This window comes from Ranitomeya imitator, chromosome 2 (assembly GCF_032444005.1).
Source record: "Ranitomeya imitator isolate aRanImi1 chromosome 2, aRanImi1.pri, whole genome shotgun sequence".
In the NCBI taxonomy this organism is placed as follows: domain Eukaryota; kingdom Metazoa; phylum Chordata; class Amphibia; order Anura; family Dendrobatidae; genus Ranitomeya; species Ranitomeya imitator.
The window spans coordinates 506,140,309-506,212,397 of record NC_091283.1 but is presented as its reverse complement, the minus strand read 5'-3'; the positions used below and the strand labels follow the sequence as shown (position 1 = coordinate 506,212,397).

The following is a 72,089-nucleotide window of genomic DNA, read 5'->3' as shown; positions in this document are numbered from 1 at the left end:
TCCGGCTCTCGTTTAGTAGTTGTTGGAAACTACGCTGCATTAGGCCTACAAATTGGGTATGGGGTGTAGAGAGATGGTGTGTTCCACTCCAAGGTGTTCCCCAGGTTTCCTCGCCAATGCTTCGATCTTCATGCTCTCGTTTAGTAGTTGTTGGAAACTACGCTGCATTAGGCCTACAAATTGGGTATGGGGTGTAGAGAGATGGTGTGTTCCACTCCAAGGTGTTCTCCAGGTTGCCTTTCCTGAGCTTCGATCTTCCGGCTCTCGTTTAGTAGTTCTTGGAAACTACACTGCATTAGGCCTACAAATTGGGTATGGGGTGTAGAGAGATGGTGTGTTCCACTCCAAGGTGTTCTCCAGGTTGCCTTTCCTGAGCTTCGATCTTCCGGCTCTCGTTTAGTAGTTCTTGGAAACTACACTGCATTAGGCCTACAAATTGGGTATGGGGTGTAGAGAGATGGTGTGTTCCACTCCAAGGTGTTCTCCAGGTTGCCTTTCCTGAACTTCTATCTTCAGGCTCTCATTAAATTGTGGTTAAACGGAACAACTGCATTTGGCGTACTAGTTGGTTTGGGGCCTACTATCGGTGTCTGCCACTCCTTGCTGTTCTCCTGGTTTCCTGTCCTGAAATTCCGTTTTCAGGCGCTCGTTAAGTAGTTGTTAATGTTAGACTGCATTTGGCCTACTAGTTGGGTTGGGGCCTACTATCGGTGTCTGCCACTCCTTGCTGTTCTCCTCCACTGAACAAAGCTGTGCCGCCTGTTTACTACGGTTGCCAATTTTGAACTGCATTTCGACTACTTACTGATTTGGGCCTACTCTCTGTGTCAGCCTCTCATTCCAGTTGTCCTCCACTGCAATGCCCCCTGGTTATTCCTGTGTTACCAATTTTGAACTGCATTTAGCCAACTTTATTCTTTGGGCCTATATCTGTGTTTCCTCCTCATCCTGCCCATTGCCCAGCCAGTGATAGATGAGTCTGCTGGTACATTGACCCATAACGCAACATTCCCCGTGCACGCTACACAACAACATTGTGACCCTGCTGAAAGTCAGGTTGCTCTTCCCGCATACCATACCACCTTACACGGGGACAAAGAGGAAGGTGCAGATGAAAGTGCAGGTTCCTTCATCAGGTGGGGGGAGGAATACTAGTTGGCGACGTCACTGGCACAGGGCCTCTCATAGTACGCAAAAGTGTTGCTGCCGGTGGGAGGCGCCCCCGCCGTGCAAACACACCACTGTACTTTGAGGGGCCCTGTGCCAGTGCCAATGCCAACGAGTGGGCCCCCCCTGCTTGCTCAGGTTCACAGCACTTGCAAAGTTGAAATACTTACCTCTCCCTGCTCCACTGCCGTGACGTGGTCCAGATTTCCTGGGCCCACTAATTACTTGAACCAGCCCTACCCACCACAACTTTAGCCAAATGACCCCCAATTTCAAATGCCTTCCAATTATTATAAGGTAAATTACGCTTGACAAGCTTCATTAAGAAGAATGGATGGTTTTGACATTAAAATGGGCACTCTAGGTGTTTTCCTGGCCCCCACTCACTGCCGACTATGCTGCCCCATTGACTTGCATTGGGTTTCGTGTTTCGGTCGATCCCGACTTTACGTCATAATCGGCCGATTTCACTCGACCCGACTTTTGAGATAGTCGGGTTTCGCGAAACCCGGCTCGACTCTAAAAAGGTCAAGGTCGCTCAACTCTATATGTGATGTCTTATCTGAGCACTGTATGTGATATCTTATCTGAGCACTGTACTGTATGTGATGTCTTATCTGAGCACTGTATGTGATGTTTTATCTGAGTACTGTATGTGATGTCTTATCTGAGCACTGTACTGTATGTGATGTCTTATCTGAGCACTGTATGTGATGTCTTATCTGAGCACTGTATGTGATGTCTTATCTGAGCACTGTACTGTATGTGATGTCTTATCTGAGCACTGTATGGGATGTCTTATCTGAGCACTGTACTGTATGTGATGTCTTATCTGAGCACTGTATGTGATGTCTTATCTGAGCACTGTATGTGATGTCTTATCTGAGCACTGTACTGTATGTGATGTCTCATCTGAGCACTGTATGTGATGTCTTATCTGTGCACTGTATGTGATGTCTTATCTGAGCACTGTACTGTATGTGACGTCTTATCTGAGCACTGTATGTGATGTCTTATCTGTGCACTGTATGTGATGTCTTATCTGAGCACTGTACTGTATGTGATGTCTTATCTGAGCACTGTATGTGATGTCTTATCTGAGCACTGTATGTGTTTTCTTGTCTGAGCACTGTATGTGATGTCCTATCTGAGCACTGTATGTGATGTCTTATCTGAGCACTGTGTTAGGTGTCGAGATCCCGCCTCTGCACAGGGGGAATCTCGAACCATCTCCGCTATGGTTTCCCATTCTTCTCCGCCGCAGTGGAGTCTGCTCAGCGGAGACGTCGGTCCCAGCATCTAGCTCAGGCTGATACTGGACGACTGGTTACTGCCGCCTTTCCAGCTTCTGCCATTGTAGCCAGTACTGGGCAGCGGTGAGCAGACGTGTTTGGTCCTGAAGGTGTTCTTTTTCTGTGGCTGACTCCCATTGGTTCTTCTGGGAAGGTCCTGTTCTTGCTGCAGCTATAAAAGGTTCGCATGGCCGCACCACCATGCGCTAGTGTTCATTTGCAATCGTGTGTGTGTTGATGAGTGCAAGTCATTCTTTAAAATCCCCTCCCTTGTGTATGACTGTTCGCAAAAGGTGGATGCTTGCTGTCTAGTGCCCGACTAAGCTGTCAACATAAAGACACACGATACAGCGTCTATTGCTGTAACCACCAGTGCGGCACCGTGCGCTTATAAAGCGCTTTCCTATCCCAAGTCTGGGTCATTAGTGGCGTCCGCCAAAGCGGCACAGCATGCACTCTTGTGCTTTAAGTTATATTTTCTGCGCAAGTGGTCTGAACGTACTCTAATCCTGTGTCTTGGGATAGAGTCCTGAGACTCCTTGCTTGCGCTCTTGGTGCGGTACCGCGGCCCTGTGACGCAACAGGGTTTGCTTCGTTCACACAGGGTGAAGTTAATCCGTGTGTGTATCCACATTGTACCACCATATAGTCCGTCATTACTCAGCAGCAGGTTCCATCTCTGCACGGTGGACCCCGGGCTGCGAACGCACCTTATACCATCTTTCTTATAATTTGGTGCGATCCGCTAGCCCTAGCATTACACTAGCACCAGGGTCTGGCTAGTAATGACAGACAAACAGCAATCCTTGCTGTACATCCAGCAGCTGGAGGGGAGGTTGGCGGCTCTCGAGCGCACAACCTCAGCTGTGGATGTAACCGCAGTTGCTGTTCAGGCTGCTATCATGGCTGCAGCAACCTTGTCCACTGCCACCCCTGTTTCGACTCTATCTCGCCTCCCGCTGCCAGAAAAATTTCTGGTGATAGTAAGTCTTGTAGGGGTTTCATGAGTCAGTGCTCTATACATCTCGAGCTTCTGGCCACACGTTTTCCCCACAGAGCGGGCTAAGGTGGGATTTATTGTGTCTCTCCTATCAGACAGGGCGTTGGAGTGGGCTACGGCACTGTGGGAGCGTGGCGATCATGTGGTGCAGAGTGCTTCGTTGTTCCTGAGCACTCTGAAACATGTCTTTTTAGGACCTCGTGTTACCCATGATACGGCGCTCCAACTGTTGGCTTTGATTCAGGGCTCATCCTTGGTCAGCCATTTTGCCGTCCACTTTCGCACCCTAGCATCTGAGTTGGAGTGGTCGGATAAAGCCCTTATTCCGATATTTTGGAGGGGGCTGGCTGACCACGTGAAGGACGCTCTGGCCACTAGGGAGACTCCCGCAACACTGGATGAGTTAATAGCAGTGTTCACTCGTATTGACCTTCGTTTTCACGAGCAGAGGTTAGAGCGAGCCCAGTGTAGGCAGAGGTTTCGGCTGGCTCCCACCTTCGCCAAACCTTTGGAATCTCCAGTCCAGGCCTCTGAGTCACATGAAGCCATGGAAGTGTCACGAGCGGGATCTAAGTCCCGGACCGCTCGTGCACTCCAGGTTTGTCATGTTTGCCAGCAGTCAGGACATCTTGCCACCAGTTGTCCCCAGCGGTCGAGGAAACGTGTCTAGTGGTAGTAGGTGGAGGTTGTTGTGAATTCTGTGGCAGAGCTCCCTCCTGTGGTCACAAGTGGTACTTCGGCTGATTCTCTCTGTGAGCTTCCGTTAGTGGAGGAGAGTGGTACTGCGGCTTCTGAGTTTCCTTCCTCAGGTGATGTGGTGAAGTCGTTAGGTGCTGCTCTATTTAACTCCACCTGGTGCTTTGATCCTGGCCTCCAGTCAATGTTCTAGTATTGGACCTGTTTCCTCCTGGATCGTTCCTGTGGCCTGCTGCTCTGCATAGCTAAGTTCTGCTTTGCTATTTTGTTTGCTGTTTTTTTCTGTCCAGCTTGTCTATTTGTTTTTCCTTGCTAGCTGGAAGCTCTGGGACGCAGAGGGTGTACCTCCGTGCCGTTAGTTCGGTACGGAGGGTCTTTTTGCCCCCTTTGCATGGTTGTTTGTAGGGTTTTGTGTTGACCGCAAAGTTACCTTACCTATCCTCGCTCTGTTTAGTAAGTCGGGCCTCACTTTGCTAAATCTATTTCATCTCTACGTTTGTCTTTTCATCTAACTCACAGTCATTATATGTGGGGGCTGCCTTTTCCTTTGGGGTATTTCTCTGAGGCAAGGTAGACTTATTTTCTATCTTCAGGCTAGCTAGTTTCTCAGGCTGTGCCGAGTTGCATAGGGAGCGTTAGGCGCAATCCACGGCTGCCTCTATTGTGGTTTGAGATGATTAGGGATTGCGGTCAGCAGAGTTCCCACGTCTCAGAGCTCGTTCTATGTTTTTTGCGTTATTGTCAGATCACTGTATGTGCTCTGACTTTTATGTCCATTGTGGTACTGAATTATCTCAGCATAACAGTACTGGAGGCCAAAAGTACTAATGATTCTCAATAGAGGGAAAAAAGAAGTTCTGAGACCATTTTTTTTTCTCTGCACTGTGTTTTGCCTTTTTTTCCCCCTAGACATTTGGGTGGTTCAGTACACAGGTGTAGCGATGGACATTAAAGGTCTGTCTTCATGTGTGGATCAGCTCTCAGCAAGAGTACAAAAGATTCAAGACACTATTGATCAGAAATCTATGATAGAACCAAGAATTCCTATTCCTGATTTGTTTTTTGGAGATAGAACTAAATTTCTGAGTTTCAAAAATAATTGTAAACTATTTCTGGCCTTGAAACCTCGCTTCTCTGGTGACCCAGTTCAACAAGTTTTGATCATTATTTCTTTTTTACGTGGCGACCCTCAGGACTGGGCATTTTCTCTTGCGCCAGGAGATCCTGCATTAAGTAATATCGATGCGTTTTTCCTGGCGCTCGGATTGCTGTACGATGAACCTAATTCAGTGGATCAGGCAGAGAAGAATTTGCTGGCTCTGTGTCAGGCTCAGGATGATATAGAGGTATATTGTCAGAAATTTAGAAAGTGGTCCGTACTCACTCAATGGAATGAAGGTGCGCTCGCAGCTATTTTCAGAAAGGGTCTCTCTGAAGCCCTTAAGGATGTCATGGTGGGATTTCCTGTGCCTGCTGGTTTAAATGAGTCTATGTCTTTGGCTATTCAGATCGGTCGACGCTTGCGTGAGCGTAAATCTGTGCACCATTTGGTAGTATTACCTGAGCTTAAACCTGAGCCTATGCAGTGCGATAGGACTTTGACCAGAGTTGAACGGCAAGAACACAGACGTCTGAATGGGCTGTGTTTCTACTGTGGTGATTCCACTCATGCTATCTCTGATTGTCCTAAGCGCACTAAGCGGTTCGCTAGGTCTGCCACCATTGGTACGGTGCAGTCAAAATTTCTTTTGGCAATTACCTTGATCTGCTCTTTGTCATCGTATTCTGTCATGGCATTTGTGGATTCAGGCGCTGCCCTGAATTTGATGGACTTGGAGTATGCTAGGCGTTGTGGGTTTTTCTTGGAGCCCTTGCAGTGTCCTATTCCATTGAGAGGAATTGATGCTACGCCTTTGGCCAAGAATAAGCCTCAGTACTGGACCCAGCTGACCATGTGCATGGCTCCTGCACATCAGGAGGTTATTCGCTTTCTGGTGTTGCATAATCTGCATGATGTGGTCGTGTTGGGGTTGCCATGGCTACAAGTCCATAATCCAGTATTAGATTGGAAATCCATGTCTGTGTCCAGCTGGGGTTGTCAGGGGGTACATGGTGATGTCCCATTTCTGACTATTTCGTCATCCACCCCTTCTGAGGTTCCAGAGTTCTTGTCTGATTACCGGGATGTATTTGATGAGCCCAAGTCCGATACCCTACCTCCGCATAGGGATTGTGATTGTGCTATCGATTTGATTCCTGGAAGTAAATTCCCAAAAGGTCGACTGTTTAATTTGTCTGTGCCTGAGCACGCCGCTATGCGGAGTTATGTGAAGGAGTCCTTGGAGAAGGGGCATATTCGCCCATCATCGTCGCCATTAGGAGCAGGATTCTTTTTTGTAGCCAAGAAGGATGGTTCGCTGAGACCTTGTATAGATTACCGCCTTCTAAATAAGATCACGGTAAAATTTCAGTACCCCTTGCCGTTGTTATCTGATTTGTTTGCTCGGATTAAGGGGGCCAGTTGGTTCACCAAGATAGATCTTCGTGGTGCGTGTAATCTTGTGCGTATTAAGCGAGGCGATGAATGGAAAACTGCATTTAATACGCCCGAGGGCCATTTTGAGTATCTAATAATGCCATTCGTACTTGCCAATGCTCCATCAGTGTTTCAGTCCTTTATGCATGACATCTTCCGAGAGTACCTGGATAAATTCCTGATTGTGTACTTGGATGACATTTTGATCTTCTCGGATGATTGGGAATCTCATGTGAAGCAGGTCAGAACGGTGTTTCAGGTCCTGCGTGCTAATTCTTTGTTTGTGAAGGGATCAAAGTGTCTCTTTGGTGTTCAGAAGGTTTCATTTTTGGGGTTCATCTTTTCCCCTTCTACCATCGAGATGGACCCTGTTAAGGTCCAAGCCATCCATGATTGGACTCAGCCGACATCTCTGAAAAGTCTGCAAAAGTTCCTGGGCTTTGCTAATTTTTATCGTCGCTTCATCTGCAATTTTTCTAGTATTGCTAAACCATTGACCGATTTGACCAAGAAGGGTGCTGATGTGGTCAATTGGTCTTCTGCTGCTGTGGAGGCTTTTCAAGAGTTGAAGCGTCGTTTTTCTTCTGCCCCTGTGTTGTGTCAACCAGATGTTTCGCTTCCATTCCAGGTCGAGGTTGATGCTTCTGAGATTGGAGCAGGGGCTGTTTTGTCGCAGAGAAGTTCTGATTGCTCGGTGATGAAACCATGCGCCTTCTTTTCTAGGAAGTTTTCGCCTGCTGAGCGAAATTATGATGTGGGCAATCGAGAGTTGCTGGCCATGAAGTGGGCATTCGAGGAGTGGCGTCATTGGCTTGAAGGAGCTAAGCATCGCGTGGTGGTCTTGACTGATCATAAGAACTTGACTTATCTCGAGTCTGCCAAGCGGTTGAATCCCAGACAGGCTCGTTGGTCGCTGTTTTTTGCCCGTTTTGACTTTGTGGTTTCGTACCTTCCGGGCTCTAAAAATGTGAAGGCGGATGCTCTGTCTAGGAGTTTTGTGCCCGACTCTCCGGGTTTATCTGAGCCGGCGGGTATCCTCAAAGAGGGAGTAATTGTGTCTGCCATCTCCCCTGATTTGCGGCGGGTGCTGCAAAAATTTCAGGCTAATAAACCTGATCGTTGCCCAGCGGAGAAACTGTTTGTCCCTGATAGGTGGACGAATAAAGTTATCTCTGAGGTTCATTGTTCGGTGTTGGCTGGTCATCCTGGAATCTTTGGTACCAGAGAGTTGGTGGCTAGATCCTTTTGGTGACCATCTCTATCGCGGGATGTGCGTTCTTTTGTGCAGTCCTGTGGGATTTGTGCTCGGGCTAAGCCCTGCTGTTCTCGTGCCAGTGGGTTGCTTTTGCCCTTGCCGGTCCTGAAGAGGCCTTGGACACATATCTCTATGGATTTTATTTCAGATCTTCCCGTCTCTCAGAAGATGTCGGTCATTTGGGTGGTCTGTGATCGCTTCTCTAAGATGGTCCATTTGGTACCCTTGTCTAAATTACCTTCCTCCTCTGATTTGGTGCCATTGTTCTTCCAGCATGTGGTTCGTTTACATGGCATTCCAGAGAATATCGTTTCTGACAGAGGTTCCCAGTTTGTTTCGAGGTTTTGGCGAGCCTTTTGTGGTAGGATGGGCATTGACTTGTCTTTTTCCTCGGCTTTCCATCCTCAGACTAATGGCCAGACCGAACGAACCAATCAGACCTTGGAAACATATCTGAGATGCTTTGTTTCTGCTGATCAGGATGACTGGGTGTCCTTTTTGCCTTTGGCTGAGTTCGCCCTTAATAATCGGGCCAGCTCGGCTACCTTGGTTTCGCCGTTTTTCTGCAACTCTGGGTTCCATCCTCGTTTCTCTTCAGGGCAGGTTGAGTCTTCGGACTGTCCTGGTGTGGATACTGTGGTGGACAGGTTGCAGCAGATTTGGACTCATGTAGTGGACAATTTGACCTTGTCCCAGGAGAAGGCTCAACGTTTCGCTAATCGCAGACGCTGTGTGGGTCCCCGACTTCGTGTTGGGGATTTGGTTTGGTTATCTTCTCGTCATATTCCTATGAAGGTTTCCTCTCCTAAGTTTAAACCTCGTTTCATTGGTCCGTATAGGATTTCTGAGGTTCTTAATCCTGTGTCTTTTCGTCTGACCCTTCCAGATTCTTTTTCCATACATAACGTATTCCATAGGTCATTGTTGCGGAGATACGTGGCACCTATGGTTCCATCTGTTGATCCTCCTGCCCCGGTTTTGGTGGAGGGGGAGTTGGAGTATATTGTGGAGAAGATTTTGGATTCTCGTCTTTCAAGACGGAAACTCCAGTATCTGGTTAAGTGGAAGGGTTATGCTCAGGAAGATAATTCCTGGGTCTTTGCCTCTGACGTCCATGCTCCCGATCTTGTTCGTGCCTTTCATATGGCTCGTCCTGGTCGTCCCGGGGGCTCTGGTGAGGGTTCGGTGACCCCTCCTCAAGGGGGGGGTACTGTTGTGAATTCTGTGGCAGAGCTCCCTCCTGTGGTCACAAGTGGTACTTCGGCTGATTCTCTCTGTGAGCTTCCGTTAGTGGAGGAGAGTGGTACTGCGGCTTCTGAGTTTCCTTCCTCAGGTGATGTGGTGAAGTCGTTAGGTGCTGCTCTATTTAACTCCACCTGGTGCTTTGATCCTGGCCTCCAGTCAATGTTCTAGTATTGGACCTGTTTCCTCCTGGATCGTTCCTGTGGCCTGCTGCTCTGCATAGCTAAGTTCTGCTTTGCTATTTTGTTTGCTGTTTTTTTCTGTCCAGCTTGTCTATTTGTTTTTCCTTGCTAGCTGGAAGTTCTGGGACGCAGAGGGTGTACCTACGTGCCGTTAGTTCGGTACGGAGGGTCTTTTTGCCCCCTTTGCATGGTTGTTTGTAGGGTTTTGTGTTGACCGCAAAGTTACCTTTCCTATCCTCGCTCTGTTTAGTAAGTCGGGCCTCACTTTGCTAAATCTATTTCATCTCTACGTTTGTCTTTTCATCTAACTCACAGTCATTATATGTGGGGGCTGCCTTTTCCTTTGGGGTATTTCTCTGAGGCAAGGTAGGCTTATTTTCTATCTTCAGGCTAGCTAGTTTCTCAGGCTGTGCCGAGTTGCATAGGGAGCGTTAGGCGCAATCCACGGCTGCCTCTATTGTGGTTTGAGAGGATTAGGGATTGCGGTCAGCAGAGTTCCCACGTCTCAGAGCTCGTTCTATGTTTTTTGGGTTATTGTCAGATCACTGTATGTGCTCTGACTTTTATGTCCATTGTGGTACTGAATTATCTCAGCATAACAGGAGGTACACTAGACACGGCGACGTTTGCCTCCAAATTGTCCTTTAAGGGGACAATTACTATAGGCCCATTTTCCCACTTGGTAGAGCTCTGCGTGGATTCTGGGGCGGAGGGCAATTTTATGTCATCTGCCTTCGCCCAACGTTACGGAATTCCCCTGGTAATGTTAGCTCAACCAGTGACCGTACGAGTGGTAAATGGGTTGACACTGAACTCACAGATAACACACCAGACCATCCCTTTTTCTCTGTCCATGTCGCCATCTCATCAGGAGATTATATCTCTGCTCGTCATTCCTGAGGGAATTGACGAGGTCCTGTTAGGGATGCCTTGGCTACGGTACCATTCTCCTCATATTGAGTGGTCCACAGGCAGAATTTTGGGATGGGGTGAATCTTGTGGGGGTAGATGTCAGAGGGAATGTGTTCAGGTTGCTACTACTGAGGTACCCGCAGATCTATCCTCTCTCCCCAAGCAATATTGGCCCTATGCGGACGTGTTCTCCAAAAGAGCTGCGGAGACCCTTCCACCTCACCGCCCCTATGACTGTCCTATTGACCTCTTGCCTGGTGCTGAGCCTCCCCGGGGTCGAGTCTATCCATTATCTCTCCCAGAGACGGAGGCAATGTCACAGTATATCCAGGAAAATCTGGAAAGAGGATTCATTAGGAAGTCAGTGTCACCTGCAGGGGCTGGGTTCTTCTTCGTGCAGAACAAGAACGAGGAACTACGTCCATGCATAGATTACAGGGGTCTTAACGCCATCACCGTTAAGAATAAGTATCCTTTGCCCCTGATATGTGAGCTCTTTGATAGGCTTCGGGGAGCAAGGGTATTTACAAAATTAGATCTGCGGGGTGCTTACAACCTGATTCGCATCTGTGAGGGGGACGAATGGAAGACGACTTTTAACACCAGGGATGGGCACTATGAATATCTGGTGATGCCCTTCAGGCTCTGTAATGCCCCAGCTGTTTTCTAAGACTTTGTAAACAACATCTTCCGGGATATGCTCCCCACCTCGGTCGTAGTCTATCTGGATGATATTCTCATCTACTCTCAGATATTGACTCCCACCAGAGAGATGTTTGCAGAGTCTTTGACCTCTTACGGGCAAATTCCCTCTACGCAAAGTTGGAGAAATGTGTGTTTGAGCAGGAGTCCTTACCTTTCCTAGGCAATATCATCTCCGCCCAGGGATTGGCTATGGATCCTGCCAAACTACAGGCTGTGATGGACTCGCAGGAACCCCATTCTCCTAAAGCGGTGCAGCGCTTTATGGGGTTCATTAATTACTATCGCCTGTTCATTCCACACTTCTCAACTTTGGTAGCTCCCTTGGTTGCCCTCACCAAGAAGGGAGCAAATCCCAAATTGTGGTCTGAGGAGGTCTCCATGACCTTCCTCTCCATTAAGTCACACTTCGCTAGCGCTCCCATCCTACATCGCCTGGATGTAGATAAGCCATTTATAATGGAGGTGGATGCCTCATCTGTTGGTGCTGGAGGAGTCCTTTTCCAAAAGGATGCTCAAAGTCGGAAGCATCCTTGCTTCTTCTTTTCTAAGACCTTCTCTCCAGAGAATTATTCCATCGGGGACAGGGAGTTGCTAGCCATGAAGTTGGCCTTCTCGGAGTGGAGACATCTCTTGGAGGGAGCTCGTTTTCCCTTCCAAGTCTTCACAGATCACAATAATTTGGTGTACCTGCAGACAGCCCAGCGGTTAAATTCTCGCCAGGCAAGATGGTCCTTGTTCTTCTCCCGGTTCCATTTCACCTTCCATTTTCTTTCCGGGGAGAAGAACATTCGTGCCGATGCTCTCTCTCGCTCCGTTGTATCATCTGAGGAGGAAGAGGAGCCTCGGGTTATTGTCCCCACCGAGAGCCTGAGAACTGTGGCCCCGGTTTTGCTCGAGTCTGTGCCGCCGGGCAAGACTTTTGTACCATCCAATCTGCATCCGGAGGTTCTCTCTTGGGCTCACTCGTCCAGGGTGGGTGGACATTTTGGGTCCAAAAGGACATCTGAGCTACTGGCGAGGACATATTGGTGGCCGCATATGGCTCGTGACGTCGCAGACTATGTTCGGGTGTGTGTCTCTTGCGCCAAGAACAAGTCTCCTCGGCAACGGCCAGCTGGGTTGCTTTACCCCCTGCCGGTGGCGGACAGGCCCTGGGAGATGGTCGGGATGGACTTTGTGGTGGGCTTACCCAAGTCTCGTAGCTGCACCATTATCTGGGTGATCACCGACCATTTTTCCAAAATGGTGCACTTGGTGCCTCTTCCACGGCTACCTTCTGCACAGGCTCTAGCAGCGTTGTTCATCAAGCATATCTTTCGCCTACACGGTATGCCGGACAAAATTGTCAGTGACCGGGGTCCCCAGTTTGCGTCTCGATTCTGGAGAGAGCTTTGTCTTCTACTCAGTATTGAGTTGAATCTCTCCTCGGCATATCATCCCGAGATTAATGGGTTGGTTGAGAGGGCCAACCAGACATTGGTCACATATTTACGACATTTTGTTTCTGCCAGGCAGGATGACTGGGCATCTTTATTTCCATGGGCAGACTTCGCCCTTAACAACGCTGTAGCCGACTCCACTGGTCAGACTCAATTACTCCTAAATTACGGCCAGCATCCGCGTGTCCCTGTGCCCATGCCCGTGTCTTCCGCTGACTCCAGGGTGGCAGACTGGGCTGTGGAGGCATGGGACATTTGGGACCGCACTCAGGATGCCATTCGTGCCTCCAAGGAGAATGAGGACCTCCGCCGATGCTCATCGGCGCCCCGCTCTGACCTTTGCTCCTGGCGACTTGGTGTGGCTCTCCGCCCGTAACATCAGGCTGCGAGTTGAGTCCACTAAGTTTGCACCTCGCTACTTGGGTCCCTTCAAGGTCCTCGAACAAGTTAACTCTGTGGTCTACCGTCTGGCCCTTCCTTCACGCCTGGGTATCACCGACACCTTTCATGTGTCCCTCTTGAAGCCCGTATACATGTCCCGGTTTTCCGAGTCATCTGCTAGGACATCGGGTTCGTGTACGGACGATTACGAGGTGAATGCTATTTTGAGGTGCAAGGTGGTACGTGGCAAAAAATTCCCCAGTTGCGGTGTCGAGCGCAAGTGGTCTGTATGTACTCTAATCCTGTGTCTTGGGATAGAGTCCTGAGACTCCTTGCTTGCGCTCTTGGTGCGGTACCGCGGCCCTGTGATGCAACAGGGTTTGCTTTCTTCACACAGGGTGAAGTTAACCCGTGTGTATCCTCATTGTACCGCCATATAGTCCATCATTACTCAGCAGCAGGTTCCATCTCTGCATGGTGGACCCCGGGCTGTGAACGCACCTTATACCATCTCTCTTATCATTTGGTGCGTTCCACTAGCCCTAATATACTGTATGTGATGTCTTATCTAAGCACTGCATATAAAGTCTTATCTGAGCACTGTGTCTGATGTCTTTTCTGAGCACTGTATGTGTTGTTTTATCTGAGCACTGCATATAAAGTCTTATCTGAGCACTGTATGTGTTGTTTTATCTGAGCACTGCATATAAAGTCTTATCTGAGCACTGTATGTGTTGTCTTATCTGGTGGCGCTATAGAGTTTAAGTCCTCTTTTTCTCTGAAGAGGCAATTTGCATATTGTCTTATCTGGGCACTGCATATAAAGTGTTATCTGAGCACTGTACATGCTTTCATATCTAAGCACTGTATAGCTTCATCTATAAACGACAGTTAATATCACTGTGTATTGCTGCATCTACAGCAGTGTTCAGTAGACTTGCATTTATTTTCCTGCAATTGTTTTCTTTCCTTGAAGGGAAACCATACCACTCGGCCCACATTGTGAGTGGAGAGTACAGACGTTTCTTTTAGTATTAGTAGGATTTAAAAAATATAATGTAATATAAGGTAAGTTTTTTTCTGAGCTATTAATGTGTCCATAAATTTTTATTTCAATGTCAGTAAAGTGAGGTTAATAACCCTGGCAAGGTGTAAGATCGTTGAGAATACCCCAGGTTTCCCCAGCTCCCATTACCTTACTTTAGCTGAGACTGCAGTACAGATGGATTTATAATAAGCAAACCGCATAATGCTTTGTAAGCAAGCACAATCAATATAAATGCATAATACATAATATAGACGAAATCCTCAACCCAGCACATGGAGGAGGAAATAAATCTAGCAAAGCACATAAAAATAAAAAGGATTGCAGAAATATACTGCTAAAATTTTTGTGCAATATGTTTATATAGAATTAGGATAATAATTTAATTGCTCTGCATATTTTCTGTAGAATGAGGCATTTGAAGATATAGGAGTGTATAGAAGAATAATTTAGACAATTTGCCCACAAATACAATAATTATAAAATAATGCATTACAGTATTATACATGATCGCTCCGTCACCTGACTACATGTTGGTTTAATCATTGTCCTGGCAATATGACATTTACTACCAGCTGCAGCTAAGGACCCATTACCCATTGCAAAAGTATACAAATAGCGCACTCTACTGGGCATTGCACTGTAACTACAAGTGTATGGAGTCGGGTAGCTGCTCTTGCCTTTTCTAGTTGTCATCCACAGGGTTCATGCACAAGACCATAAAAATCAGACAAGTGCTATCGATTGTTTTTACGGGTAGCACTCGTCCTTTTGTTTTTTCTATGGGACTGTGCACATGTTCATTTTTTATTCCCTGGACCGAGTCAGTGCAAAAATAAAATCTCACCATATGCGAGTTGCATCCAGTTCGGTTCGCATTTGGCTATAAATGTCTATGGGTCTGTGGAAAAAAACAGACCGCACTCGGATGGCATTTGAGTGCGGTCCGACTTTCACGGACTGACTGAATGGAGAAGATGGATAAATTTATATATTTTATTCTCCTCATCCGATGAAATCGGATCACACTCTGATCAAAGTTTGATTAGTATAATCAGCTCTACTCTCTCGGATGAGAGAAAATCAGTTATGTAACCAGGGCCGTATTTAGAGTTTCTGCTGCCCTAGGCACTTTTAGTGCTGCCTCCCCCATTGGTGAGTATGACACTATCCGCAGTGACTTTGGCAATAATCGCTGATGTGAAGGTAGCCTTCTGCAGCAGATCCGGCAGTTTATCCGCATCTGCCGCCTAACGGATCACTTACAGTAACACTGCATTCGACCTCATTCATTCCCTGTGGGACTTGTGGACATGTGCAGCACTTGCGGTATTGCCGCGATCTGGCAAATGCGGTGCTTGCAGCAATGGAAAAAAACGCTGCTAGCAGTGATTTTTTTGTCTCACCACAAGTGCAAAACCATAAGTGCAGCACATGTCTAGTCAGCGCATGACTGCATGAATATAAATCGCCAGCACGAGAGAATCCTGACAGCGTGCAGTGCAAACTGTGAGAATTCATAAGTCTGCAGTCACAAAGAATGTTTGCAGTCTCATTACAAACCTAGGTATCCCCTTTAATGCTCCTAACATAAATAAAAACATGAAAATTACCGTATATACTCGAGTATAAGCCGACCCGAGTATAAGCCGACCCCCCTAATTCTGCCACAAAAAATGGGAAAACTTATTGACTCAAGCATAAGCCTAGGGTGGAAAATGCAGCAGCTACCGGTAAATGTCAAAAATAAAAATAGATACCAATAAAAGTAAAATTAATTTATACATCAGTAGGTTAAATACAGTATCCACATTGAATCAGGAGCCCCATATAATGCTCCATAAAGTTCATGATGGGCCCCATAAGATGCTCCATACAAAATACGCCCCATATAATGCTCCATACAAAATACACCCCATATAATGCTCCATATTAAAATATGCCCCATATAATGCTGCACAAAGGTTAATACTGTCCCCATAACATATGCCCCATATAATGCTGGATAAAAGGTTAATGATGGCCCCATAAGATGCTCCATAGAATAATATGCCCCATATGCTGCTGCTGCGATTGAAAAAAAAAAGTGACATACTCACCTGGCCAGGTGCCGGTGTCCTGAGCAGGCGGGGACATAGGCGCACTATGGGGGCCAGGTGCCGGAGGTGCCAGATATTCACCTGTCCCCGTTCCACCGTCACTCGCCGCTGTGTCTTCCGGGTTTCTGCAGTGACGGTTCAGGCAGAGGGCACACACTAACACGTCATCGCGCCCTCTGACCTGAACGTCACAGCCAGAGGATGCAGAAGACAGAGCCCGGCAGTGGAACGGGGACAGGTGAATATTGGAATGCTCACCCTCCCCATTATACTCACCCCCTCCTGGCGTGATCTCTGCACTTCCCTGCTTCCTCCCAGGGCCTGCAACTCCTTCCAGTGTTGAGCGGTCACATGGTACCGCTCAATAAAGTAATGAATATGTGCTCCACACCTATGGGAATGGAGTCGCATCCATATTCATCACCTTAATGAGCAGTACTACGTGACCACTGAGCACAGGAAGAGCTGCCAGCGCTGAGACCATCGGAGTTGCAGGCATTGTTGGAGGAGGATGAGTATGATGTCTTCAAGAAGGTGGGAGGCGGGCGGCTGACCCCGGACTTAAAAAAAAAAAAACTTGCTCATGTGCCGCCCCCATCATCCTGGCGCCCTAGGCACATGCCCTCAAGTGCCTAGTGGCAAATACGGCCCTGTGTGTAACCCTAGCCATAAATCCATCAATTCAGACACTTTGTGATCTGGCCAAGCGGGAAATATGAGCGGGAGGCATTTCGCCAGCTCCGGGACTCCAACACCTACCTCAAGCTGTCCTTCAACCTGATGGGTACCTACTTGCGGGAGCTGGAGAGGATTCTTGTTGGTGCTTTGGAGGGGGGTATAATCCCCAAAAATGTTTTCGATGGCTTGATGGTCAGGTCCCCCAGGACCCCAACATTCTATTTATTACCAAAAGTCCACAAGGATGCCCTCAACCCCCCGGGGCGTCCTATTGTGTCCGGCATTGGGGGTTTATACGACCAGGTGTGTCGATTTATAGACTTCTACTTAAAACCCCTGGTCCAAATTTTACCGTCATACGTTCGGGACACGACTGACGTCCTGGCGCGGGTTGATGGCATCCTTGTGGACGATGCAACCCTCCTCATCACCGCTGACGTAGAGGGTTTATATACCTGTATAGAACATTCTTATGGCTTGGAGGCGGCTCGCTTCTTCCTGGGGACCTCCGACCTGGACGGCCCACTACGTGGATTAGTCCTCGAGCTGCTGGACTATGTCCTTACCCACAATTTTTTTGTCTTCAAAGACGTCTTTTATTTACAGAAGCGTGGCACAGCCATGGGCGCGGCCTGTGCGCCCTCGTACGCTAATCTCTTCCTGGGTCACTGGGAGAGATTCGTTTCTGGCGACGAGGGCCCGTGGGCCGCCTCCCATGTGCTGTGCTGGTATCGCTTCATTGATGATATTTTCTTTTTGTGGGACGGGACTGTCCGGCAGCTCAAGGACTTTATGGGTACTTTGAACAACAATATGTTTAATATAAAATTGACATATACGTATAGTGATGGTACGGTCGATTTTCTGGACATCCGCCTGGAGGTCGATCACTCTCGATGTATACAGGCGGATGTCTTCAGAAAATCGACCTCTGTTAATTCACTTTTACATGCTTCATCGGCACATGACCCATCCATGGTGAGGGCCGTCCCGGTCGGACAGTTCCTCAGGATGCGGCGAATCTGCTCCTCTGAGCCCAGATTCGAGGCACAGGCCTCTGACCTGAAAGGTCGTTTTCTGGCCCGGGGCTATAGCCGGAGATCCATTAAACACGGCTATGATCGCACCAAAAGAACCCCACGTGAGACTCTACTACATCCGCCCAGTAAGCGGACCAACAGGGATGGGGCTGGTCCCATTCGTTTTATTTCAACTTACAATCACGAGTGGGGCAATATGCGCTCCATCCTTGCCAAACATTGGTCCGTCTTGGGGCCTGAGCCCTCCCTGGCGGCCTCCCTTGGCCCCAACCCACAGATGACATCGAGGAGGTGTAAAAATTTAAACGATTTATTGGTGCGTAGCCATTATGTCCCCACCCCGAACAACCCATTTGGTACAAGGGGTCCTAACGTGGGATGTTTCCCCTGCGGGCACTGTCTTGCCTGCACCAATGTCCTGCGATGCTCTAGTTTTACATCCACGGATGGGACTAGAAAATATGACATCAGAGAATGGATTTCCTGTGGCACAACCAATGTGGTTTATTATGCCACGTGTCCTTGTCCCATGGTTTACGTGGGTTTAACTACCCGGGAACTGAGAGTCAGGGTCCGTGAGCATGTGCGGGACATTGGTGCGGCCAGGACGGTGCCTGACATTGCTGAACTCAAATCAATTCCCCGCCATTTCAGATTGCACCACAAATGTGATGCAAAATTACTGAGGCTGAGAGGCATCGACGTCTTACGTCTGGGAGTTCGGGGTGGGGACAATAAAAAATTGTTGGCACAAAAAAAAAAAAAAATAAATAGTGCAACTTGGCACGTTGGCACCAAATGGCCTAAACGAGGCACTAAGTTTCGCCTCCTATTTATGATCATTGCTCTATTTTGCTCATGGCGTGTTTACTATACTTTGTACCTTCTGTTCACTCCTGAGGCTATTATAGTATTTACAATCCTCCTTATCTGGTCCTCTATACCCGATTGCAGTCGGGTGGTTGTTTTTATGCTGTTTTAATTTCTCTTTTTTATATGTGATTTTAATGTTTTTCTACATATCTATACCAATAGTGAACCGAAGTGATGTTATGCCTAGAAGTGTTCCTTGTTATATTGCCCTGTGGCCCTGTTAACTTCCATCACCATCCCTTCCATGATGTAAAGACCCCATCGACTGTCATCACGGCGCAACTGAACATGACGTTCCCCATCCAACATCTTGGACAATATATGCATGAAGCGAGGAACATGTGTGCCGCACCAGTCAATTGGCGCATAGAGACTGAATCATTTCAATTTATTCTCTTTCAACAACTTTGTTGTATGTGTTCCTGTGTGCGCCTTTGTGTCCCATATATGTGGGCTGTGGGATTCAAGTCTGATGGGTATCTTGATCGGATTGGGGGGGGCGGACTTTGCTCTCCCTGCATGTGCGTACTTGCTTTGACGCTTGATTGCACTGCCGGGACCTGCCGGACGCAGTGCGCATGCGCCGACAGCGCCCCTGCTATTGGCCGCCGGGCGCCATGTGACCGGGGTCAGGGGCTATTTCTGTTATGAACAGGTGATTCAGAACCACAATGGACCTAGTGGTTAAGAGCACACAAAGTGACCTGATAGTTACTAACATAGGACGAGCTCTGAAACGTGGGAACTCTGCTGACCGCAATCCCTAATCCTATCATACCACACTAGAGGTAGCCGTGGATTGCGCCTAATGCTCCCTATGCAACTCGGCACAGCCTGAGAAACTAACTAGCCCTGAAGATAGAAAAATAAGCCTACCTTGCCTCAGAGAAATTCCCCAAAGGAAAAGGCAGCCCCCCACATATAATGACTGTGAGTAAAGATGAAAATACAAACACAGAGATGAAATAGATTTTAGCAAAGTGAGGCCCGACTTACTGAATAGACCGAGGATAGGAAAGATAGCTTTGCGGTCAGCACAAAAACCTACAAACAACCACGCAGAGGGGCAAAAAGACCCTACGGACTGACTAACGGTACGGAGGTGCTCCCTCTGCGTCTCAGAGCTTCCAGCAAGCAAGAAAAACCAATATAGCAAGCTGGACAGAAAATATAGTAAACAAGAGTAACACAAGCAAAACTTAGCTTATGCAGGGCAGACAGACCACAAGAACGATCCAGGAGAAAGCAAGACCAATACTGGAACATTGACTGGAGGCCAGGAACAAAGAACTAGGTGGAGTTAAATAGAGCAGCACCTAACGACTTAACCTCGTCACCTGAGAAAGGAAACTCAGAAACCGCAGCCCCACTCACATCCACCAGAGGAAGCTCATAGACAGAACCAGCCGAAGTACCACTCATGACCACAGGAGGGAGCCCGACCACAGAATTCACAACATATTTCAAGGTCCTTCTGGGCACATTAGAGCTATCCCCTTGAGAAAGCGGCGCTTTGTGGTCGTGAAACGCGCGTCGGGGACCACCTCCCGGCTGCCTCTCCACCCTGCCTTGTTACCAGGTAAGCTCCTGTCCCCATGCTGGCTCCCATGATTTTCTACCTGTTTTTTACAGTGTCAGCATGAATGGCACCGCTGTGTGCATGGGCGCTTACCTCCTAGGTTAGTTACACTGGTATTTTTTCTATCTGCCTTCAGACCGGTTAAGCCCTGTTATTGCCCCCATGTTAGTTTTATGATTTTTGGCACCCTATGGGGTCCTAACTTATTATTCCACATGGCACATAGGGCTAGGTGCTTTTCTGGGTGGACACACTTGTGTTCTTACTGACATCGTTATTAGTGTCCAGTGTCTCACCTCTTTTTTCTTTCCTCCCTCATTTCTGGGAGGGTGGGCAGGGGTCCGCTATGTGTACCCATTTTGGGTAGATACTTTAGGGGGGGAGTAGGGGTATGGGGGCTATGTTTTCAGCATATCTCCAACATTCATCTTTGTTCATATTACTTTAGTATATTGGAAATGCAATTATATGCTATTTGTAGTCTTTGAATAAAGTTTATTGAAATTGTTCATCGATGCTCAGTTCTTCCTCCTGGTAATATAATATGTTTTGAGCGGATTTGGTGAGTCCGGATTCTATTGGCGGTATTTTCGCCAGGAATCCGTTTTCTCACACTATGCATTTGGGATCTTTGTTCTCACTTTGTGAAACTAGATAGCTGCCCCATTTGAATGACTGAAGGGTACAGAGCTGGAGACCCACAGTAATATTTAGATATGAGGGAGCAGTGTCAGACTGGGGTGCCAAGGACCCACCACTACCCAACTCCAGGGCCCCACTTTTCAGCTAAATGCAAATGTGACATTATCATCAATCACAAATTTCTATAACCATGAACTGGGTGGATTGTTAAATGAATAAGATGCTGCCTTTATCTGAATATAGTGATTCATGTATATAGTGCCAAGTACTGCTCATATAGGAGGGTGACTCTTGCACAGGGGCCCACCGGAGAATTCTCCTGTGGGCCAGTCTGAGCCTGTGAGGGAGACTTGGCTATAGACCGGTGTCACACTTGCGTGTGCAATGCGTGTGCAGGCGAACTTATCTGTCCTGTTGAGGGCAGACCAAAGTACTGCAGTGCGTAGGCGCCGGGAAAGATCAGAGAGGCCCGACACCTGCTCACTGCAGTACTTTGCTCTGCCCTCAGCAGGACAGATAAGTTAGCCTGCACAGGAGTGCCGATGCCGGGGAGCAATGAATCAAGTAGGAGGGCGGTGGCACAAGAAGATGGGAGGCGCCAGACCCGGACCTGTGACACCCATCGGACCGGACCAGACTGCCCCCCGGGTGAGTATAATAAAACTTATTTTTCTTATCTTGCAGGTCAGATCGAGGGCTTATCTATAGCATTATAAAATGCTGTAGATAAGCCCTGAAAGGCAGTGTCCATAACTGCTGACTCGTTCCCTTTAAAGAGATTGTCCAGGTTTGACACAAAAGTCTTACAATCATTCTGTGTGACTGCAGACTTGTGAATCCTCACAGTGGCACAGTGTGCGTTATCAGGATTCTCTTATGCTGGAGCTAGACTGTCATGTAAAAGCAATATATATATACTTCTGGCCACCTTCTAACTAGGCATATGCAGCCTTGCTCAATTCACTTGTATTGAGCAAGGTGGCACACGTCTAGTTGGACTGTAGCTGGGAGTATGAATGTGACATACTTGTGGTCCCATGACAACCCAGTCCCGGAGATGCCTAGAATCCTGACATGCTGCACGCTGTAAGGATTCACAAGTCTGCAGTTACAAACGGTGATTTCATTTTTCTGTGCCAAACCTGGACAACAAATGGGGATAGGGTAAAATATGTGTAAGTGGGTTAAGAACTGGCTCAGGGATAGGAAACAAATGGTGGTTATTAATGGAGCACACTTGGACTGGGTCACGGTTAGCAGTGGGGTACCACAGGGGTCAGTATTGGGCCCTCTTCTTTTTAACATATTTATTAATGACCTTATAGGGGGCACTGAGTAGAATTTCAATATTTGCAGATGACACTAAACTCTGCAGGGTAATCAATACAGAGGAAGACAATTTTATATTACAGGATGATTTATGTAAACTAGAAGCTTGGGCTGATAAATGGCAAATGAGCTTTAATGGGGATAAATGTAAGGTCATGCACTTGGGTAGAAGTAATAAGATGTTTAACTATGCGCTTAATTCTAAAACTCTGGGCAAAACCGTCAATGAAAAAGACCTGGGTGTATGGGTGGATGACAAACTCACATTTAGTGGCCAGTGTCAGGCAGCTGCTACAAAGGCAAATAAAATAATGGGATGCATTAAAAGAGGCATAGATGCTCATGAGGAGAATATAATTTTACCTCTATACAAGTCACTAGTTCGACCACACTTAGAATACTGTGCACAGTTCTGGTCTCCGGTGTATAAGAAAGACATAGCTGAACTAGAGCGGGTGCAGAGAAGAGCGACCAAGGATATTAGAGGACTGGGGGGTCTGCAATACCAAGATAGGTTATTACACTTGGGGCTATTTAGTTTGGAAAAACGAAGACTAAAGGGTGATCTTATTTTAATGTATAAATATATGAGGGGACAGTCCGAAGACCTTTCTAATGATCTTTTCAATCATAGACCTGAGACAGGGACAAGGGGGCATCCTCTACGTCTGGAGGAAAGAAGGTTTAAGCATAATAACAGACGCGGATTCTTTACTGTAAGAGCAGTGAGACTATGGAACTCTCTGCCGTATGATGTTGTAATGAGTGATTCATTACTTAAATTTAAGAGGGGATTGGATACCTTTCTGGAAAAGTATATTACAGGATATATACACTAGATTCCTTGATAGGGCGTTGATCCAGGGAACTAGTCTGATTGCCGTATGTGGAGTCGGGAAGGAATTTTTTCCCCAATGTGGAGTTTACTATTTGCCACATGGGTTTTTTTTTGCCTTCCTCTGGATCAACATGTTAGGGCATGTTAGGTTAGGCTATGGGTTAAGCTAGATGGACTTATAGTCTTCCTTCAACCTTAATAACTATGCTACTCCTTTAATAAATCACATTCATGGGCAGAAACTGACATGTGATATGGGTTCTAAATTTGTGGTATGTCAATACTGTCAGTGGATTTTTATTGTGGATTTTAGCATGTGCCATACATACAGTGAAATACGCTGCCATTTGTAAATGTCTCCACTTTTCAATAATAGCATTCACAAATGATGGTGGAATATTTAGGAGTATTGCTATTTTTCTTATTTGTAACCTTTTCTTCCCTTTAGTACTTTTTCATTGATTGTAAAACCACATCATGCACACTTCTGCGGCCCAGAATACATCATGCAGGCCATTGTGTATGTGATGTGTATCATAAAGCTAATCACTTGTGTTTCTCAGACTAATGACAGTGTTTTCACCTTTTGTACGAAAATACCAGTAATGGATCGAAAATTTTGAAAAAGTGGAAATTTTTGTATATAATCGTATATAATTGATGCAAAAAACCGAAAAGAATTCTGCAGTGTGAGTGAGGCCTAAGGCTATGTGCACACGTTGCGGATTGGTGTGCGGATTTTTCCGCACTGTTTTTGCAAAATCCGCAGGTAAACCGCACTGCGGTTTACCTGCGGTTTTTGTGCGGATTCCACCTGCGGATTTCTATTATGGAGCAGGTGTAAACCGCTACGGAATCCGCACAAAGAATTGACATGCTGCGGAGAAAATACCACTGCGTTTCCGTGCGTTTTTTTTCCGCATCATGTGCACTGCGGATTTGGTTTTCCATACGTTTACATGGTACTGTACAACGCATGGAAAACTGCTGCGGAACCGCAGCGTGTGCACATAGCCTCAGGGTGAATTCACACAGTGAATGGAATTCATTAGTCAGTTTTTTTGCCGTCAGTCACAATCCATTGGCTTGACGGATCGGTCGCAGATATGGCGCCATAGGCTTCCATTCGAGAAAATGACATACGCTGACGCATCCGTTGCTGTTTGATTTTTCGACATACACAACAAACATTACTTTGGCCAGCTGCCGGAAAACAATTTTCGACGGATCCAGCGAACAATGGATGAAATGTGAGGCCATCCATCGCTAATACAAGTCTATGAGAAAAAAACGGATCCGGCGGCATATGAGGACTGACCCTTACCCAAGACCACATGAAGATAGACCCTGACTAGAGTTGAGCGAATTTTTTCGGGTCCGCTTATTCGGCAAACTATAGCGCTTACTGAATACGCTGCAGAAAGAACCCGGCTTCCTGGATGGCGCAGCTGGTCGGCTCTGCAACTGCTTGTGTTGTGGCTATGTTACATGCATGGCGAGGCTGTGTGTTGGGTTCTCCAGTCTCACAGCCATGACCATGCAGATGCGGTGCCGGACAGCAGACTAGCTGGAGCGCTCCCTGCAGTGGCGTAGGAAGGGGGGTGCGGGCCGCCCCGGGCGGCACACTGCGGGGGGCGGGTCACCGGGCCGCGGCCGGCGCTGCAGGAGGAGTGAAAAAAAAAAAAAAAAGATGTGTGCCCTTTAAATCTTCGGGCGCCCCCCCCTTGCCAGCGCTAATACTCACCTCTCCTGGTTCCTGCGGCTGCGCGGTAGCTGCAGCGTCTTCAGCGCTCTCTGACTCTGCGACGTCTCAGGGCAGAGGGCGCGATGACGTCATCACTGCGCGCTCAGCCTCTCTGTCCTGAGCGTTGCAGAGCCGGAGAGACGTTGAGTGCACCGGACCTGCGCTGGGAACGGGAGAGGTGAGGATTTTACTTTTTTTTTTTCTTTTTCTGACTCTGTCTGTCTGGGGGCAATGCTGGAGACCCTGGGGCAGATTTCTGGACAGACTGGGGCAGATTTCTGGACAGACTGGGGCAGATTTCTGGACAGACTGGGGTAGATTTCTGGACAGACTGGGGCAATGCTGGACACTGGGGCAGATCGCTGGACACACTGGGGGCAATGCTGGACGCACTGGGGCAATGCTAGAGACCCTGGGGCAGATTTCTGGACACACTGGGGGCAATGCTGGACACACTGGGGGCAATGCAGGACACACTGGGGCAGATTGCTGGACATACTGGGGCAGATTGCTGGACACACTGGGGGTAATATGCTGGACACACTGGGGCAGATTGCTGGACAACCTGGGGGTAATATGCTGGACACACTGGGGGTAATATGCTGGACACACTGGGGGCAATGCTGGACACACTGGGGCAGATTGCTGGACACACTGGGGGCAATATGCTGGACACACTGGGGCAATGCTGGAGACCCTGGGGCAGATTTCTGGACACACTGGGGGCAATGCTGGACACACTGGGGGCAATGCAGGACACACTGGGGCAATGCTGGACACACTGGGGCAGATTGCTGGACATACTGGGGCAGATTGCTGGACACACTGGGGGTAATATGCTGGACACACTGGGGGTAATATGCTGGACACACTGGGGCAGATTGCTGGACAACCTGGGGGTAATATGCTGGACACACTGGGGCAATGCTGGACACACTGGGGGCAATGCAGGACACACTGGGGCAATGCTAGACACACTGGGGCAGATTGCTGGACATACTGGGGCAGATTGCTGGACACACTGGGGGTAATATGCTGGACACACTGGGGCAGATTGCTGGACAACCTGGGGGTAATATGCTGGACACACTGGGGGTAATATGCTGGACACACTGGGGCAGATTGCTGGACAACCTGGGGGTAATATGCTGGACACACTGGGGCAGATTGCTGGACAACCTGGGGGTAATATGCTGGACACACTGGGGGTAATATGCTGGACACACTGGGGCAGATTGCTGGACACACTGGGGCAGATTGCTGGACACACTGGGGGCAATGCTGGACACACTGGGGGCAATGCAGGACACACTGGGGCAATGCTAGACACACTGGGGCAGATTGCTGGACATACTGGGGCAGATTGCTGGACACACTGGGGGTAATATGCTGGACACACTGGGGCAGATTGCTGGACAACCTGGGGGTAATATGCTGGACACACTGGGGGTAATATGCTGGACACACTGGGGCAGATTGCTGGACAACCTGGGGGTAATATGCTGGACACACTGGGGCAGATTGCTGGACAACCTGGGGGTAATATGCTGGACACACTGGGGGTAATATGCTGGACACACTGGGGCAGATCGCTGGACACACTGGGGCAGATTGCTGGACACACTGGGGGCAGGACTGGAGGCATGGGCAGAATGTAGACATGGGACAGGATTGGATCATGGGGCAGGATGGATACGATGGAGACTGATGGGGCAGGATGGGGAGATCATATGGTGTAGAATGGATACTCATGATTGCAGGATGGGAGAACATATGGCTGAAGCCAGGAATGAGATAAACGGGGCCAGGGTGGGGAATATTATTACCATAGGGGATAATTAAGGGATGTTATTACTGCAGTGATGTATTTATTTTATTTTTTGAGTATACTGTTTTAAATGGGGGGGCGGTCCTGTTACTGTGCAGAGTGACACTATATCACCTTTTTTTCTTCATGTGGTGTAATGTAGAAGTTGTTAAAAATTAAGTAATGTGTTCTGCAAGTGGAGCTCGAGATAACTGTGTTATTTCCTGCAGACGGTGGTGTAGGAAGGGGGGTGCGGGCCGCCCCGGGCGGCACACTGCGGGGGGCGGGTCACCGGGCCGCGGCCGGCGCTGCAGGAGGAGTGAAAAAAAAAAAAAAGATGTGTGCCCTTTAAATCTTCGGGCGCAAACCCCCCCCCCCCTTCCGTGCCAGCGCCAATACTCACCTCTCCTGGTTCCTGCGGCTGCGCGGTAGCTGCAGCGTCTTCAGCGCTCTCTGACTCTGCGACGTCTCAGGGCAGAGGGCGCGATGACGTCAACACTGCGCGCTCAGCCTCTCTGTCCTGAGCGTTGCAGAGCCGGAGAGACGTTGAGTGCACCGGACCTGCGCTGGGAACGGGAGAGGTGAGGATTTTACTTTTTTTTTTTCTTTTTCTGACTCTGTCTGTCTGGGGGCAATGCTGGAGACCCTGGGGCAGATTTCTGGACAGACTGGGGCAGATTTCTGGACAGACTGGGGCAGATTTCTGGACAGACTGGGGTAGATTTCTGGACAGACTGGGGCAATGCTGGACACTGGGGCAGATCGCTGGACACACTGGGGGCAATGCTGGACGCACTGGGGCAATGCTAGAGACCCTGGGGCAGATTTCTGGACACACTGGGGCAGATTGCTGGACACACTGGGGGCAATGCAGGACACACTGGGGCAGATTGCTGGACATACTGGGGCAGATTGCTGGACACACTGGGGGTAATATGCTGGACACACTGGGGCAGATTGCTGGACAACCTGGGAGTAATATGCTGGACACACTGGGGGTAATATGCTGGACACACTGGGGGCAATGCTGGACACACTGGGGCAGATTGCTGGACACACTGGGGGCAATATGCTGGACACACTGGGGCAATGCTGGAGACCCTGGGGCAGATTTCTGGACACACTGGGTGCAATGCTGGACACACTGGGGGCAATGCTGGACACACTGGGGGCAATGCAGGACACACTGGGGCAATGCTGGACACACTGGGGCAGATTGCTGGACATACTGGGGCAGATTGCTGGACACACTGGGGGTAATATGCTGGACACACTGGGGCAGATTGCTGGACAACCTGGGGGTAATATGCTGGACACACTGGGGCAATGCTGGAGACCCTGGGGCAGATTTCTGGACACACTGGGGGCAATGCTGGACACACTGGGGGCAATGCTGGACACACTGGGGGCAATGCAGGACACACTGGGGCAATGCTGGACACACTGGGGCAGATTGCTGGACATACTGGGGCAGATTGCTGGACACACTGGGGGTAATATGCTGGACACACTGGGGCAGATTGCTGGACAACCTGGGGGTAATATGCTGGACACACTGGGGGTAATATGCTGGACACACTGGGGCAGATTGCTGGACAACCTGGGGGTAATATGCTGGACACACTGGGGCAGATTGCTGGACAACCTGGGGGTAATATGCTGGACACACTGGGGGTAATATGCTGGACACACTGGGGCAGATTGCTGGACACACTGGGGCAGATTGCTGGACACACTGGGGGCAGGACTGGAGGCATGGGCAGAATGTAGACATGGGGCAGGATTGGATCATGGGGCAGAATGGATACGATGGAGACTGATGGGGCAGGATGGGGAGATCATATGGTGTAGAATGGATACTCATGATTGCAGGATGGGAGAACATATGGCTGAAGCCAGGAATGAGATAAACGGGGCCAGGGTGGGGAATATTATTACCATAGGGGATAATTAAGGGATGTTATTACTGCAGTGATGTATTTATTTTATTTTTTGAGTATACTGTTTTAAATGGGGGGGCGGTCCTGTTACTGTGCAGAGTGACACTATATCACCTTTTTTTCTTCATGTGGTGTAATGTAGAAGTTGTTAAAAATTAAGTAATGTGTTCTGCAAGCGGAGCTCGAGATAACTGTGTTATTTCCTGCAGAAACGAGTGCTGGCTGGATGAAGTGATGGCGGTCTGTGCTGGATGAAAGATGAATGAAGGACTTCATCTAGAGACGTCACTGGTGAGTCAGTGTTACCTATACACTGACACTATACACTATATCAGTGGCGTAACTACAAAGTTATGGGCCCCGGTGCGAACTTTCAAATGGGCCCCCCCCCCTCCAAAATATTTTCCACCCAAATCCACATCCTGCCCATGCTCCTGCCCCATCCGACTCCTCACTCTGCCCCATCCGACTCCTCACTCTGTCCCATCCGACTCCTCACTCTGCCCCATCCGACTCCTCACTCTGCCCCATCCGACTCCTCACTCTGCCCCATCCGACTCCTCACTCTGCCCCATCCGTCTCCGCACTCTGCCCCATCCGTCTCCGCACTCTGCCCCATCCGTCTCCGCACTCTGCCCCATCCGTCTCCGCACTCTGCCCCATCCGTCTCCGCACTCTGCCCCATCCGTCTCCGCACTCTGCCCCATCCGACTCCGCACTCTGCCCCATCCGTCTCCGCACTCTGCCCCATCCGTCTCCGCACTCTGCCCCATCCGTCTCCGCACTCTGCCCCATCCGTCTCCGCACTCTGCCCCATCCGTCTCCGCACTCTGCCCCATCCGTCTCCACATTCTGCTCCATCCATCTCCACATTCTGCCCCATCCATCTCCGCATTCTGCCCCATCCATCTCCACATTCTGCTCCATCCATCTCCACATTCTGCCCCATCCATCTCCACATTCTGCCCCATCCATCTCCGCATTCTGCCCCATCCGACTCCGCATTCTGCCCGTCTCCATATCTCACCAGAACAGCAGGAACCGGAAATCTGCTGCTGGTTGATACCAGAGAACACGAGCTGCACACAACCAGGACTGAGGTGCTGAGAGCTGAAGGACCTGTGGTGACGTCATCGTCATGTGATCAGGAGGCGGAGCTGATAAATGGTGAAAGACCTATGATAGTGATGACGTCACCACAGGATCTTCAGCTCTTCCTTTCAGATCAGGCGTCGGCTGCTGATCTGATGTGTGTGCCCGGCAGGTCAGGTGGAGGGCAGGTCTGTCTGTTGCCGTGCGGGACGAATCACCTGCACGGCAACAGTTTTTAACTTTTTGCTGGTGTCGGCGTGCACCTGACCTGCCGGGGCCCCTGACTCCCCCCGGGCCCGGTCGCAGTGGCGACTGCTGCGACCGTGGTAGTTACGCCACTGCACTATATACAGCGGTCCTGTGTACAATGTCACCAGTGATCACTGTATTACCTATACATTATATACAGAGCTCCTGTGTATAATACCACCAGTGATCTTTGTATTACCTCTACACAGACACTGCATACTAAGTACAGATCTCCTGTGAATACTGGCACTTATGGTGATAGTATTGTGTTTTTTTTTCTTTATTACTGATCAGTATTGTAGTATTCAGTCACTATGTGGTGGTAATATGTGGTCTGGAAATGGTGTTGTGGTATTTGTCCCTTGTATGTGCTATTTGGTCACCAAGTGGTGGTAATATGTGATCTGGTCATGGTGAGGCAGTATTTGTCCCTTGTATATAGTATTATTCGGTCACTATGTGGTCTGGTCATGGTGTGGTTGTGTTTCTTCCTGTATGTGATATTATTGGTCTTGGTATAGTGGATTCTGTTGTGTATGGCGGTCATTTGTTCTCTCTGATATTAATTAATTAAAAGTCACAGGTTTGGCATGTGGGGGTGACACCATTAGGCCCAGTTTAAGTTCTACAAAACAGGAAAACTATTTTTGGTAAACTTTGTGTGTATTGAGCGGGGGGCGCCAAACTCGGGAGCAGCCCCAGGCGGCAAAAGCTCTAGCTACGCCTCTGCGGAGCTAGCTGCGTTCCCTCGGCAGCTTCTTCGGTAGCGCTATAGATTGCCGAATAAGGCCGGCGTCACACACAGCGTAAAACAATACGGTCCGTATATTACGGCCGTAATACGCTGAAAAGTCCCGAAAATAGTGGTCCGTAGCTCCTCCGTAGGCAGGGTGTGTCAGCGTTTTTTGCGCATGGCATCCTCCGTATGTAATCCGTATGGCATCCGTACTGCGTGGTTTTCTCGCAGGCTTGCAAAACCAACATACCGCTATAGAAGTGATCCATGTGTCCCAAAAAGGAAAAAATATACAGTGGGGCAAAAAAGTATTTAGTCAGTCAGCAATAGTGCAAGTTCCACCACTTAAAAAGATGAGAGGCGTCTGTAATTTACATCATAGGTAGACCTCAACTATGGGAGACAAACTGAGAAAAAAAAATCCAGAAAATCACATTGTCTGTTTTTTTTTACATTTTATTTGCATATTATGGTGGAAAATAAGTATTTGGTCAGAAACAAAATTTCATCTCAATACTTTGTAATATATCCTTTGTTGGCAATGACAGAGGTCAAACGTTTTCTGTAAGTCTTCACAAGGTTGCCACACACTGTTGTTGGTATGTTGGCACATTCCTCCATGCAGATCTCCTCTAGAGCAGTGATGTTTTTGGCTTTTCGCTTGGCAACACGGACTTTCAACTCCCTCCAAAGGTTTTCTATAGGGTTGAGATCTGGAGACTGGCTAGGCCACTCCAGGACCTTGAAATGCTTCTTACGAAGCCACTCCTTCGTTGCCCTGGCGGTGTGCTTTGGATCATTGTCATGTTGAAAGACCCAGCCACGTTTCATCTTCAATGCCCTTGCTGATGGAAGGAGGTTTGCACTCAAAATCTCACAATACATGGCCCCATTCATTCTTTCATGTACCCGGATCAGTCGTCCTGGCCCCTTTGCAGAGAAACAGCCCCAAAGCATGATGTTCCCACCACCATGCTTTACAGTAGGTATGGTGTTTGATGGATGCAACTCAGTATTCTTTTTCCTCCAAACACGACAAGTTGTGTTTCTACCAAACAGTTCCAGTTTGGTTTCATCAGACCATAGGACATTCTCCCAAAACTCCTCTGGATCATCCAAATGCTCTCTAGCAAACTTCAGACGGGCCCGGACATGTACTGGCTTAAGCAGTGGGACACGTCTGACACTGCAGGATCTGAGTCCATGGTGGCGTAGTGTGTTACTTATGGTAGGCCTTGTTACATTGGTCCCAGCTCTCTGCAGTTCATTCACTAGGTCCCCCCGCGTGGTTCTGCGATTTTTGCTCACCATTCTTGTGATCATTCTGACCCCACGGGGTGGGATTTTGCGTGGAGCCCCAGATCAAGGGAGATTATCAGTGGTCTTGTATGTCTTCCATTTTCTAATTATTGCTCCCACTCTTGATTTCTTCACTCCAAGCTGGTTGGCTATTGCAGATTCAGTCTTCCCAGCCTGGTGCAGGGCTACAATTTTGTTTCTGGTGTCCTTTGACAGCTCTTTGGTCTTCACCATAGTGGAGTTTGGAGTCAGACTGTTTGAGGGTGTGCACAGGTGTATTTTTATACTGATAACAAGTTTAAACAGGTGCCATTACTACAGGTAATGAGTGGAGGAAAGAGGAGACTCTTAAAGAAGAAGTTACAGGTCTGTGAGAGCCAGAAATCTTGATTGTTTGTTTCTGACCAAATACTTATTTTCCACCATAATATGCAAATAAATTGTTAAAAAAACAGACAATGTGATTTTCTGGATTTTTTTTTCTCAGTTTGTCTCCCATAGTTGAGGTCTACCTATGATGTAAATTACAGACGCCTCTCATCTTTTTAAGTGGTGGAACTTGCACTATTGCTGACTGACTAAATACTTTTTTGCCCCACTGTATATATACTGTCTATATATATATATATATATATATATATGTCAGTAGACACATATATGTATATATATTAATATTTTTTCCAGCGCTATACAGCTTGAAAGCCGGTAATTCAATTACCGGCTTTTTCTTTCTCCTTCCTAAAACCCGACATGATTTGAGACATGGTTTACATACAGTAAACCATGTCTTCTCTCCATTTTTTTGCAGATTCCACACTACTAATGTCAGTAGTGTGTATCTGCAAAATTTGGCCGTTCTAGCTCTTAAAATAAAGGGTTAAATGGCGGAAAAAATTGGCGTGGGCTCCCGCACAATTTTCTCCGCCAGAGTAGTAAAGCCAGTGACTGAGGGCAGATATTAATAGCCTGGAGAGGGTCCACGGTTATTGGCCCCCCCCTGGCTAAAAACACCTGCCCCCAGCCACCCCAGAAAAGGCACATCTGGAAGATGCGCCTATTCTGGCACTTGGCCACTCTCTTCCCATTCCCGTGTAGCGGTGGGATATGGGGTAATGAAGGGTTAATGCCACCTTGCTATTGTAAGGTGACATTAAGCCAAATTAATAATGGAGAGGCGTCAATTATGACACCTATCCATTATTAATCCAATTGTCTGAAAGGGTTAAATAAAACACACACACATTATTAAAAATTATTTTAATGAAATAAAAACAATGGTTGTTGGAGTATTTTATTCAACGCCCAATCCACTCACTGAAGACCCTCGTTCTGTGAGTAAAAAAAACATAATAAACCAACAATATACTTACCCTCCGCAGATCTGTAACGTCCAACGATGTAAATCCTTCTGAAGGGGTTAAAACATTTTGCAGAAAGGAGTTCCGCTAATGCAGGCTGCTCCTTGCTGCAAAACCCCGGGGAATGAGGCTAAATATAGATCAATGATCTATATTTAGCTTCATTTGCGGTGAGGCGCCCTCTGCTGGATGTTCATAGATCGTGGGAACTTTCCTAGAAAGCCTGGGATTGTCGGCAAGGAAAGACCTACCGACAATCTGCAAAGACTTTGAAGAGTTGGGGAAGAAAGTAAAGGAACTGGATGCACAGGTAGTTTTTTCTTCTATCCTTCCAGTAGACGGGCATGGCACCAGGAGATGGAACAGGATCCTTGATGCAAACAACTGGCTAAGACGATGGTGCAGACAACAAGGATTCGGATTCCTGGACCACGGTGTGAATTACTGGTACGATGGACTCCTCGCCAGAGATGGACTACACCTCAACAAACCTGGGAAACACACATTCGCCAGAAGACTCGCTACACTCATCAGGAGGGCGTTAAACTAGAAGAAGAGGGGACGGGAAGAAAAACATTAGACTTGAACAAAGAAGACCCAGGAAAACATACTCAGATGGGAGGTAAGAACATTTCTAAAACAATCCACAGCGAGGAGATTGGAACAAAACAAAATCCTCTAAACTGCATGCTCGCAAACGCCAGAAGCCTGACAAACAAGATGGAAGAACTAGAAGCAGAAATATGTACAGGTAACTTTGACATAGTGGGAATAACCGAGACATGGTTAGATGAAAGCTATGACTGGGCAGTTAACTTACAGGGTTACAGTCTGTTTAGAAAGGATCGTAAAAATCGGAGAGGAGGAGGGGTTTGTCTCTATGTAAAGTCTTGTCTAAAGTCCACTTTAAGGGAGGATATTAGCGAAGGAAATGAGGATGTCGAGTCCATATGGGTCGAAATTCATGGAGGGAAAAATGGTAACAAAATTCTCATTGGGGTCTGTTACAAACCCCCAAATATAACAGAAACCATGGAAAGTCTACTTCTAAAGCAGATAGATGAAGCTGCAACCCATAATGAGGTCCTGGTTATGGGGGACTTTAACTACCCGGATATTAACTGGGAAAGTGAAACCTGTGAAACCCATAAAGGCAACAGGTTTCTGCTAATAACCAAGAAAAATTATCTTTCACAATTGGTGCAGAATTCAACCAGAGGAGCAGCACTTTTAGACCTAATACTATCTAATAGACCTGACAGAATAACAAATCTGCAGGTGGTCGGGCATCTAGGAAATAGCGACCACAATATTGTACAGTTTCACCTGTCTTTCACTAGGGGGACTTGTCAGGGAGTCACAAAAACACTGAACTTTAGGAAGGCAAAGTTTGACCAGCTTAGAGATGCCCTTAATCTGGTAGACTGGGACAATATCCTCAGAAATAAGAATACAGATAATAAATGGGAAATGTTTAAGAACATCCTAAATAGGCACTGTAAGCGGTTTATACCTTGTGGGAATAAAAGGACTAGAAATAGGAAAAACCCAATGTGGCTAAACAAAGAAATAAGACAGGCAATTAACAGTAAAAAGAAAGCATTTGCACTACTAAAGCAGGATGGCACCATTGAAGCTCTAAAAAACTATAGGGAGAAAAATACTTTATCTAAAAAACTAATTAAAGCTGCCAAAAAGGAAACAGAGAAGCACATTGCTAAGGAGAGTAAAACTAATCCCAAACTGTTCTTCAACTATATCAATAGTAAAAGAATAAAAACTGAAAATGTAGGCCCCTTAAAAAATAGTGAGGAAAGAATGGTTGTAGATGACGAGGAAAAAGCTAACATATTAAACACTTTCTTCTCCACGGTATTCACGGTGGAAAATGAAATGCTAGGTGAAATCCCAAGAAACAATGAAAACCCTATATTAAGGGTCACCAATCTAACCCAAGAAGAGGTGCGAAACCGGCTAAATAAGATTAAAATAGATAAATCTCCGGGTCCGGATGGCATACACCCACGAGTACTAAGAGAACTAAGTAATGTAATAGATAAACCATTATTTCTTATTTTTAGGGACTCTATAGCGACAGGGTCTGTTCCGCAGGACTGGCGCATAGCAAATGTGGTGCCAATATTCAAAAAGGGCTCTAAAAGTCAACCTGGAAATTATAGGCCAGTAAGTCTAACCTCTATTGTTGGTAAAATATTTGAAGGGTTTCTGAGGGATGTTATTCTGGATTATCTCAATGAGAATAACTGTTTAACTCCATATCAGCATGGGTTTATGAGAAATCGCTCCTGTCAAACCAATCTAATCAGTTTTTATGAAGAGGTAAGCTATAGGCTGGACCACGGTGAGTCATTGGACGTGGTATATCTCGATTTTTCCAAAGCGTTTGATACCGTGCCGCACCTGAGGTTGGTACACAAAATGAGAATGCTTGGTCTGGGGGAAAATGTGTGTAAATGGGTTAGTAACTGGCTTAGTGATAGAAAGCAGAGGGTGGTTATAAATGGTATAGTCTCTAACTGGGTCGCTGTGACCAGTGGGGTACCGCAGGGGTCGGTATTGGGACCTGTTCTCTTCAACATATTCATTAATGATCTGGTAGAAGGTTTACACAGTAAAATATCGATATTTGCAGATGATACAAAACTATGTAAAGCAGTTAATACAAGAGAAGATAGTATTCTGCTACAGATGGATCTGGATAAGTTGGAAACTTGGGCTGAAAGGTGGCAGATGAGGTTTAACAATGATAAATGTAAGGTTATACACATGGGAAGAAGGAATCAATATCACCATTACACACTGAATGGGAAACCACTGGGTAAATCTGACAGGGAGAAGGACCTGGGGATCCTAGTTAATGATAAACTTACCTGGAGCAGCCAGTGCCAGGCAGCAGCTGCCAAGGCAAACAGGATCATGGGGTGCATTAAAAGAGGTCTGGATACACATGATGAGAGCATTATACTGCCTCTGTACAAATCCCTAGTTAGACCGCACATGGAGTACTGTGTCCAGTTTTGGGCACCGGTGCTCATGAAGGATATAATGGAACTAGAGAGAGTACAAAGGAGGGCAACAAAATTAATAAAGGGGATGGGAGAACTACAATACCCAGATAGATTAGCGAAATTAGGATTATTTAGTCTAGAAAAAAGACGACTGAGGGGCGATCTAATAACCATGTATAAGTATATAAGGGGACAATACAAATATCTCGCTGAGGATCTGTTTATACCAAGGAAGGTGACGGGCACAAGGGGGCATTCTTTGCGTCTGGAGGAGAGAAGGTTTTTCCACCAACATAGAAGAGGATTCTTTACTGTTAGGACAGTGAGAATCTGGAATTGCTTGCCTGAGGAGGTGGTGATGGCGAACTCAGTCGAGGGGTTCAAGAGAGGCCTGGATGTCTTCCTGGAGCAGAACAATATTGTATCATACAATTAGGTTCTGTAGAAGGACGTAGATCTGGGGATTTATTATGATGGAATATAGGCTGAACTGGATGGACAAATGTCTTTTTTCGGCCTTACTAACTATGTTACTATGTAACCATTGTTTTTATTTCATTAAAATAATTTTTAATAATGTGTTTGTGCTTTATTTAACCCTTTACTACTATTGGATTAATAATGGATAGGTGTCATAATTGACGCCTCTCCATTATTAATTTGGCTTAATGTCACCTTACAATAGCAAGGTGGTATTAACCCTTCATTACCCCATATCCCACCGCTACACGGGAATGGGAAGAGAGTGGCCAAGTGCCAGAATAGGCGCATCTTCCAGATGTGCCTTTTCTGGGGTGGCTGGGGGCAGATATTTTTAGCCAGGGGGGGCAATAACCGTGGACCCTCTCCAGGCTATTAATATCTGCCCTCAGTCACTGGCTTTACTACTCTGGCGGAGAAAATTGTGCGGGAGCCCACGCCAATTTTTTCCGCCATTTAACCCTTTATTTTAAGAGCTAGAACGGCCAAATTTTGCAGATACACACTACTGACATTAGTAGTGTGGAATCTGCAAAAAAAATGGAGAGAAGACATGGTTTACTGTATGTAAACCATGTCTCAAATCATGTCGGGTTTTAGGAAGGAGAAAGAAAAAGCCGGTAATTGAATTACCGGCTTTCAAGCTGTATAGCGCTGGAATAAATATTAATATATATACATATATGTGTCTCACTGACATATATATATATATATATACCTATTCTATGTGTACACATTTATTCTACCTATTGGACTGTAAGCTGTCAGTGTGATTTTACTGTACACCGCACTGAATTACCGGCTTTTCTTTCTAACAGCGCTGCGTATTTCTCGCAAGTCACACTGCTTGTCCGTGTGTAATCCGTATTTTTCACGCTTCCATAGACTTTCATTGGCGTATTTCTTGCGCAGTACGGTGACAAACGCAGCATGCTGCGATTTTGTACGGCCGTAGAAAGCCGTATAATACTGATCAGTAAAATACGGCAGATAGGAGCAGGGGCATAGAGAATAATTGTGCCGTTTGTTTTGCGAGTTTTACGGATGTATTTTCTGCGCTCTTACGTCCGTAAAACTCGCAAGTGTGACGCCGGCCTAAGGAGGGAGACTATCATATTCCCTCATGTCTACCCAGGAGGGCCACATAAGAGGGCAGACTCTGCCCCGGGGCCGCACCAGAGCAGCGCACAGTCACACCGGCCCCATCACCACAGCACGTTCAGTCCGTGACTCAGCGCACAGCTCGATAGATTAGATCGACAATCTACTCGGGAGCCTGCGCTTCTCTTCCCAGCATCCTTTGCGCTACAGTTTAGCCTGAGACTTGCCAGTCATTCTCGGACCGGAAGCGGAAACCGAGCTCTGCAGCAGGCACCGGGTTGTAACCATGAAGGAGGCTACGGTGAAACGGCGAGAACCGGAGGATGTGGAGATGAAGGAGGAGGAACCGGCGGCAGTAACCGGGGAGGGAGGGAAGAAAGAGCTGGATAGTGTGACCCTGGAAGGTGTGTGACGCTCTGTTATCGTGTGCGCCATCTCACTGCAATGATTCCCTGCGCGTTTAACCTCTTAGTGGCTGCAATAGATATCCTTATGTTAGGTTACTTGAATTGTTTGCAGAGGATTTCTCAGGACAAATCAGGTTCTATTCACAACTGCGGTTTTAGCTCTGGCTGTAAGCACAAGGGCGCCCCCTCCCGCTGGCTGTAAGCACAAGGGCGCCCCCTCCCGCTGGCTGTAAGCACAAGGGCGCCCCCTCCCGCTGGCTGTAAGCACAAGGGCGCCCCCTCCCGCTGGCTGTAAGCACAAGGGCGCCCCCTCCCGCTGGCTGTAAGCACAAGGGCGCCCCCTCCCGCTGGCTGTAAGCACAAGGGCGCCCCCTCCCGCTGGCTGTAAGCACAAGGGCGCCCCCTCCCGCTGGCTGTAAGCACAAGGGCGCCCCCTCCCGCTGGCTGTAAGCACAAGGGCGCCCCCTCCCGCTGGCTGTAAGCACAAGGATATCCCCCCTCCCCCCGCTGGCTGCAAGCACAAGGATATCCCCCCTCCCCCCGCTGGCTGCAAGCACAAGGATATCCCCCCTCCCCCCGCTGGCTGTAAGCACAAGGGCGCCCCCTCCCGCTGGCTGTAAGCACAAGGGCGCCCCCCCCCCGCTGGCTGTAAGCACAAGCCCCCCCCCCCCCCCCCCCCCCCCTGCTGGCTGTAAGCACAAGCCCCCCCCTGCTGGCTGTAAGCACAAGCCCCCCCCCTGCTGGCTGTAAGCACAAGCCCCCCCCCCCCCCTGCTGGCTGTAAGCACAAGCCCCCCCCCCCCTGCTGGCTGTAAGCACAAGCCCCCCCCCCCCTGCTGGCTGTAAGCACAAGGCCCCCCCCCCTGCTGGCTGTAAGCACAAGCCCCCCCCTGCTGGCTGTAAGCACAAGCCCCCCCCCCTGCTGGCTGTAAGCACAAGCCCCCCCCCCCCTGCTGGCTGTAAGCACAAGCCCCCCCCCCCTGCTGGCTGTCAGCACAAGGCCCCCCCCCTGCTGGCTGTCAGCACAAGGCCCCCCCCCTGCTGGCTGTCAGCACAAGGCCCCCCCCCTGCTGGCTGTCAGCACAAGGCCCCTCCCCCCCCACTTGCTGGCTGTAAGCACAAGGGCCCCCCCCCCCCCCTTGCTGGCTGTAAGCACAAGCACAAGGCCCCCCCCCCCCCCTTGCTGGCTGTAAGCACAAGGCCCCCCCCTTGCTGGCTGTAAGCACAAGGCCCCCCCCTTGCTGGCTGTAAGCACAAGGCCCCCCCCTTGCTGGCTGTAAGCACAAGGCCCCCCCCTTGCTGGCTGTAAGCACAAGGCCCCCCCCTTGCTGGCTGTAAGCACAAGGCCCCCCCCCCCCTTGCTGGCTGTAAGCACAAGGCCCCCCCCTTGCTGGCTGTAAGCACAAGGCCCCCCCCTTGCTGGCTGTAAGCACAAGGCCCCCCCCCCCCCTTGCTGGCTGTAAGCACAAGGCCCCCCCCCCCTTGCTGGCTGTAAGCACAAGGCGGCCCCCCCCCCTTGCTGGCTGTAAGCATAAGGGCCCGCCCGATCGGCTGTAGGTTTTGCACAATGTTTTCACCCTACTCAATGTGTGCGTCAAAGGTTCACAGTATCGCGTGGCATATTACAGCTATGAAAATCCTGGCATTTGGATGAGATTCCTTAAAATCTTAGGCTGCTTTTAACACATTGGCATAGCGTTTCATCCACAGCAATCCGTATGCGTCCTGTTTGCCTATCTTTAACATGGTGTACGCAGGGGCATGCGTTTGCATGCGTTATTTTTCGGTGTGCGGCAGCAAATGCAACATGTTGGATTTTTGGAAGCAGCAAAAATCCATCAAATATGCGCATTCATGCAGATGAGTGCGTCAAACGCATTACTGTCTATGGGAACACGTGCGTACGCAATGACATGCGTATGAATGCATTTGATACGCATACATACTTTAGACTGCGCATGTCCAGAAAATGATGTCACCGCCTCCACCATGCGCATAAACAACACAAATGCATGGCTAAACGCATGCGCACACAGCATTTTTGTGTGCGTCATGCACTAGATGATGTGCAGGCGTAAGCATGCTTTTCCCTGCGTTTGCGCATGCAGATAATACACTGCGCACAGAAACGTTAATGTGAACTTGGCCTTATCCTTACTGTTGGTACCGCAATACAGCAGATTTTTGGCACGAAAATTTCATGTGGAAAATCTGCTTGGCATCTGACCCTTGTGGATGTACCCATAATGCTCCACATTCATGTGATCGTTGGCAGCTTCTCTTAACATCAGTCATTGATAGAAACAATTAAAAAAAATCAGTCTTTCTACCTTTCCTTCCTGGCGTCCAGCTGTCACTGACTGTTCTCTGCACCGTCGATTTTGACTCCGTCTCAAAAGACATCACCGTGTGGACAGTTTTGACGAATGACTGGAAAGTTACTTTGCTTAAAGTAACGGGCAGCACGGTGGCGCAGTGGTTAGCACAACAGCCTTGCAGCGCTGGGGTCCTGGGTTCTAATCCCACCCAGGACAACATCTGCAAAGAGTTTGTATGTTCTCTCCGTGTTTGCGTGGGTTTCCTCCGGGCACTCCGGTTTCCTCCCACATTCCAAAGACATACTGATAGGAATTCTAGATTGTGAGCCCCATCGGGGACAGTGATGATAATGTGTGCAACCTGTAAAGCGCTGCGGAATATGTTAGCGCTATATAAAAATAAAGATTATTATTATTATTATTATTAAAGGGAACCTGTCGCCAGGTTTTCCCGTTATAACTTACCGCCACCACCTTTCAACCCCATGTGACACTAGTCTATAATACTGCACGTATGACTCCAATTTGCCCTGCAAGGAAAAATAAACCCCTTTTATTATGCTCTGCTACAGGGCGTCCGGGTCCAATGGACGTCGTTGTTCTTCATCCGGCGACTCCTCTTCTTGCAATGCCATCTTCCTCATGTGCTTCATGTGGATTACACGTCAGTGTCCTCACCTCAGTGTCCCTTTTCGTGCTTCTATGCAGGCGAATGGGCGAGATGGAGGACACTGTGCGGATGACATAGGACTCGTAGGTGAGTATTATAAAAGGACTTTTTTTTTTTTTCCTTGCAGGGCAAATTGAGGTGCTATGTACAGCATTTATAGAATACCGTCACATAGGGCTGAAAGGTGGTGCTGGTAGTATGTAAATGGCTGAGTCTCTGACTTCCTACTGTTTCTCTAGTTGTTACTAGCTAAAAGGGTAATCGTATAGTAAGTGATGGCATATCACTAGGATATGGTTTTATGTAATGATCTGTGGATGTTTCTTGGATCATAATAATAAAGGGGTCTCAGTGATGATGCATTATTTGTAGTGGTGCACCCAGCCACTCGACTGTGCAGGAAACTGCAGCTCACCCCTTTAACTTAAATGGCGTCACGCTGCAGCCACTAAGAGCGCTCCAGTGCAAAGTGAAAACCTTGAAGGGAATACAACACGGAAACAACCCATTCATTTTTTTGATTGGTGAGAGATCTCAAAGTGTCCGCTGCTAGCCCAAGATGCTGCATGAATTAAAAAATATCTTAACCTCTCAGACTAACGCCATGCTTCTGCTCTCAGCCCTGTGTCCTCAGCCGATCGCCGATGACCACTGCAGCTAATTGCAATTCCTTGTAATATGCCATCACTTGCAGAGATTGGAATAATTAAGTCTTTGAGTACATTGTTCCCGTTGCGCCACTACCTGAGGTTATCTACGTACTTGTGTAAGAACAGTGATGAGCGAATGTGCTGGGAAAAGGTGCTAACCGAGAGTTTTCAAGCGCGCCAAAGTCAATGTTCGTGTCCGCCACGGCTGCATGTCTTGTGCCAGTTACACAGGCAATTCTTGCATGTGTTGTGGCTCTCTGGCAGCCATGAGACGTGCTGCCGTGTTGACTCGAAGACACTATGTTAGCACATGAGCAGGTTCGAATAACTCCTTATCCCAGCATGTTCGCTCATCACTAGTAAGAATGTTTCATAATTTCACGTTTGTTTCATTTTTTTTATGTTCTAGACATTAAGGAGCATGTGAAGCAGATTGAGAAAGCAGTTTCTGGGAAGGAGCCTCGCTTTGTTCTACGTGCCCTTAGAGCATTGCCCTCCACATCACGTCGCCTGAATCCCAATGTGCTGCATAAAGCAATCAGCGGTTTCTTCACATCCAATCTTACCACCCGTGACATGCTGATGAGCTTCTTGGAGGAGGTGAGAGTGGAAGGATACCGAAAGGGGTTATCTGGCAGGAGTGTGTAGTCGGTCTATTTTATACAGACTCCACCAACATGGACACCGACTCCTAAAATGTGCAGGATGTACTGTAAATGTTTCCATAAAAGTTTTGGAAATGTCCTATGAATGTCTGTTCTGTTCCTGATCTAAGGATCTGGGCTTTTAGTTGAGATGAATCTGTGCTGCATTTTATGTACATGTGAACATATAACCCAAGCCCATTTCCTCTAGCATGGAAAGGGTAACACTCTCACAAATGTATCAACATACTGGTCAACCATATAGTAATTAAACTACGCTGACTCAAAGAAGTGTTATTTTCTTTTTGATAAAAAGTTATAACTTTATTGAAACAGACATACAACATATAATAAAATTAGTGCCTCTGAACCACAGAAATTACAATAATGGCAGGTAAGTACTCACAACACGCAAAAATAGGAAAACTCCAAATTTGTAAGTTTCTAGTAGTAGTAAGTATTATTTGTTCATTAACGGAGACGCATTAGATAGAGAACAATGTTGAATAGAGGACCTCTTAAGAGCCCATCTTAACCTTAAGCCTAATTAGGCTTGATGTAAATTCTAAGAAAAAGCACTCCTTTAATTATTGATTTTTACTTCATACATAAAGCATGCTGAGAAAACACTTCAATCACGAATATATATATCATCTCACAATTTGGAGCAAAAGCAAATAGGCTATAATTAATTGCTATCACTGACACATATGTCACTACCTGGTACCTAGAGATAATCCAAAAGTAGCACACATTTGTGCAAATTTGAACCATAATAGTATCACACTTGGAATAATCCTATGCAGTCTCATAGAAATAGGCAATCCATAATAATGGTGCATACCAAACTTATGTGTATGCCTAGAAAGAGTAACTACCAATCAAGTCAGACCAGCGTCAAAATATACAGATTTTAGTGGTGCCCACCTATCATATAATGCACATGGTACTTAGGGATAATCCAAAAATAGTAAACATTATGCAAAAATACTATAGTCTTGCTTGGAATAGTCCTATATGTCCTCACATCAAAAAGTAATGCACTCCAAACTTGTGTATATATCTGGTAACAATAGCCATCAAAATTACCCCAGATGAGCATCAAAATATGCAAGTTAAATGGTAATCGCGTATAATGCACACTATATTCTAGGACACATGATCAATGTTTATCCTTATTGGCACCAACTGTACCGGTCTGATGACATGTTGATCGACAGACGTCTCACCGTTCGATTAGGCTGAGACAGCTGTCAATCAACATGACAGTGGCAGTGGTGACCCATCAACAGAGCACAGCCTAAAAGAAGGAGCTGCTTTGCGTGATGTCACTGCCAGGAGTGGTCCACAACCACTTGATGACCACTTTAATAGAAAATTTAACAAAACTGGTACTGTGGAATACTTGCCCTGGTATCCAGTGAGATTCCAGCTCTTGTTTCTCTGTTTCGATCTTTCCCATTATGTCTACCAGCTTATCATATGGACCGGACGTTCTGCACCGTTTTCAGTATTGCTTGCATGCAGTCTTTATTTGTAAATCTTTTATCCTACTTTTATGTTGTCAGTTGATGGACACGGAGGCTGACTTGCAGTTCAGGCCACGAACTGGCAAAGCTGCTACAGTGCCGCTTCTCCCAGAGGTGGAAGCCTACCTACAGCTACTCCTGGTGATACACCTGATGAACAGCAAGCGCTACACTGAGGTGAGACCATTGCATCTAGGAGGAGGAATGTCTGTCTGGGCTGCAGTGGTCATGTAGTTTGTAGCCTAGGATCTTTATATGCTTCTCTCCTAAAGCTGGATTGACGGCTGTAAGCAATGTTTTGGATAGGTGAATAAATCTACAGATTGCGAGGTATATACTGTAGACAGGATTTTTTTTTTTTTTTAGCTGAGTCACTCTTTCAATTGCCACTGCTCTACAGATTCTGAATCCATTTTCCATTTTCTTTTCTGTGCCGCTCTGTTCCAGTGTTATGCTCAATGGTAATAAAATTTCAACTATTCCCTTTGACCACATACCTTTTTGTTGGTGTTTCCTTTTTCTCCTCTGTGATGCTAGCTAATCAAAGCACAGACCTGTCTTAAAGGGGGGAAAAGCAAACACTCACAGAGAAGATCTCCACTGCAGCCTGGCTCAGAGTGTTCTCCTGTGACCAGTTTTGTCACCCATGACCATGCTGAGAACTCTGCGGTCACTGCGACGTTTCCTGCTACTGGAGCACCAGAGCTCAGGAGCGTTGGCGTGCCAGACCCAACTATGGTACATGCGATGCTCTGTGGTGCTTTTCTCTAGCGCTGGTACTGTCCTGCTCCCGTACTCCAATAGCAGAAAGAGTTTTGAGGGCTGTGATGGAGTTCTCAGCTTGTTCACATGTGAGAAATCTCACCTCAGGAGAAGACCCTGAGCCAGGCTGCAGCTGTGACCTTCTCTGGAGGATTCAGTTTTCCTCTACTCTACCATTGTCAAACAGGGCAGTTTACTGATATTTAGATTGCAAATAGAGATCTGTGTAATCTATTGATAACTTATGCTTTCCCAAAACATTTCTGTTAATTTTAGCCTAATTTTTGCACATTTCAAACATGATTATTCTGATTCCTCGGTCTGTTTCTTTCACTTGCAGGCACAGAAGGTGTCTGATGACTTAATGCAGAAGATCAGCCCCCAGAACCGACGAGCTCTTGATATAATAGTGGCCAAGTGCTACTACTACCACTCTCGTATTTATGAATTCCTCAACAAGCTGGATGTTGTCAGAAGGTAGAAGTTTACTACACCCCATATGATTGCTGTATGGCTGCTTGTGTTTCAAGCTTAAAAGTGCTGAAAAACTCGGCTTATGCACAAGTATATATGGTACTAACTGTCACTATGTGAGTTGTCCTAGCTAGGGGTAAGTGAACCCGTGGTAGTTTGAATTCTGGTACCCGACCTGACCTTTATTCCAAAGTTCGGGTACCAGAACCCCATTGGGAAAAAATGGGGACCTGGACTTTCGAGCCAGAAAATCTTCTCAATCACTCACTGTCCAGTACGAACCACAAACTTTTTTAAGTTCTGGTTCGCTCCTCTCTAGTCATAACCATGGATACCTAAGCTAGTGCAGTGCACATGGGGAAAGTGATATGGCGAATCAGAAGAACTATGCTATATTTCTAATTGGAGGTATTTGATAATATTATGACACCTACTACATATTGGGATAGGATCTTGGAGCTGTAAATACACCTTTAACCCCTTCATGACCCAGCCTATTTTGACCTTAAAGACCTTGCCGTTTTTTGCAATTCTGACCAGTGTCCCTTTATGAGGTAATAACTCAGGAACGCTTCAACGGATCCTAGCGGTTCTGAGATTGTTTTTTCGTGACATATTGGGCTTCATGTTAGTGGTAAATTTAGGTCAATAAATTCTGCGTTTATTTGTGATAAAAACGGAAATTTGGCGAAAATTTTGAAAATTTCGCAATTTTCACATTTTGAATTTTTATTCTGTTAAACCAGAGAGAGATGTGACACAAAATAGTTAATAAATAACATTTCCCACATGTTTACTTTACATCAGCACAATTTTGGAAACAAAATTTTTTTTTGTTAGGAAGTTATAAGGGTTAAAATTTGACCAGCGATTTGTCATTTTTACAACGAAATTTACAAAACCATTTTTTTTAGGGACCACCTCACATTTGAAGTCAGTTTGAGGGGTCTATATGGCTGAAAATACCCAAAAGTGACACCATTCTAAAAACTGCACCCCTCAAGGTACTCAAAACCACATTCAAGAAGTTTATTAACCCTTCAGGTGCTTCACAGCAGCAGAAGCAACATGGAAGGAAAAAATGAACATTTAACTTTTTAGTCACAAAAATTATCTTTTAGCAACAATTTTTTTATTTTCCCAATGGTAAAAGGAGAAACTGAACCACGAAAGTTGTTGTCCAATTTGTCCTGAGTACGATGATACCTCATATGTGGGGGTAAACCACTGTTTGGGCGCACGGCAGGGCTTGGAAGGGAAGGAGCGCCATTTGACTTTTTGAATCAAAAATTGGCTCCACTCTTTAGCGGACACCATGTCCCGTTTGGATAGCTCCTGTGTGCCTTAACATTGGCGCTCCCCCACAAGTGACCCCATTTTGGAAACTAGACCCCCCAAGGAACTTATTTAGATGCCTAGTGAGCACTTTAAACCCTCAGGTGCTTCACAAATTGATCTGTAAAAATGAAAAAGTACTTTTTTTTCACAAAAAAATTCTTTTCGCCTCAATTTTTTCATTTTCACATGGGCAGTAGGATAAAATGGATCATAAAATTTGTTGGGCAATTTCTCCCGAGTACGTCGATACCTCATATGTGGGGGTAAACCACTGTTTGGGCACACGGCAGGGCTCGGAAGGGAAGGCGCGCCATTTGACTTTTTGAATGGAAAATTAGCTCCAATTGTTAGCGGACACCATGTCGCGTTTGGAGAGCCCCTGTGTGCCTAAACATTGGAGCTCCCCCACAAGTGACCCCATTTTGGAAACTAGACCCCCCAAGGAACTTATCTAGATGCATATTGAGCACTTTAAACCCCCAGGTGCTTCACAGAAGTTTATAACGCAGAGCCATGAAAATAAAAAATAATTTTTCTTTCCTCAAAAATGATTTTTTAGCCTGGAATTTCCTATTTTGCCAAGGATAATAGGAGAAATTGGACCCCAAATATTGTTGTCCAGTTTGTCCTGAGTACGCTGATACCCCATATGTGGGGGTAAACCACTGTTTGGGCGCACGGCAGGGCTTGGAAGGGAAGGAGCGCCATTTGACTTTTTGAATCAAAAATTGGCTCCACTCTTTAGCGGACACCATGTCCCGTTTGGATAGCTCCTGTGTGCCTTAACATTGGCGCTCCCCCACAAGTGACCCCATTTTGGAAACTAGACCCCCCAAGGAACTTATTTAGATGCCTAGTGAGCACTTTAAACCCTCAGGTGCTTCACAAATTGATCTGTAAAAATGAAAAAGTACTTTTTTTTCACAAAAAAATTCTTTTCGCCTCAATTTTTTCATTTTCACATGGGCAGTAGGATAAAATGGATCATAAAATTTGTTGGGCAATTTCTCCCGAGTACGTCGATACCTCATATGTGGGGGTAAACCACTGTTTGGGCACACGGCAGGGCTCGGAAGGGAAGGCGCGCCATTTGACTTTTTGAATGGAAAATTAGCTCCAATTGTTAGCGGACACCATGTCACGTTTGGAGAGCCCCTGTGTGCCTAAACATTGGAGATCCCCCAGAAATGACACCATTTTGGAAACTAGACCCCCAAAGGAACTAATCTAGATGTGTGGTGAGCACTTTGAACCCCCAAGTGCTTCATAGAAGTTTATAATGCAGAGCCGTGAAAATAATAAATACGTTTTCTTTCCTCAAAAATAATTATTTAGCCCAGAATTTTTTATTTTTCCAAGGGTTACAGAAGAAATTGGACCCCAAAAGTTGTTGTCCAGTTTCTCCTGAGTACGCTGATACCCCATATGTGGGGGTAAACCACTGTTTGGGCACATGCCGAGGCTTCGAAGTGAAGTAGTGACGTTTTGAAATGCAGACTTTGATGGAATGCTCTGTGGGCGTCACGTTGCGTTTGCAGAGCCCCTGATGTGCCTAAACAGTAGAAACCCCCCACAAGTGACCCCATTTTGGAAACTAGACCCCCCAAGGAACTTATCTAGATATGTGGTGAGCACTTTGAACCCCCAAGTGCTTCACAGACGTTTACAACGCAGAGCCGTGAAAATAAAAAATCATTTTTCTTTCCTCAAAAATTATGTTTTAGCAAGCATTTTTTTAGATTCACAAGGGTAACAGGAGAAATTGGACCCCAGTAATTGTTGCGCAGTTTGTCCTGAGTATGCTGGTACCCCATATGTGGGGGTAAACCACTGTTTGGGCACACGTCAGGGCTCGGAAGTGAGGGAGCACCATTTGACTTTTTGAATACGAGATTGGCTGGAATCAATGGTGGCGCCATGTTGCGTTTGGAGACCCCTGATGTGCCTAAACAGTGGTAACCCCTCAATTCTACCTCCAACACTAACCCCCCCACACCCCTAACCCTTATCCCAACTGTAGCCATAACCCTAATCACAACCCTAACCATAACCCTAATTCCAACCCTAACCCTAAGGCTATGTGCCCACGTTGCGGATTCGTGAGATATTTCCGCACCATTTTTGAAAAATCCGCGGGTAAAAGGCACTGCGTTTTACCTGCGGATTTTCCGCGGATTTCCAGTGTTTTTTTGTGCGGATTTCACCTGCGGATTCCTATTGAGGAACAGCTGTAAAACGCTGCGGAATTCGCACAAAGAATTGACATGCTGCGGAAAATACAACGCAGCGTTTCCGCTCGGTATTTTCCGCACCATGGGCACAGCGGATTTGGTTTTTCATATGTTTACATGGTACTGTAAACCTGATGGAACACTGCTGCGGATCCGCAGCGGCCAATCCGCAGTGTGGGCACATAGCCTAATTCTAAAGGTATGTGCACACGCTGCGGATCCGCAGCAGTTTCCCATAAGTTTACAGTTCAATGTAAACCTACGGGAAACAAAAATCGCTGTACACATGCTGCGGAAAAACTGCACGGAAACGCAGCGGTTTACATTCCGCAGCATGTCACTTCTTTGTGCGGATTCCGCAGCGGTTTTACAACTGCTCCAATAGAAAATCGCAGTTGTAAAACCGCAGTGAAATGCGCAGAAAAAAACGCGGTAAATCCGCCATAAATCCGCAGCGGTTTAGCACTGCGGATTTATCAAATCCGCAGCGGAAAAATCCGCAGAGAACCAGAATACGTGTGCACATACCGAAACCCTAACCCTACCCCTAACCCTACCCCTAACCTTAACCCTACCCCTAACCCTACCCCTAACCCTAACCCTAACCCTATTCTAACATTAGTGGGAAAAAAAAAATTTCTTTATTTTTTTTATTGTCCCTACCTATGGAGGTGACAAAGGGGGGGGGGGGTCATTTATTATTTTTTTTATTTTGATCACTGAGATAGATTATATCTCAGTGATCAAAATGCACTTTGGAACGAATCTGCCGGCTGGCAGATTCGGCGGGCGCACTGCGCATGCGCCCGCCATTTTGGAAGATGGCGGCGCCCAGGGAGAAGACGGACGGGACCCCGGCTGGATCGGTAAGTATGATGGGGCAGGGGGGGACCACGGGGGGGGGGGAATCGGAGCGCGGGAGGGGTGGAACGGAGCACGGGGGGCTGGAACGGAGCACGGGGGGGGGTGGAACGGAGCACCGGGGGGGGGTGGATCGGATTGCAGGGGGGGTGATTGGAGCACGGGGGGAGCGGACAAGAGCACGGGGGGGAGCGGAGCACTGGACGGAGGGGAGCCGGAGCAGTGTACCGGCCAGATCGGGGGGCTGGGGGGGCGATCGGTGGGGTGGGGTGGGGGCACACTAGTATTTCCAGCCATGGCCGATGATATTTCAGCATCGGCCATGGCTGGATTGTAATATTTCACCAGTTATAATAGGTGAAATATTACAAATCGCTCTGATTGGCAGTTTCACTTTCAACAGCCAATCAGAGCGATCGTAGCCACGAGGGGGTGAAGCCACCCCCCCTGGGCTAAACTACCACTCCCCCTGTCCCTGCAGATCGGGTGAAATGGGAGTTAACCCTTTCACCGGATCTGCAGGGACGTGATCTTTCCATGACGCCGCATAGGCGTCATGGGTCGGATTGGCACCGACTTTCATGACGCCTACGTGGCGTCATGGGTCGGGAAGGGGTTAAGTTTGAAATTTCCAGATTGCTAGTGATCCACTTAGCAAGGATGTTCGATTGATGATAGTTGGATCTCTCTGTGTAGTTCTCCTTTTTTGCTGAATGCCAGGATAATGTTAATGACTTCCACCACATTCCGAAACCTAGGTTTTGGGAGCTGTTTAGTTCCGAAAAAAAAAAAAATGGCAGCTTAACTAGTGGTCTTACCATCGTCTTTTACAGTGGCTCTGCCGCCAATGTTTCTTCTATATACTTTCAACTATAAAGAATGGATGGCTTCTAGTGAGGAGTGAGTGTGCTCATGTCCTAATCAAATATTTTCAGCGTGCTCAAAAAAATGCTTACGTCGCCACGGCTGTCGAGCACACTCGGTAATGGCTTCCAAATGAAGCCTACCTAACAATGAACATGTTACTACTTTTAACCATTTCAGTTTTCATTCCCTGAAGTGGTTAAAAAGGTAACTAAAAACTGAACATGTTGATTGGTGTGCACTAAATTAATTTTTTGCGGAATCCACCTGAAAAAAGACTTCATGTGCACATATCCTTAGAATTCTCTGTTCTGTTCATGGGTATGCTGCTTTACTGTGTCTATTTCATGCCAGAGACGCATTCACAATGTGCGTAATAATCTCCTGCATCAGTACAGTGCACAAGATCTCTATCTCTGGCATGGAAGTGGAATAATAATGATAGGAATCTGTCCTGAAAAGGTTTTGTATGGTTATCCATAAAGGTTTCTATATGGATCTACCTATAGATAAAGGTTGTCTTTGTCTGCAGCTTCTCAAGGTCAACACTGTTAGGATATTTTAGTTGGCACATAGAATGTATTCAATGCCAGGCAGTTGAGAAGTAATTGTAAAAGGTGAGGAAAGTGTTCAACGGTTATTATGCAATTATTGGATGAGTTTTCGAAGTTTGAGATTTTAAGCAGAATTTTTTAGGATTTTTATTTTTTCAAGAAAAACAGATGTATGACAAATTAGAAGTGTGCTTATAAATAACATTTCTCTATCGCCTTTCATTGGGGGACACAGGAACCATGGGTGTATGCTGCTGCCACTAGGAGGCTGACACTATGCAAATAAAAAAGTTAGCTCCTCCTCTGCAGTGTACACCCCACCGACAGGAAGTAGGATATTCAGTTTAGCTTAGTGTCAGTAGGAGGTGGACACGGGTCTTTCATTAGACCCTTATCTACCTCAATGTGCGTCGTTCCTTTTCAGGTTTTCCGGAGGGATACAGGGTGAGCAGTCACACCTGTACTCCCACTATGCGGACTATGAGTACGGCGTGTACTGCCACCCCGTATCCTCATAGATCCCTCTCCAGGACCATGATCCGGGCACACAAGCGTGCTCAGAAGTCCGGTCCTGGCTCCGTCCCCCACCCACTCGCCCACCAGAGCCTGTCGGTCGGAGGAGACGAGGACGTCCAGCTCCACGGACGTCTAATACCTTCAGGGCTTCAGGTTAGTAACGGACGGCGTGGGATGTTTAGGTGAGTATACCCTTCCCACCGATCCCCCTATCCCTCGGTCTCTCTTCATAGACAGTCATGGGGGGGTCCCTGCGGATTCTCTGTTACAGGGGCGATCGTTGGACGTCTCTTTATTGGGAAGTTTTCCACACTGCGGCACTTTTTTGCTCTGTGCGGCGCCCTGTAGGCAGCCACGCTGCCGTTTCTGCGGCTGCATTTTCCCCCTGACCTGGCGGTTTGCGCGGCACCTGCGCCGCTTCATGCTCGGCGGCCGCACCTTTACAGGCAGCGGCTCTGCCTTGTCTGCGGCCGTACCTTTGTTCCAGGCAGCCGCGCCGTTTACTCCGGCGGCCGTACAGTTTGCTCCCCGGCGGCCGCACAGTTTTCCGGCGGCCGCACGGTTTCCTAACCGGCGGCCGCATGGTTTCCTAACCTGCGGCCACGGTTTCCTAACCGGCGGCCGGTGTGTTTCCTAACCGGCGGCCGGTGTGTTTCCTAACCGGCGGCCGCAGTGTTTCCTAACCGGCGGCCGCAGTGTTTCCTAACCGGCGGCCGCACAGCTTTCCGGTCCCGTGGCCCTCTCCGGCGCCCACCAGCTTCTAATTTAGGTCCCGGCTTCTCCCGGGGCCTACTCTCGGCCGTGACTCCGCCCACTTCCTGCGTTCTCGGGCGGGCTTTTTTCCCGCCCGTCTGTCTCGACTAGCTCCGCCTCCCGGCGCCATCTTGGTGCTCCTGGCCAGGCAATTAACCCTGCCCACTACCTCCGTATTCTCGAACCAGGAACGCCTTATGCCCCCCTCCAAAGTGCGTGAATCCCGGCGTCCTCCTCACTTGCGGTCGCCCCAGCCCCACAGCTGGTCCCGGACAGGAGAGTTCCAGAGGTCTGCTCCTTCTGCCTGCACCCTTGCCTTTAAGGACCACTGAAGCGCATCACCTGCCGTGAGTAGCTCTGCTCTGCAGTCTGACACTCTCTTCTGCCCTTCTGTCTCCTAACCTTCTGGTCTCCGCTATGTCAGTCCTGCAGCAACCCGATTGATCCCCGGCCGATCCGCCCGTGAGTGATACCCCCATCCCAGGCTGGGCCTCCTCTCTGTCTCAATCGGTGGCCAATTTAACATGGGTGTCTCAAACCCTGGTGTCCATGCTGGATCGGTTACCCCTGCAGACCCCCGCAGTAGCCACCGGGTCGCAGGAAGCTCCGTCCAAGCCCTCCAAGGCTAGCTGCAAAAGGTCCAGACAGGAACGCCGGTCTGAGTCATCTTCTCGCTCCATCTCGCCACTCTGTCCTCCTCTGCGGTCGGCGTTCTCCCGATCCTCCTCCGCTGAGTCAGGCGAGGCTTTCTCTGATGCGCCTTCGGAGGATAATTTGGGGCCGGATTCGAACCAAATCGCTAACATGAGAGATATGGTTCAAAGCCTCATTGGAGCGACCAATCAGACCTGTGGCATCGAAGATTCCTCTACGAAACCCGCAGATCAGGCGGTTTCGTTTAGACGGTCTAAGCTACCTCCCAAGGTATTTGCTCCTCATCCTGAGGAGCTTCTGGCCAGAGAAAGAGCGAATTCGACCAGACGTTCTCTAAGAGACAAGCGTCTTGGAGCCTCATATCTCTTTCCTCCGGATCTCATTGCCAACCGGAATAAGAGGCGTTAGAGAACGACCTCTCCCCCTGTGGATCCGTCGGCTGCTAGACTTGCCGCCAACACAGTCCTTACGCTGTCCGGTGGGCAGCTCTGAAAGATTCCATCGATAGGATCATGGAATCCTTCGTGAAGTCGGCTTTCGAAACTGCCGCATCATCCCAATGCCCGGCTTTGGCCTCCACTTGGGTTTCGAAGTCTGTATCTGAGGGGCTAAACAACTCCGTTGGGGCATTCAAGCTGGAGCTCCGTCAGTCCGGCTGGCGGAACTTGCCACCCAGATTACTCATGCCGGGAAATAATTTGTTCCCTGGACGTTGCGTCTTCTGCCGCACAGGCGCCCAGTAATGTTGTTGCCAGCTGTCGCACTGTTTGGCTCAATAGTCATCGAAGAAGTCCCTTACTAGCCTGCCTTTTCAAGGTTCACGTCCTTTCGGTTCCAAGCTGGACCAAATTATTAAGGACGCCTCTGGTGGCACCAGTCCCCTTCTCCAGACCTCACCTACTTCCCCTTAGGCGGCTACTTTGGTCTTTTCGACCTTTTTCGTAGTTTTGCGGCATCAGATTCTTCTTCACAACGGCAGAGGCCACAGGCACGTTAAGAGAAGAAGGTATTCTTCGGCTCACTCTTTCCTGGCGTGCCCGCTACTCCTAAGGTGGATTCTCCAGGTTCAGGACTGGAAGTTCCACCTAGGCATGACCCACGACTAGACCCCAGCCCGTTTCTCAGACTGGGCAATCGTCTCCTGTTCCTCAGGGACGTCTGGGTCTCCTCAGTAGAGGTCGCATGGGCCAGGGCTCTTGTTCCCTCTAGATACAAAATCTTCATTTCACGGTACTGGGATCGTTTTCTCCAAATCCCAACCTCCAAGAGACCCCGTTCTAGTCCCGGGTTTCTTTACTGCCATTGTTTCCCTCCTTAAATCCGGGGTAATCGTTCCCGTCCCAGAACAGGAACGGTTCAACGGTTCACAGGCTTCTCTTCGAATCTTTTTGTACTGACAGAGGACGACAAGGTTCGTCCCAGTCCGGATCTCAATTTGCTGAACAAGAAGCTTCGTCGGAGACACTTCAGAACGATATTCCCTCGTTCAGTAATCGCTTCCATGGAGGCTCAGGAATTTCGGTTTCAGGCTCCCGAAAGTCTATCCATCTTTCCCAACATTCTAACCGTTGCGGGTGGCTCGTCAACAGGAAGAAGTTCCGTCTTGTTCAGCGCCTCGTATCTCCGGGCATGTTCTTCGACACTTGTCGGACCAGAGTCTTCCTTCCCGAAGACAGGATATCCCTCCTTTGTCAGGAAGTTCGCTTGCTCCAGGGTTCTCGGCTCCCCTCCTTTCCGATGGGCCTTAAAGGCCCTAAGGAGGTTGGTTGCAACATCGGAAGCAATTTTCCCTTCGCCCGTTTCATTCAAGACTTCTTCAGCAGGCTATTTTATCACAGGGGACAGGTCTGTCTTCTCCCTGCATCGTCCGATCCGGCTTTCTCCCGGGTCAAATGGTTCCTCGACTGGTGGCCGAGGTCACTTCTCTTATCCCAGAGTAGATCCTTCACAGCATATCCTTCCTTCCAGTTCCCTGGCAGGTGGTGATGACGGACGCCAGCCCGCTCGGCGGAGGCGCGGGGCTTTGTCTCCTGTTCTTTCAGGGTTGTTGGTCGGCGCAGGAGTCCCCTTTGCCGATCAATGTCCTCGAGTTCCGGATCATCTTTCTGTCTTGCCTTCACTGGGTAAGGATTCTCGGCAGCCTGCCAATTCGAATCCAGACAGACAATGACACAGCTGTGGCATACGTCTACCACCAGGGGTGGACTCGGCGTTCTCTGGCCTCGGCCGAGATTCCAGGATCCTCCTTTGGACCGAGGCAACGGTCCTGGTGAGCTCCGCAGGGCATGTCCCCGGCGTGGACATTTAGGCCGCCGACTTCCTCGGCTGCGAGGGCCTCGCGGCAGGGGAATGGTACTTCAGGAGGTTTCCTGTCGGATTGCTCTTCGATGGGGGACTCCAGAGGTGGACCTCATGGCGTCCCGATTGAACAGGAGGTCCCTCGGGTCGGCCCAGGGTCCTGTGATCCTCTCCCAGTGGTGTTGACACTCTGGCCTTTCCTCGGTCACAGTTCGGGCTCCCCTATCGGTTCCCACGCCTTCCCTTGCTTTCCAAGCTGTCGAAGAAGATCAAGGCTGGATGGGTGCCGGTCATTCTGATCGTCCCGGATTGGCCCATGAGGTCTTGGTTTGCAGACATCGTCAATCTTCTCGCGGACACCCCTGGTGTCTTCCAAACGGACCCGATCTGCTGTCTCAGGGTCCGATCTGCCACCCGAATTATCGGTCGCTCAGTTTAACGTCGTGGCTGTGGACTCCACAGTTCTAAGAGCGTCCGGCCTTTCGGCCCAGATGAGTCACTCTATAATCCAGGCTGGGAAGCCTTCGTCTTCTTCCAGGATCTACTATGGTACCTGGAAGGCTTACTTTCGTTGATGCGAGTCCAACCGCTTTTCACCTATGTCCTTTTTCCCTGCCTTCCATTTGGTTTTTCCTTCAGGCAGGACTGGATTCGGGCTTCGCTCTCAGTTCCCTAAAGGGCCAGGTTCCTGCGCTCTTCTTCTCTTTTAAGAAGACGTTATCTTCTCAGCCACAGGTTAAGACCTTACTTCAAGGAGTAGCCCACGCTGTCCCTCCGTACAGGGCCTCTGTGGATTCATGGGATTTTAAGGTTGTGTTGGTCGTTCTTAGGGGTTCCCCCTTTGAGCCTCTCAGGGAGCTTTCCCTGTCAGTTCTATCTCAGAAGGTGGCTTTTCTCAGGTCCATTTCTTCGATCCGCCGCGTTTTTGAGTTGGCGGCCATTTCTTGCCGACCTCCTTTCTTGATTTTCCCAGGCCTCCGCCTTCCTTCCTTTCTCGAGGTGGTTTTCATCTTTCCACCTCAACGAGGACATCGTTCTACCTTTCCTTTTGTCCAGCTCCGACTCATCCTCTGGAGTGATTGTTGAACAGGCTGGGCCTCGTCAGGGCAGTGAGGATCTCCCTGGCTAGCACAGCCACTTTCCGAAAGATGGATTCTCTTTTCGCCATCCCTGCTGGCATGCATAGAGGCCTGCTGGCTTCCAAGGCGACTATTGCTCGCTCTATCAGTACGGCAATTTTGGAAGCTTACCGGGTCAAGAACAAGAGTGTCCCCTCCTGAGATAAAGGCTCACTCTACCCGGGCAGTCAGCGCTTCCAGTGCGGTACGTAACGGGGTTTTCGCCGATGGCTTTGCAAAGCGACAACCTGGTCTTCCATCCACACGTTTTGCCGAACTACGGCGGACTCCAGCCTGGGCAGAAGGATCCTGCAGGCGGCAGTGGTGAGTCCTCGGACCTGATGGAAGTCTGTTTTTCCCACCCCAGGGACTGCTTTGGGACGTCCCATGGTTCCTGTGTCCCCCAATGAAAGGCGATAGAGAAAACAGGATTTTTGGTTGCTTACCGTAAAATCTGTTTCTCGGAGCCTTCATTGGGGGACACCGCACCCTCCCAAGTTGAACAGCTCTGTTTACTGTATACGTTTGAGTTCTTTGAACACTCTTTGAGCGTTTGAATCTGTTAATCTATAGAGCGCCGTAGAATTTGTTGGCGCTAGTAGATAAAGTTTATTATTATTATTATATTATTATTATTCTTTCTCTTTTACACGTTGCTTCTCCTACTGCTTTCTCACTAACTGAATATCCTACTTCCTGTCGGTGGGGTGTACACTGCAGAGGAGGAGCTAACTTTTTTTTATTTGCATAGTGTCAGCCTCCTAGTGGCAGCAGCATACACCCATGGTTCCTGTGTCCCCCAATGAAGGCTCCGAGAAACAGATTTTACGGTAAGCAACCAAAAATCCTGTTTTTTCAGCTTCCTGCATGCGAGACTGCGCACAGCCACACTCCGTCATGATGCAGATGGACAAGCCACACTTCTCAACCTGCTACTCAGAAACTACTTACAGTACAACCTGTATGACCAGGCCGAAAAACTGGTGTCTAAGTCCGTCTTCCCTGAGCAAGCTAACAACAACGAGTGGGCCAGATACTTGTATTACACAGGTAAGAAGACCTTGAGAATGTGGATGAGACTTGGTTTATATTGAATTCCATTGTTAGGATTGCTGCCTTGTTCTCAAGGGTTGATTCTGCCCAAAGCATCAGCTCCATGAAGATCTCATTTTACTTGATGCCCTGTAAAAATGTCCAGTGTATGTGATGTGCAAATTCCAGTGGAACAGGGTCTGAAGATAATCCATAGAATCACTTTAGAATGTTGAAGAGAACTAGGAATGATTTTTGTGATTTCATCAATTTCAGATGCATTATTCTTTAGTTGTAAAGTGTCTCATATTATTGCCACTTACACCCATTGTGATGTATTCCCTCAGGCCGCATTAAAGCCATTCAGTTGGAGTATTCTGAAGCAAGGAGGACCCTAACGAATGCTCTCAGAAAAGCCCCACAGCATACAGCAGTGGGCTTTAAACAGACGGTGAGTAATTGATTCCTAGTGAGATCTGATTCCAAGTGAATCGAGATCCTGGCGTGTAAATATGTGCAAACCAATCCTGTCTTCTCAGGTTCATAAGCTTCTGATTGTGGTGGAGCTGTTATTGGGGGAAATTCCAGATCGTCTTCAGTTCAGACAACATACATTGAAAAGGTCTTTAATGCCTTATTTTCTGCTTACGCAAGGTAAGATTCATTTGCTTTTCTTGTCCTGACATTTATCTTTAGAAGCAAACTGCAGTGATTTTGAATAGATCTTGACTGCAAAAGAAAAGGAAGTGCTTAATAGAAACCTCCTGTTGTGCTTATTAGTGATGCACCCACACATCATTATTCACATCTTCTGTTGCTGTCAGTGATCGTGCTTTGAAGAAGAAACTAATATGAAATTGTGTAAAAGGATTCCTTATTACTGAGAATCTGATGCCAGATTAGCAAAAGGAAACTATAGAAAAAAAAAAAAGCTGGTTCTTGTTTTACAGCGGTGCGTACAGGCAACCTATCCAAATTCAATCAAGTGCTGGAGCAGTTCTGTGAGAAGTTCCAGACAGATGGTACATACACCCTCATTATCCGTCTGAGGCACAACGTCATCAAGACAGGTAGGAAGATGTACTGTCTTATACTGTAGATCGACATGTTTGACAATTTTTTTTTACTCTCTCCCTTTTAACCCCTTAACGATTGTGGTATTTTGCATTTCCGCAATCCAGCAATGACAACAGCGCTTTCCTGCAGACCCTAGGTTGTCATGCCAACCTATCAATGACCCCCGGTCATGTGACACAGATGCCGATGGGCGAGGTTTATGACGTGCTTCCGGCGCAAGCATGTTAAATGCTGCTGTCAGAGATTGACAGCGGCATTTAACATGTTAACAGCCACGGGTGTATTGCCGTTCCACCTACAGCTTTTAGGGGCACATGTCAGCTAATGAAATCAGCTGACATGTGCCGGAAAACATGTGGGCTCCGCGCCGTAGGCCACATGGCGTGCGGGGACGCGACCTTTGACGTATATACATGTCAAAGGTCGTTAAGGGGTTAAACCAAACTGGGAGGAACGGTAGCACTTGAGTAGCAATGAGTAAATAGATTAAGTTAGGAAAAAACCCTTAAAGTACCACTCCGGTTTTTTTTTTTTTTTTTTAATTGCACCACTGGAGTTGTGCTTTAAATGTAAGTCCCTTGTCTGATACTCACCTTCCATGTAGCATGAACAAAAGAATAGGGTGCACCTCCAAAATCAGTCTAGCAAATATGTGTGAAGCAGGGTGCCACACAGTGCCTGGGAGAACAACATGCAACCAAGAAGGAAGAAAAAAAAAAAAAAGGACCAAGCACCTGAATCGGCGTGCACACCTGATTGAATATCCTAACACTAATGGTGTAAAATGTATAACTTTACTTGAACACTGGTACATACAAAATCGCAAATGTATAAAAACAAAACCGAGATACGACATGGTAGTAAACTGATACCCCTGACAATGAAAACACAGCAGTCCTACCAGATTACATACAGATAAGTTTGACCAGCTGTAAATAATTGGCAATCAATTATATTTAAATAGGTCAAAGGCTAGTGTATATACAGTTTATCCATAGAATATACTTGTATAATACAAATAGTAGGCAAAATGTGGTAAAACCATACGGTAACCTATGTGCAAAATGTATATCGGCTTGCATGGTATGGAGGTTGCACAAAAAAAAAAAATATGCAGACTCAACAAAAAACAATTAAAAAAGTAGATGCATGTGAGTCAGGGAATAAAGTTATACATTTTATACCATTAGTGTTAGTATATTCAATAAGGTGTGCACATCGATTCATGTGCTTGGTCCTTTTTTATCTTCTCAGTTGATACTTGCCTTCCAGCATTTTTATTGTTTTTCTCCTCCACTCCCATCTGCCTCTGGCGAAAATTGACCGGACGGCAGCTCCAGTGTTTCATGGAGCTGCGCATAGGTCACTTTTCAATACAAGTCTATGAGAGCCTCATTCTGACCTTGTTCTGGTTCTCATAGACTTTTATTGAGAGCTTGTGATGTAGCTTCTAATTTCTGGCCAGTCAGAATCCACTGTCACAACATGACGCCGTGGAACCAGAGCCGTGCCAAAAAACAAGGGCGGAGGGTTGGTACATGTCCAGGGGGCAGGAGGCTTACATTTAAAGTGCCACTCCAGCATTGGAAAAAAATAAAAAACTGATTGCTTTAACGGGCTCTCTCAAGTGACCCTACTCTGAAACAGAATGAAAAACTACATGTTTGGATCTGGAGCATCTTTTCTTTATAGGATGGTCCATTTGTTTGCATGGTTGGCATTTGATACTATATTTCAGGTGAAATGTCGGACAAAACATGACGAACAGGTGTTAACTAGTGATGAACGAGTATACTCGTTGCTCTGGTTTCTCCGAGCATGCTAGGGTGGTCTCTAAGTATTTGTGACTGCTCAGAGATTTAGTTCTTGTTGACGCAGCTCCATTATTTGCGGCTGCTAGACCGCTTGAATACATGTGGAGATTCCCTAGCAACCAGGCAACCCTCACATGTACTCAGGCTGGCTAGCAGCCTTAAATCATGCAGCTGCATTGACAAAAACTTAATCTCCAAGCAGTCACAAATACTCGGAGACCACCCGAGCATGCTCGGGAAAACCCGAGCAATGAGTATACGCGCTCATCGCTAGTGTTAACAGCAAGGAAGCCAAGGGTTAGAGAAGCTGATTGCCATGGGGAGGGAGGTGAAGGATGGGTGTCATTTGATCATAATCCGAGTGGAAGCCACTTGGAAATAAGACACAGGCCCCGATTCATCAAGATCAGTGTTCTTTATGCCAATCTTGATGAGGGGCCGTGCTGGAGTCAATCGCTTCTAATTCATTGAGAGGCGCATCTGAAAAGTGTTGGCGACTAGTCATGCTGCTTGTTATGAATCTGATGTGCCAGGGTTAACATGCCCTGGCTCGCCCCACTGTGCCCAGTTTTTTTGGAGCTGGGCAAAAATAGTGCGAGTCTGCCAAAAGTAGCAAAATTTTAGCTACTCAAGTTGAGTCAACCATTTGTGACTTTTTAATGCTTTTCACTCCAGAAGTCTGTTATAAGCTTCAATTAATCTGGGTCCAAAATCTTCATAGAGCTACTTGTTTTATCTTTATCTGTTGTGTGAGAGTTTAATAATGGTTCCGTGTGTTTTTAGGTGTGCGTATGATCAGCCTGTCATACTCTCGAATTTCGTTGCCTGACATTGCTCAGAAATTGCAGCTGGACAGTCCAGAGGATGCAGAGTTCATAGTGGCCAAGGTGAGTGTGGGTGTAAAATGTAGTTAGACATCTGTGGGATACACCTTCCACATTATGGCATTTTGTATACATACGTTTTTCAGTGCCAAAGGAGTTGTCCATCACTGTACGTTTGCTTAATCCAGTGTTTCTCAACTCCAGTCTTCAAGACCCACCAACAGGTCATGTTTTCAGGATATCCTTAGTATTGCACAGGTGATAATTTCATTACGTGCTCAAGAATTAATTCCATCGCCTGTGCAATACTAAGGAAATCCAGAACACATGACCTGTTGGTGGGTCTTGAGGACTGGAGTTGAGAAACACTGGCTTAATCACTTCAGGGCCTTTTTAGATAACAAAATAATCTATACTTCTCCAGAGGTGCTGTTCTAGCAATGTCAGTGCTGCTATTTCTGGTGGGTCACATGCTCCTCAATACTCCATCAGAGAGGACGACCACTCTGGCGAAATAGTAAAGTCTGCAACTGATGAGCGACTGCTGGTTGGCTGCAGAGTTCACGTGAAACAACAATGTCAGGTGACCTGTTAGGAAGAGCAAAACCGTCATTGCTGGAACGGCAGCGCTGTAAGAGGGAAGAATGGATTGTTTGTTTTTATCTATTATGGGACCCACAAAATGATTACCGTATATACTCGAGTGTAAGCCGACCCGAGTATAAGCCGAGACCCCTAATTTTGCCACAAAAAACTGGGAAAACTTAATGACTCGAGTATAAGCCTTGGGTGGGAAATGCAGCAGCTACTGGTAAATTTCAAAAATAAAAATAGATACCAATAAAAGTAAAATTAATTGAGACATCAGTAGGTTAAGTGTTTTTGAATATCCATATTGAATCAGGAGCCCCATATAATGCTCCATACAGTTTATGATGGGCTCCATAAGATGCTCCATATTAAAATATGCCCCATATAAGGCTGCACAAATGCTGTACATGGCCCCATAAGATGCTCCATAGACTATTATGCCCCATATAATGCTCCACAAATGCTGATTATGGCCCCCATAAGATGCTACATAGACACATTTGACCCGTATAATGCTGCACAAATGCTGATTATGGCCCCATAAGATGCTCCATAGATTATTATGCCCGATATGCTGTTGCTGCGATTTAAAAAAAGATTTAAAAAAATCACATACTCGCCTCTCGTCGCTCAGGCCCCCGGCACTTGCTATTGTCACTTGTCCGCGTTCCACCGCTGGGTGCTGCTGTGTCTTTTGCATCCTCTGCATTGACGTTTAGGCAGAGGGCGGCACGCACACTAACGCGTCATCGCGCCCTCTGACTTGAGCGTCACTGCAGAGGACACGGAAGACTGAGCGGCACAGACGGATCGGGGGACAGGTGAATATTGCGCAGTGCCCCCATACTCGCCTGCTCCTGGCGCGGTCCCTGCCGTCCCTGGTTCTCCGGGCGCTGACAGCTTCTTCCTGTATTGAGTGGTCACCGGTACAGCTCATTACAGTAATGAATATGCGGCTCCACCCCTATGGGAGTGGAGTTGGGTCCATATTCATTACTATAATGAGCGGTACCATGTGACCGCTCAATACAGGAAGAAGCTGTCGGCGCCCGGAGAACCAGGGACGGCAGGGACCATGCCAGGAGCAGGTGAGTATTATTAGACAGCTGCCGCTCCCCCTCCGACCCCTGGGAATGACTCAAGTGTAAGCCAGGAGGGGCAATTTCAGCCTAAAAAAATGGGCTGAAATTCTCGTTTTATACTCGAGTATATACGGTAAGTAGATGTGTTCAGTAATGGACTGCCCCCTGTAACAACATTTTTATGTTTTTGTTTATTGCAGGCAATACGTGATGGAGTCATTGAGGCCAGTATTAATCACGAGAAGGGATATGTCCAGTCTAAAGAGATGACAGATATCTATTCTACAAGGGAACCCCAGCTTGCCTTCCATCAACGCATTTCATTCTGCCTAGACATACACAATATGTCTGTCAAGGTAATGATTGAACAGATTTATATTGCAAAGAAATAAGCATTTCCTAATGCTCCCGTAAGCCGTTCAGTAGTTATAATCTGCCTGTGCCAATGTATTTTACAACATTAATAGATTTTAAATCTCCAAAATTCTTTTCTGGATCGTTCTAGAATGTGTTTATTAGAGAAATATTTGTATATATTCCTAAGTAATATGTTTTCCATGTCTCATATAAATGCTTCTTTCCATTCTCATTCAATAGGCCATGAGATTTCCCCCCAAATCCTACAACAAAGACTTGGAGTCAGCTGAGGTGAGCATCCGGAGCCGGAAACATTGATGCTGTGGAGCACTGTCATGAGAGAGGGTGTTTCTGTGGTTTGTGTACAGTGAAACATTGTCAAATAGACTACTACTTTGAATACTAAACCCCTGATCTCAATTGTCTTATTTTATGTACACTCGCCCTTTCTTTGAGGTGACCACTCTTATATTTCACTGTGATTTTTGAGTTTTCACGGGATATAGAAGGTAGGTCAGTAAATATACAATGAGGCTAACTTACTAAGGAGTCTTTCACCCACAAAACTCTATTTAAACTAATTATACAGTTCTATTTGGGACTTAAACCCCACAAAATAATTTCTGCAGTAAAGATTTCCCTTTTAATTGTTCTCAAAAATGATTTTATTGCAAATGAAGGCTCCTCAGTTGACATTTGGCATGACCAAGGTCTAAGTACACAATGCCGTGCGCTTCCACTTAGCTTTATTGAGTTGACACTCTCATGCCCAGAGCGAACACTGCCTAAATTAAATCCTCGGTATGTACGCACTGAAGCTTCAGGAGCCCTGCAATGGGGTGCACACAGTGTCAGTGCAGGCACACTCGTCTCACTCTCCTGTCTGCAAGACCGTGAGCCTGTGTGCAGCGAGCAGGTACATGCGCTAAAATAGTTTTTCTGTGCAAATAAAGAAGGGATTAGTTATACTGCAAGTAGGGGCTATGTCTCCTATAGGACTGCAGAAGTACAACCACAATTCCAAAAAAGTTGGGATGCTGTCTGAAATTTAAAGAAAACAAAAATTCATTGATTTGGAAATCAACAGAACATAGAACACATATCGGACAGAAGTTGAAAGTTAGACATTTTTCTATTTCATTTGAAAAAAATTAACTTCTTTAGAAATTGATGGCAGCAACTCGTCTTCAACAAGTTGTGACAGGGTTAATAAAAGGCTGCAAATGTAAGTGGTACTAATGAATAACAGCTGGAGGGTTAATTTTCAACCAAGTCACATGACTGCATAAAAGCAGCATGGTAGATAGGCAGTCTCTCAGAAGCAAAGATGGTCAGAGGTTCACCAATCTGTGAGCAACTGCATCTATTAAATGTGGAAGAATTTCAGAAAAATGATCTTCAATGTAAAACTTCAAGTACTTGAAGTATTCCATAATCTGCTGTACATTAATATCCTCAAAAGCTTCAGAGATTCTGGAGAAATCCATATGTCGAGGCTGATGGTCAGTATTGGATGCTCCTGATCCATGGCCCCTCTAAAGGTACGGAATTAAAAACCTTCTTGATTCAGTCGTTCAAATTACTGCCCAGGCTTGGTAATACTTCAATAAATCATTGTCTGTGGATACAGTTTGCAGTGCAATCTGCAAATACTAGTTAAAGCTGTAGAAGAAGAAAAAGACTTGTATCAACAAAATGCAGAAACACTTAATCATCTCTGGGCCAGAGTTCCTTTAAAATGGATTGGGGTCAAATGGAAAACTGTTCTGTGGTCCGATGAACCAAAATGTGAAATTCTTTATGGAAACCACCAATGTAGTCTACTGTGGACTCGAGAGGGACCATCCAGCTTGTAATCAGCGCACTGTTGAAAAGCGATCATCTCTGCTGGTATGGGGTTGCTTCAGTGCCTGTCACATGGGCAGATTACACAGCTCAAAAGGCACTAGCAGTGCTGGGCATTATATAGAGGTTTTAGAACGACATATTCATCCATCCAGACCATGTCCTTTTCAGGGAAGGCTTTGCATATTTCAACAAGACTATGCTACACCACATACTGCATCCATCACAGCAGCATGGCTTCACAGAAGAGTTCGGGTGATGAACTGGCCGCCTGCTGTCCAGAGATTTCATCACTGTTTACAGATTGCTGAGGGATGCTACGCAATGGTAGACATGGTTCAGGCTCAACTTTCAGATAGATTGCTGCCATCAATTTCTAATTTAGACATTATTTGATTTGAAAAAAATATATTTTTCATCTTCTGATCTGTTTTCTATGCTCTGTTTTGAATAAAATATGCCTATTAGAGATTTCCAAAGACTTGAATTCTTGTTTTCCTTAAATTTTACACAGCGTCCTAACTCTTTTTGAAATTATGGTTGCGCTTTAAATTGTGTTTTGGGGGTGATATAGACTCCCTTTTGAATTCATGCCACAATTTTGTATAACTTAACTCAGAGGTCCCCAACTCCAGTCCTCAAGGCCCACCAACATGTCATGTTTTCAGGATTTCCTTAGTCTTGCCCAGGTAATAATTGCATCACCTGTGCAATGCAAAGGAAATCCTGAAAACATGACCTGTTGGTGGGCCTTGAGGACTGGAGTTGGGGACCTCTGACTTAACTGACCAAAGTAATCCAAATTTAATAATAAATAATCTTTATTTTTATATAGCGCTAACATATTCCGCAGTGCTTTACAGTTTGCACACACTATCATCGCTGTCCCCAATGGGGCTCACAATCTAAATTCCCTATCAGTATGTCTTTGGAGTGTGGGAGGAAACCGGAGAACCCGGAGGAAACCTACGTAAACACGAGGAGAACATACAAACTCCTTGCAGATGTTGTCCAAGGTGGGATTACAACCCAGGGCTGCAGTGCTAACCACTGAGCCAGCGTGCTGCCCTTAACCACATGCCTTCCTCAGCCACCTTCAGATAGGTCTCACCTCATCGTCCAGCATATCTAAACACAATAAATGTTGTCAAGGCATGAAAGTTTGTATCCTGTCTTTTTGTATATCCTTGGCGCTTCTCTTTTAGTTATGATCTAATGAAACGCTTGAAAAAGCCCTATGGGCTTATAAGCAGAAAGACACCAACCAGTTGAAGATATCTGGTATTTTAGCCGGTAGCTGTAGTATACAAACATGGAGGATGCCTTGTGCAGCATCTAAGGCCAGGGGCGGACACTGACAGCTTGGGGCCCCTGTGCACGAAATGTCTGAGACTGTCTCCTTTGATGGTGACAAAGCTACAGATTATATATACTGTGTGTGTATATTTTATTACATGTATATTACTGTCCCTCATTACTTAGTGCCCTTTCTTGTTAGGCACAGCACGCTACCTTACATATCAAATTATTTTGTTATTTCTATCAGTCCATTTGTATGTCCTAGTGTCCTTTCTTGTTAGATATGAAATGATGGCTGATGAAACATGGTAAAACTTCTTTTCTAATGGAGAAGGCTGAAGGACTGGTTTTCTTGTCGGATGCTCCTTCATCAGCCATAATTTTATTTTATATCTAACAAGAGCGGACTATGTAATAAAGAGGGCGCTGTGAATAACAAACTATGAATGCACTATGTAAGGGATGGTGCTATACTTAAGACATAATACTATGTAATTATGGGATGGCACTGTTCATAACAGGACACAATAAGGGAGGGCACCATACATAACCAGAGGATGCTGCGTATTAAGGGACATAATAAAGGAAACGGTTATTAAGGATGGCGCTATATAGCAGGAAAGTATACTACATACTAAGGGACTGTGCTAAACATAAGTGAGTACATTTATCAGTCTCTGTGATTTGGCCCCCCAATTCTTTTTAAGGCTGTGGTGATTTTTTCTTTTTCTGCACAGATGTATTGCAGAAAAATAATATGCAGCATTTTACAGTACAATATAGCCCTACTGAAACAGTGTGACAATTATTATCGCTATAATGTAATATGTTTATTGAATCTTATGAGTCTTGGTAACACATGCCTATGTCTGGCAGTATTAGTGGTGTCTCAGATTGAGATTCATTTATATATATATATCCATTAATTGCTGTATCAAGCGTTGACATTTGATCCTGTTTTATTATATTTACATGCCTCAACCTATAGATATTAGTTTTCATGTCTTGCATTTCCTTGATTTTACAGTATTTGATATATTTTTAAGAAAGATTCAATAAAAATATTTTGTCTAGAAGTGTGATACATCGTTTCTGTAGGGATATATAATTTTGAATGTCGGATACTTTGAATTGTATGGTTTCTTTGTAAATAGGTTCTTTGTTTTACAGTACAAGCAAAGGAAATAAGATTTCTGAAATCTCATGCACATGTTGCTTTTTTTTCGTTGTTAAGATCTGTAATATGTAAATTATTGCGGCATATTTCACACATACTAATGAGTGGATGGAAAAATGCTAAGCAAAACCGTATATAAAGACAACAAAAACGCTTATATTATGCAGCGCTTTACCTGCCAACACATCAGAATTTGCAGAAGGAATTTTCTACTGCAGTTTCTGAATGTGTGCAGATGGCGTTAGTCCCTGTGCTATGTCCCCCTCCCATCCCCCATTCATTAGAAGTCCCTGATGGCATCAAGATGAATTGGCATCCTCTCACCCCCATTTGGTACTTTTGTATATGGGCCCCCACCTGCATATTAGTCAGATGTACGGGCCCTTGTAGCAATCTAGGTCCTATAAAGACATGTATTCTTCCCTCCCATATAATGATGTCCCCTTCATGGTATAATGTTTCCCATTCTGAGCTCCTTCATGACATTTCCCCCATACTGGTCTTTTTCATGGTATAATTCCTCCCATTCTGGGCCCCTGCCAATAAAAATGTTCCCAGTTCTGTTGTTTTCCAGCACATTAAAAAACTGAACGATTATTCTTACCTTCCTCCACTTGCACGGTGGTGGCCTTTTCTGAAGCTGACTCTGGAGCTGGCAGCTGACTTCGGCTTGCCCACCACCCCCATGATGTTACTGCAATGCTCAGCTTGTGACGGACACGCCGGCGGTGTGTTAGTGCAGGGATCTGGTGGGCCCCGGTGCAGCTGAACTGTACCAACGCTATGTCCGCCCCTGTCTAGAGTCATACATGTAATGTACAAACACGGAGGATGCCCTGTAAACTGTGCATCAGCCAGAGCTATACATGTAAAACTTGAGCTGTACATAACTTAGTGTATTTCTTCCTCTGTCACTGACCTGACCTTTTTCTGTCTACAGGAGCGACGGGAAAGGGAGCAGCAGGATTTAGAATTTGCCAAAGAGATGGCAGAAGATGATGACGATGGATTCCCGTGACGCTCGCTCTAGCTATGCTTAAATTTATGTTAAATTTATATAGGGTTTTTTGGGTTTTGGTTTGAAGCCTCTCCCAGTGTGTCCAGCACTCCCCTCTCCTCTATAATGGTCATTCTACAAAAAAAAAATAGCTGCATGTCTATTCCGTGAAGTTGACAGGTTCCGCAGAAACACTGACACAATGTCAGCACCGGCTTTTAGTAATGCAGTTATGGTGGGTGTTTTAAAAAAAATTTTTTTTATTATTACATCTGAAATAGAGAATTATTTTTCTTTCCTTAGAACTCACTCACGGTTTCCAACAGAGCCACACTGCACTGTATGAACTCTGCATTATATGGTGTATTAATGAGATCATCTGGGCGAGCACTCACGAATTTAAAAATAAAGCCAATGTCATGTAGTCGACACACAATATCATTCTCCTTACTGTTTATGACCATTTACACAAGGATGTAAGTGCCCATTTTACAAATTGTACCTATTATTTTACTATTCTTTTTAGTAAATGATTCACTTGATCAGATGACCAGGCGTCATTCACTTACAAACAAGATCTTGTACATCCAATTATTTTTTTTTTTTTCCTTTTTCTTTTTTTTTTAACAAACAAGACTGTAAGACAACTGTATCATGTTTTCATTTTGCTCTTTAGTGATTCATTAAAAGATGTTTGTAACCAAATTTGGGGTTTGCATTACCCTTGTTTGGTGTGATGTATATTTGTGTATTGCTGTCACTGGCCAACAGGTGGAGATATACACTCACCAGTTGTACTGTTGGGCTCTTTTCCAGTGTCCACGTCGTGTCACACTATTGTGAGAAAATGTGGAGAATATGATCTGCACAATAGAATTCAACTTTCTGGACCAAATAAAACTTTCTGCTCCAATACTGTATTAAGAGAGAAGAATATGCACGTGGATCATGCCTTACTACTGTATCTCACCCATGTGAAATGTAGGGAGCAGAGTCATTCGTTGTGCATTGAAATATGTACTCCCATCACTATGGAATTATGCTGAAATTGATGGTCTGGGACCGCTGTGACTCAATGTCATTACGTGGGAGAAAATGCAATCCCAGTGTGTGCAGGAAGAAAGAAAAGAGGGACCGTTTCGTCTTTTCCTCCCTGCTCACCCCCCCCCCCACACGTCAGGATGTCAATCACACTATAGTGGGAATGCTTTCCCCTACGCAGTACCATTGATGGGCAGCAGTCCTGTACTAGTCCAGCAACCGCACATGGAGAGTAGGAACAGTTAAAATTAAATTTTAAAAACTTTCTGCATTTAGAACTAATTCAGGCATCATTAAAGAAGATGTAAGCAGGATGATAAAGCTCTCCTAATACCTTCTAAGGGTGAATACTGATGACAAGTTCCCTTTCAGGCTTTAATATAACGAAAATGGCCAGATACAGTCATCATTTCTTCTCTGCTAATCATTTCCCTTTTTGTGAGCTGTAAAAATTACCACTACAGCTGAGAGATCTCTATCACACACCCAGCCAATGGTTCGCACTCTTAGGGTAAGTTTGCACAGGGTATTTTTTTGCTGCTTTTTCCATTACCAGCAAAGCCTATGGGATTTCAGAAATCTCATGCACACACATTGTTTTGTTTTTTTTGTGATCAGTATTTTGTGCTTTGCTGCTTTTTTGGACATAGAGCATGTCACTTCTTTCAGCGTTTTTGCAGTGTTTTTCACCCATTGGCTTGAATGAGTGTTGAAAAAATGCAGCAGAAATGAAAGTACCATTATTTGCAGCGTTTTTACTGCAGAAAGTCAATGGACAGCATGGACAAAGAGACACAAAAAACGCAACAAATCCGCACCAAAAAGGCACCTTAACCTGCATTTTTGCCGCAGCTTCTTTCCTGTCAAGAAGATCAGGTTTTGCTACAGAAAAAAAAGCAAAAACGCCCTGTGTGAACTTATCCTAACACCACTGCTTTTCGCCCTGTTTGGCTGCTTGTCTTGCTGGTTGCAGAATGAGTTATCTGAGAATCTGTCAGTGAGCCTGTTATGATGATCGGACGGGCGAGTTTGGAGCTCTTTCAGACCTTTTTTTTCTGAGCTCTCGGCTGATTTGAGCACAGACCGCTTCAAAGTTGAATGTGTTGAGAAATGAGAGCTTTGTAAAAGCCAAACGGGGCAAAAGTTATAATGAAACCCCATTTGTCATTCCCTTTTTTTTTTTTTTTTTTTTAAATGCTTTCATTTCTCCGTCGCCACATTGGGGGACACAGTACCATGGGTGTTATGCTGCTGTCTCAAGGAGGCTGACACTAAGTTGAGACAAAAAAGGTTAGCTCCTCCCCTGCAGTATACACCCTCATGCTGGCTTCCAGAGACCCAGTTCAAGCTTAGTGTCCGTAGGAGGCACACTGGATTTAACTCTTTTTTACCAGACGAAGGGGCGACGGAACCTCTCCAGGCTCCAATCTCCCCGAACCAACAACAGGCGAGCACGGGAGTTTTACCTCTCCGTATCCTCTCCTGCGATGTGGGATGCCACTGCCTGAGCTGACTTTTGGGGCGACGGGCCCCTTCAAGGGCACCAATCTCCCCCCTCCTTACAGACGAGCATATGGAGTGTCCTCCACGTATCCTCTTCTGCAGCCAGGTCTTTCTTGCCGGACATTCTGCCCTGCCCACCAAGTTTTCCCTCGGCTGTTCAGAGGCACTCTGCATTGTGGCGTCCGTGCAGCTCCCACTGCATCACCACTGAGAAAACGGATGATAGAAAAAGGCGGATGGCTCCTCTCCACCCCCCTCTCATGGGGATGGTGGATAGAGGCTTCCCCAACCCTGCACCGTCCTAATCACCCCGTGTACAGCTCACCTGCAGCAAGCATTCCCCCTCTATTCGGGGTAAGTGCCATAACATGGGGGGTCGGTCGTCCCAGCGGTTCCAGAGGGCTCCTTCACCTTATTTCAGGGTCTCCCCTAGGTGCCGGTGCTCCGCGGCTGCGCAGCGGGCCAAAGCCGCAAATTTAGTCCCCGGCTTCGGCCTAGCACAGGCCACATCCCGATAGGCTCCACCCCCTTTTTGTGTCATCCTGCGGCTCCGCCCCCCGGTCCTGGCGCTTCTCGCTCTCTGCGAGATTACCCTCCCAACCCTCGGTGGCCATCTTCTCACTGCACGCCGCAGCTCCAGCTCCTCCACGTGCAGCGCCGCCGCCTCTCCCTCTCTCTGCGGGACACAGGACCACGGGTAAGACCACGTTAGGTTCTCCCTTACAGCGTCGCCCTCGCTTCCATAGCCTATGGACCCTGAGCACGATCTCTTACATTAGGGTACACCATGTCCAAGTAAAAGACCAAAAAGATCACAAAGGTGCATACTACCTTTTTTACTGCGTGTACCACCTGCCAGGCTCCACTTCCTCGGCCTCAGAGTTCCCTCCTCTGCTCAGCCTGCGATGCCCCAGGAGCCCTCCGCCGCCACTGACCCCAGTGTATCTAGTCCCCCTGAGTGGGTTGCGTCACAGTCCATGGATTCTTTAGCCAAAGCGATTAAATCCCTTCAGGACCCCTCTGGGGAGCGGGGCTCTCTTTTTCC

The 72,089-nt window shown here is 46.9% G+C and overlaps 1 protein-coding gene across 1 annotated transcript; it reads left to right on the top strand.

Annotated features, from left to right (window-relative positions):
- The first annotated feature begins 37,942 nt into the window (after window positions 1–37,942).
- On the top strand, window positions 37,943–69,205 carry PSMD3 (proteasome 26S subunit, non-ATPase 3). Its single transcript, XM_069751638.1, has 12 exons — window positions 37,943–38,169; window positions 42,219–42,409; window positions 44,022–44,159; window positions 45,085–45,221; window positions 57,265–57,455; window positions 57,785–57,888; window positions 57,977–58,091; window positions 58,388–58,507; window positions 61,112–61,215; window positions 63,026–63,181; window positions 63,423–63,473; window positions 68,444–69,205. Exons 1-12 carry the CDS (start codon window positions 38,052–38,054, stop codon window positions 68,519–68,521), a joined length of 1,503 nt encoding a protein of 500 aa, XP_069607739.1. The 5' UTR covers window positions 37,943–38,051; the 3' UTR covers window positions 68,522–69,205.
- Window positions 69,206–72,089: the final 2,884 nt, after the last annotated feature.

Coding starts and splice junctions, on each gene's coding strand:
- PSMD3 (XM_069751638.1), top strand. CDS start 38,052: ATGAAGGAGGCTACGGTGAAACGGCGAGAACCGGAGGATGTGGAGATG. Junction 42,410..44,021: donor TGATGAGCTTCTTGGAGGAG/GTGAGAGTGGAA, acceptor TTATGTTGTCAG/TTGATGGACACGGAGGCTGA. Junction 45,222..57,264: donor AAGCTGGATGTTGTCAGAAG/GTAGAAGTTTAC, acceptor CTGTTTTTTCAG/CTTCCTGCATGCGAGACTGC.